The sequence below is a fragment of the Athene noctua genome, chromosome 2 (assembly GCF_965140245.1).
Source record: "Athene noctua chromosome 2, bAthNoc1.hap1.1, whole genome shotgun sequence".
NCBI classification, from domain to species: Eukaryota; Metazoa; Chordata; class Aves; order Strigiformes; family Strigidae; genus Athene; species Athene noctua.
Window position 1 is genome coordinate 31,817,922 of NC_134038.1, and position 64,164 is coordinate 31,882,085.

The following is a 64,164-nucleotide window of genomic DNA, read 5'->3' on the forward strand; positions in this document are numbered from 1 at the left end:
TCCAAAAGGCCTTGTACAAAACACCCTTTACAACCTTTTGTACCACTCAAGCCTTCTGAGCTCTCCTTCCTGGCGGGTGCCCCTGCATAATGTACACACAGAGGCACACTCTCTACGGTGCTTCTTACCTTGAACAACCTTCAGTCCATGATCCTGATTCAGGAAAGGATTTAATGGCATGTATCTATGTGGTTTTAAGCAAATATCTATGTGGTTTTAAGCAAAACTGGAAACGTGTACTTGAAGTACTGATACAGTGTCATCTAAGTTATGTTTCAACACTCTCCAGAACAAATTTTCTTCTGGAAGAGAATGGGAGAAAGGATGAATCCATCCTTTAACAAACAGGGAAGGAGGCTCAGAGAGATAAAGCAACTTGACAAGAACCAGTCAAGAAGTCTGTGGCACAGCTGGGCACTAACACTAGACTTGCTGCTAATCAGTTTAGTACTTTAACCCCAAAACATTTTTTCTGTTAGAAGAGTAATCAAAAATTACATAGATTATTTAGCATGTAACTGGATAAGAAGAGAGGACAGTCAGGTGAAACCTATACAGTTCTCTGAAAGCGCTCCATCGCTGAAAAAATGTGAAAACCAATGCAAATGTTTTACTATGGCATCCCAGTTTTATAATGTTTAGCCCACTGATCACATGGAAACAACTACTACAAAACCATACAACAGAGAAAGACTGTAAGAATTCAAAATCATCATTAGGATCTGCAAATTATTACTAAAAATATTGCTATTTAAAATTTTCTGAAGTATGATATTAAACATCTGTACTACTGTTGTGTCAAGAATCTGAAACATTCTTATCTGTATTGTATCTTAAGTAAAGAGAACCACATCAAAGGAAATAACTGACAAAACCTTCCAAGTATACAATTTAGTCCACAGACATGCTTTTACTGCTTTTTATTCCTTTCAACCTGTTAGTAAGCTTTTGATTTTAAAATAAATTGCTTCAGACCTTGACTCCATCCTTTCACTTCAAGCAAAATGGACAAGAATGGTTTCAGCAAAAATTCCTTTGCATCTGTAAACTATGCCTTCCCCTTCAGCTAGAAGCAGTAAAAACTCCGGCTCAGTTATTTTCATTTCTCTTCTCACTTACTCAACAAGCTCAAATGAATACAACTGGCAAAACTGAGAGTCCTGTTAGCTGAGCTGCAGCTCAGTTAGGTCAAATGCAGCTGGGAGCAATAGGCATCTTCCAGGACATGTCCTGAGAAGCAGAGAAACCTTCACGTTTTGTTGTGGAAAGTCAGGCTGCAAAAGTTTTAGAGAGCATTAAAATGGGCAGGAATAATGTTCTATTTCATGAGATGCATTCAACATTTTTAAACTGAATGGCAGAGATGCAAGCTCAGGATTTCTTCCTTGTTGCCTGCCAAGCAAGTCAGACCTTCAGCCCTCTCTTTTACTTCAGTCTACTTAATGAATGGCAACATGATACAAAATCTCTGATTCAGCTCTGAGCCTATTTACAAACCATCAGCCCAAGAAATAGAGTAGATCCTGAGGTTTTTGCTAATAAGCTAAGCTCAAAATAAACCCATCCTTGTCTTTGACATACTGATGTTGGCAGAGGTATCATTTTCCCAGGGTAAATACAATGGAACGTTTTTTTACATAACTGGTGAAGCTGCAATGAGCTCCTACCTACTATATCAGCAAGTCTAAATATTTATGGTTTACATCCATACTAAAACTTCCAATGTTTAAAATCATAAGTTACAACTCTTTTTCACCTCCAAAGAGTTATTAGATACCTCATACAAAATTCAGTCAATTTGAAGACACAGATCAGAGAGCTGACTGAACATCAGTCTAGACCATATTCTCAGGTAAAAGGATGTACTAAGGAGCTGGGCGAAAAAATGTTAAGCTTATCTTAATTTCTGACAGAAGTTGATTTCATGCAAACGCTTCCAGAATGGGGCATTTGTAACTTTTGTGCTGGTAACATGTCTTAGATTTGTTTGCCATTTCAGAGGACAGGTGAAGAATGACCTAACAGGAGAGCCAAATAACAATTTAAGTTGTGTTGGCCTCTGAAAAGCAGGACAACTATATTTAAGTCCTTGTTCCAAGACAGAGAAAGCAGAGATTTAGACTTCTATTTACCATGATGTACTTTTAGTGTCCTAAATACCTGAATAGTTTCTGTTCCAAGACAGCAGGCTTCTAATTTTGCTTTTATTATTTTCTAGCACATTTCAAAATATCTGAAGTTTTCTCTACATCAGACCAAGACCAACATAAAAAGCTCCGTTCAAATGGTATTTTGTGCACCCAAAAATCTTTGCAAACCCAGCTCATAGCTCACTATGCCACACTCAGCCCTGGCATAAGTTATTCCATTGACTTGAGCTGATTTGTGCCCAGTTTCACAAGGTCTGATTAACCGTGATCTCTAAACTATGCTCGGACAGACCTCAGAGCCACTTCCATTATTTTGTACTGCAAGCAACTATTCCACTATTCAGCACCAATTTAAAATCAATTGCACAGCACCACAGTCAGCCAGTTATCTAAATATACCTCAGATAGGTAAGGCTCAGTTACACTGGAGGAGTGAAGAACACATAGAAGAGATTCATCACCAACTCAGATGGATATCAATAAAAGATGTAATCAGGAAGGGACTGCATGAAATATTAGAATGTGAACACATTTTGTGAGTTAATTCCCTTGTATTTCATTAAAACCAACTTTCAATCCTTTCTTCACTCTTATTGATGAATTGGATGGAGTGAACAAGACTTTTTAAGTCTGTGCACAGAGCCTGCGATCCAGCCCATAATAATCAGTGAATGGTTTTGCCTTGTACTTGGCAGAATTACTTCAGTGACAGACTCTAGCTAACACTCAGGCCACTGGAAAATTTTGTCTTGGTCAGGTGTGAATTTCACTGGTGAACTTCTCCACATGGATTTCTCTCAGCATCCCCCAGCCCATCAGAGCAGCCGTAGCAGCACTGCAGGTCCCAGACACAGGTCAGCAGATTGCCTGGCTGGCACAGCAAACCCAGACACGGTGTACAGCTTCCCACAGAGCAGACCTCTGCCAAACTACCCAGCAGGTCAACAAGGACGGATTGAGGAGCACCAGACTGAGGAGAGCTCAGTGTGACGGAACAAATGGGCTAGAAACTGATTTTGTTCACAAGCTAAGCGCTATGAGAGCACACTTAGAGATGTTGTGCAATAGACCAGGAGTCCTGACCAAATTTTGACTGCTCATTGGGTATACGATATACTTCTTAGATACTAATAGCAGCTCAAGGGCAATGTGAGCAAAATTCTGAAGGAATATTCCTGGTGATAAAGAACAAGCCAAGGGAAACAAAAGGGAGACAAATACGAGAGCCAGGGACAGGAATGGGTAAGGTACCAACACACACATTTTCTCTTATTTCAACTTCCTCCTAAAAGAATTTTCTTGGGTTTTAGAATTCTTTGACATATTTATTCTCCCTATTTAATAGATACAAAGGCAGATAGAGTACAGATTCTTCTTGTACTAGATTTTCAATTTTGTGCCACACACAAATGTAGAAAAGCAAGCAAAAATAAAAGAGGTTTGGGTTATTTATTGTCAGTCAAAGCCTCAAATCCACTGCATTTGTACAGTGGCTTGGTTTTGGTTTTGTTTTGCTTTTTTTAATTTAAGAGCAATAAAAAGCTTTTCTACTAGATTCAATAACATAGAAAGCTTTGGAGCTCTGCATCCAAACAAGTTTTTAGCAGTGTAAGCATACATTCATATTTTATTATTACTATTATTACTACCACTATTACTATTATGTGCTTTTTTCCTAGAGCTTTGTTACCTGTGTGAGTTCTATCCTTATCTATCATGGAATAATTTATCAGTCCCTTACCAATGGGAAAAGGAGAGGTTTCCTTTTATTCTTTCTTGAATGTTATCTGCTGCAAGACAAAATATAACACCTGCTGTTTTCTATCAATTACTTATGAATATAAAAAAACCTATATTTGATATTGTATCTCTTTGTGAATAAGTCAGCTAGTTATCTTTTTCCACAGAATACACAATTAGTATACATGCAATAGAATCGAAACAAAATAAGGACTGAGCTACATCTGCTTTTGTAAGCAAAATGAGTAGAAAATGTGAAAATAGGTCACTTTACAGAGTCTCCTGGCCCTGGAGATCTGCAGACAGGCTTCCGACAGGTGCTGGGGGTGACAGGTAGAGGCAGGGACCATTGGTGTGATGTAGTACCCAGCCCACCCCATGCTGGGGACCTCATCCTGCAGCACCCATACAGGAGCCAGCCTTTGGGCTAACACACCCTCAAGGCTGCTCACTGCTTGGGATGCTCACCTCTCTATGGGGGATTACATAGTGTCTGGCATCCTCTGTACCAAGAAGGAGGAGAAACATCCATTTAATAAGCAAACTGCAGGAAGACCAAAGTCATTCATGGGCTGCAAAAGAACTTTGACACGTTGTGCATCCCATTTTGGCAGAAGAAATGTGCTGGGCCCAGCTGGGGATGTAAGCCTCTGCCTCTGCGCACATCCCGCCTTCTTCAACATGCCCAAACACACTCTGGTATCTCACACACATTTGCTGGCACTAAGGTTCCCTGTGACTGACACGTCAGTGCCAGTGAAGTCCTTGCACAGACATATTTATTCCTGAAAAACTGCACTTTAGCAGAGAGAGCTGAAAGCATCCAATAATTTTCCTGTTACAAACTGTACCATCAGCAAGAGCACTTCAGTAACAGAGATCAGCACAACCATACCAGCATATCCATACCAGCACTACGTCTGGCCTAAGGTCCTGCTGCTCGACCCCTCTTTCCTGTTCAGCTTTTACCTGTCTGGATGATAACCATTCACTTGCTCTTACAGCTTTCTATTGCAACCTTGATCATTAAATCCCCTGCTGCACAAAGGATGCTGAGGCCAGGTAATGTGCTCAAAGATTTATGAGCAGGATTCACTGTTGATGACATGCATTGACTCTAACAGACAAGGTAATTTGAGGGGAAAAACAAAAACAAAAGCAGAGGAGGACATAGAAAAAAAGGACAGGAAAGGGAAAAATGCAGAGAGGAGGAGGAAAAGCTCCCCAGAGGCCAGACAGTAAGGGCGGCCAAGGGGTCCTGGGTGAGCATCATCCTCTGGACAGTGTCTCCAGTGGTGATGGAGGCAGGTGGTGATGATGAAGAGGAGGAGGAATTTTCCCCTCATCCTAAATATTTCACTGAGACTCACTCGAATTCCTTATGGATTGCTCCTGTTTATGATGCTGTTGGCACTGACCAGAGTACACTAACCAGATGCAAGCGCTGTACATTTATTGACTGTTAAGCTTTTGTCCACATATATTATTGGATAATGTTTATTGAGCATTTGGATGACAATTATTTATTTGGTTGTGCAAAGTGTTTGGTTTCTCTAATATAAATTAAAATCTACAGAACAAGAGGGAAAGAAAGAGAAGAAAGAGGGGAAAGAGGGGTAATTCTCAAACCAGGGGTAGCAACTTCCACGAAAGCCCACTGTAAAAACATGTCGGGATTTGCAGGCGCAGGTCCATGCTAATGATACGGCAATAACAGCATGAAAACAGTAATGGAAAAATGCTGGCACAGAGGCTCCAGCTAACAGCTCGGTGGCTTCGGGGGGAGGTTACAGGCTTTTGCTAAGGCTAAGGCACTTCGGTACCTACAGCACCATGTAACACCCCTTCAGCACAGCACATCTTGAAATGCACCCATCTGTCCCCCACCCCGAATTTTCCTCTTTATGTGGAGTCAAACCAGAACTATTTCCAGTGTAATCAATATGAATAATTTATTCATATTTTAGTGACTATAATTATCTCTCCTAACATAGTGCTCTCAACTTGTACAGAGGTAGTAATGCCAGAACTAGTCATGGGTCTGCAGATTGAAACAGAATTCAACTTTCTGAATTCTGAAGATTGCAAACAGAATTTGTACCACCCTATCCTTGAATTAAACCAGTAGGCTCACTATGTTTCTGGTTATTACAGGTAGGGTAGGTTTGTGTCAGAAAACAGAATCCAAACCAGCAGGGGAATCTCAGCAAGGAGGCTGAGGACTGAATGCACATGGTGAGTAAATTATCCTCTCATCTTCCAAACTGTTCCCTCTGGATCACATTAATGACATGCATTAGTTGTGTGCACCAGCACAAAAAAAAAAAAAAAAAGAGCCATGTTTCTGAACAATAAATGAGCTCTTTATCAAGAAGGGATAGGTGGACTATATAAACAGCAGCAGCTAGGCAAATAAACTAAATTGTCAAATAAACAATTTGTGAACTCCATCTTACTTCCAAGGATTAACTCTAATCTCTCCATTTGGATTCTGTCCTCAGCTTCCCTTATAGGCAAGGTAAAATTACAAGTGTTTGTAATGTGTGCAGCCTTTCTGGGCCACTGCCTGTGTTTCTTTGAATAAAGAGGGGATTTCAATGATTAGCATTCCTGGGTTATCAGGATAAGAAAAAGGACAGGAAAATATTCAGAAAGCGCCAGAAAACCCACTGAATTCCCAAGACAGCATTCCAAACAGTTACTTTCTAGCATAATCTACAATTAAGTGACTAAGTACATCTATCAACATTGTCAGTGGCTAAATACACTGGGAGCCCACCACTGTACTTGAAAGTGAAGATCCAGGGCAAGACAAGGCAGACAAGTACGAGGACTCTAGTCCCTGAAATATTTACAAGTAATTTACTACTACTGGCATGGGAGCGAAGACAGGTCTGCTGCCTCACATCAGGGTGGCAGGCCAGCCTGCGGCCACCCAGCACTGTTCCAGTAAGGGTGAGCCTTGGTGCCAGGCAGCAGGATTTCCGAGATGCCCACTCATGCCACAGAAGGGAACAGGGGTCAGTGAAGTCCATTCACTGCGAATCAAATCTGTGCTTATCTGGCGATCCAGCCACACAAAGCACATGCCACTCTCCCCAGGAGAAGGGGCTGTAGTGTCAGTTTTCCCCCAGGGTGACTTAACTCTTGTGTAGAAAGTGGGCAACAATGTCAACACCAGACTGGTGATTAGGATCACCTTGTGTTTCCTATGGGTTTCCTATATTTCCAGATCAAGTGTCCCAGTGTAACTGAATTCCAGCATATGCTGGAGAGGCCACACTCCCTATGCTGCCAGTGGAGAGAGGAAGACACGTTAGGAAGACTAGATCTCATTGAATGCTGGTGGGTTTTCTTTTGCCAGTTTCAAGACATTTCCAGACTTATTTGGAATACTCAGTGTTTATTTCCAAAATGGTGATATTTGTAAATATTGGTCTCCTGAGTTTCTTCTAAACAACCTTAACTCTAAAACAGTATTCTAGCAGATTAAAATGTTTGCCGACTGACATATTTTCATGAACAATCTATGAACTTCATTTGGAAGAGGAATGAAAACAAGACCAAAAAAAAGGGCAGGAAAATAATTTCAGAAAGTTGGTAACAAAAAGCAAGTCTTTCAGCTCCCACAAAACCCCATACATATGATGTATGCATTAGATGCATTAAATCACACACCATGGCAATGCATTAGATCACACACCATGGCAATGGAATAATTTGCCCTCTCAGTTTTTACCAGTGCTCAATAACTATTTCAGGTACTTCTAAAAAACTCAGGTTTAACAATTTTGAAAATGTAATCTTTTGTTAACTCAGAAGATGACTTGTGTGACATCTTTTGAAAAAAAAAAAAAAACAAACCAAAAAAAACCCCCAACAGGCACTCATTAGAACAGTAATGTAGAGAATGGGACAACAGATTTATTTATATTCCATGAGGCTGCAGATGCACTTACAGACAGGACAACCATCCTGTACTCTTTCACCATTACAGAAGTTCAGTATAAACTAGAAAGTGTCACCCAGTTAGAAACTTTTATAAAGGAATTCTTGAAAAAAAATAAACATAAAACTATCTGCAGCAAACCTCCAGGTCTTACTTATATGTGCACTCGACTTTGAAGAATAATTCTACACACAGTCCTTGGCCAAATTGTGCTAGAGCTTAAAACTAACAGACCCTTGCTAAAACTGTGTGATTTAAATTGTCCTGGGTTATCTTAAACTTTTCAGATGACCTCCCACTGCATAGCACCACAGGAGTGAATTGGTTTAAAGCACATGACATCCTCCAAGAAGTACAAAGTTACTACCAGAGCCTTGTTTCTGACCCAGAAACTGAGACTGCCTTTTTATTACAGAACAGATGGTAGCAGGAAATAAGCATTAAAGCATGCATCTTACAACTGGCATTTAGCACTGTTTCCAGTTTTTAAATGTGGTATTCCTCTAAAAAATGCAATCAAAGCATCGTGAGAATTGTGGTTTTGTCTTCTTTTATGAATTTGCAGATCAAATATCTTAATATACCAGTAAAAGGGCTTTTTCTTCTAACTCTCAGGCCTACAAATTCACTCTGGGGAATTGGAAGTCAAGCTGGGTTGTTTCCATCTTAAACATTAGTACCAGAAATAAAGGCTTCACATGCCAAATTTAACTCTCAGTTGTGTTTCTGTAAATTCCCTACTTTTAAATCACGCTTTTAGTTTTGAACACCACATCAGGTTAATTGTCTTAAATGGTTCTCAGGGCAAATATTTAAAGTTGTTAGAGCTGAGACTGGAGGGCCTAGAGGTTTACCTGAGCACTGCTGATGCAGGGACTTGGGACCCCCAATGAATATTGTCCTGCCAAGGGTCTCTGCCACTGGCCAGCTCCACTCTGCACACTCTTGCTTGAGCCTCTGAGCAGAAATTCTTGTGATGTCTGCTTAATAGTCTCCAAATTCCTTTGGCCCTCAGACTGCTGACTCAGACACCTCTTCTTCATATTTTTTCCTGAGGAATAATGTAGATGGTATCTTTAATAAGTAAGATTTCCCCTGAAGACAGGTTGCAATTGAGTAAGTGGGGAACTGAATTATCTTTCCAGTCCAGAGATGAGTATCAGTGCTCCTGTCCCTCGTATAGCAATACAAACTGGTGGAAGCATAGCAAAGCCCTGCAGCTATGCCTGCCCTGCTAAGTGCCCACTCCATCAAAGAGCAGGCTAAAGCACAGCACGTTTCCTGAGCCACACTCTGCCTAGGTCACTTGTGCCACAGTGACCTACTTCCCATAAAGGCATGCTGACCGTAGTATGGGTCTTTCTGACCCCCACATGGCCATATTACATGACTGCAAGTCTAAGCAAGAGCAGGCATACCTATGCTTAGCTCTCCTTCCTGATACTAAGCACACACTTTGCTCATGCTAAAAATTTGCACAGGCTCCGTTATTATTCTCCTGCACTCCTCGGGGCTTGCAGAAAACTGCTCCATCATTGGCTTGTGTTCAGAGAATTTGGACAAGTCCATTTGGGAACAAGTGCAAGCTCAGTCCCAACTGGCAACACAGTCTGCTGCATACAGCTTCATGAAGAATGGATTTGTTTCACAGGTAAGCAAGGGAAACTATTGCCAGACGTGCCAAACAGACATCTCATCAAAACTAATTTCACCTTTAAGCCCTGTCACTGAGTCTTTTGTAAGCCCATTATTTTCAGACCAGCTCTAAAACACTGCAGAAGAAATTCCAGAAAGCCCAGAAATCTCTGCAACATAGCATTTTTATCTGTTTGTGAAATCCTTTCCAGTAAAGCAGACAGTGTCTTGACTGAAGGAAGCCCCAGAGAAATCGGGTAGATCTCCCTGCTTATTTGGATGCACAAAGCTCCATAGCAATACTGGTACATTTCTGAAAGAGCTGATGGCAAGCCATGCTTATTTATTTGTTCAGGTCTACAGGTTCAAATTGCCTCAGCCAATTTACTTGGAACTAATGCCATTATAAATGTTTGTAAATGTCAGAGATTATCCTCTTGGTTGATTTTATATTACTTACTCTTCAGTGCTTTAAAATGATACAGGGCTGTCCTATTTTAAAGCAGGCTTTTTCCAAGTACATGCACATGCACCAAATTCAAGAGTTTCCTATTGTTTTCAAGTTTCTCAAATGGCAGAAAAAATCACCATCTTGCTTCCAGAAAGGAAGCTTCATTGTATTTCCATTGCATTTACTTATGAAGAAAAATCTGCAACAAATAATAAAAAATGTTAGAGTTCTTACCTATCTATCAGGGAACAGGCATAATTAAATAGGTAATCTATAGTATGCATTGAGATTTAATGCAATTAAACCTCTCTTCCCCAGAATTATCAAGAGAGCGAGATAGAGACACCAGTAGCACCTTCTAGGAGTGAAGCCAGAGTGTTCTCTTTGAAAAGAAAACATTCCCCCCACTATTTAATCTCTAAAATCCCTTTTAGAAGAACACTTAGAAAGGGAAAGTTTATGAAAATTAATACAGAAATTACACAAAATATAGTCCAGGCCAGGTAATAATACAGTCACTCTTGTCATAAGCAACACTTACCATCGCATAATGGATTCTGACTCAATGCATATTATGCTCCATTTTTATTTTTTAATTTTAGGTACACTTATGCTTTTCTTGAAAAGTAAAGCAATACCTAAGAAGAAATAGGGGGCAGAACTGTCAAAAGACACAAAACCAAACCTTACTTTAAGCACTAAAAATTACATGGCTCTTCTGTACTTAGAAACAGCATGATCCTTACTACTTAGAGAATGGGGCTATATCCAATATATAACAACAGGAATTCATATATTCAAAATTTGTTCACTTTACTGCTTCTCTTTCCTTTTATATTCTTAAATAAAAAATTGCTTGTCACCCTAATAATCAATGATGCATATCACTGTAAATACTCTGTAACACCCCACAGCACAATAATACAATTTTTAATCCTAATGTGAGCAATAATCTAAACAGCAACACATTTATTTTTCTGTCAGACCACTTAAAGAAAATCAGGTTGTAGAAAAGCAAAAAGTAGCACTGGAACACAGGAGCAAAGAAATTACTCTGAAAGAACACATATAGAAAAACACTTCTATCTCTTTCAGTGGCCAAAAATTTGCATTAATGTTTGGATTTATCAGCTAAGGACTAATGTTGGTGATGATACTAGATATATTTTAGAAATAGGAGCCTCATTGTTTGGAGAGGGGAAATGAGGTAACAGAGACAAATCAGGGGAACTAACTTTGAAATTATGTATTTGCCAAGAGCATTGATTATTCCTATATTTGAGCAAAACATCCTACTAAACTAATCTCACTGCAACATGTACTTCTTCCTAACTAGGCAGAGTTTATAAAAATCTTGAAACTGATATACTTTATTACATTCAGTAAGCCACTACACAATCCAAAATAATTCCATATTTATAAAATTTTCCCATATGGAAATGCTGTTTACAATGGCAACACTCCTAATCTAGATACCCAGGTGTTAAAAACAATCCTTTGTGAATACAGTAAATTCCATTCTAAAATACATCTTATGATAGCAAAATAACCCTTTTCCCAGTGTAATATACATCTTCCTTGGAAGATGTGATGGGTTCACCAGAAAATCTTTTTAAGTGATGACAGAAAGCAATACTTCTGACATCCAAAAATGATAAATATGCAAGTTACAAAATAAATCCTTTATTGTCGCCTCATGAACGAATGAGAACATGAGGTTTTTTACATGCTGGATGAGTTCATAACATCTCCCTTATGGTTTATTTGAACTTTTCCAGAGAAGAAGAGTGATTTGCCTGGCCACATTTTATTACTTATGGCACAGATTAGAAGGAATCTTCCTTGCTCCCTGAGACATATTGCAGGTCTCTGACAATGTCTCTTGAACACCCTTCTTTTGCAGGAGTCTTTCTTCAAAAATGGCAAAGGTGACCCCATGTAGATGAGGGATGAGATGCAACAAAAAACCTTAAGCATCATTAGCTATGGAGATCACACTGGTTTAGGCAAACTACCAAAGATGAGCGAGCAGTCTGCTGGAATGTTCAATGTACTCTCACCAAATGTAAGTGCAAGTTAGGAACATGTCTATGAGAAATGCACATTGCAGGATCAGCACAAATGAAGACCATGCATAACAATTCAAAATGCCTTCCTAAATTCATGGAAAAGCACCTTCCTCATTTGCTTCTCTGAACAAGCATTGTTCTATACAGACAATAACTGATATTAAGAACTTTCCTAGGGCCACTAGATTCAACATATTATGTAAATGATGAAATTCATAACTTTTCTCCATCTAAAGTGTAATTATAACTCTTCTCTGTGATATAGCAACAGACAATCCTTCTCTGCAAGGAGACGATCCTAATCAGGTTAACCTGAATTTTGACATTGATTTGCATAGGAAAAATATTGGGACCCTTACTAGTTATGCATAAAACAGCAGCTATCTGCCTCTAAGACATTTCCTATGTCGGTACTGATCTGTCATCTCGCATGACTCTCCCAGCTTGCAAATTGAGCTTCTGAAGTGGTCTGATTTTCACATCACTGTTCCAAAGTCAGCAGCTATTACCCATAACTAATATAATATGACAACACTCCTCAATGTCCTACTCTTCAAATGCCCTTAGAAATTGCCATCATTCGATATTTAGAATTATGCATGCTGGGAAAAAGTAGTTCATAAGTATAGTGTCTGTTATGCACAGAGGTGCCTCTCAACCTTTATTCTTGAGCTCTCGGAGCTAATATGAGCTCTGTGAATGTAAGTGCTTCAAAACAAATACATTTCAAACCATTTTTTTCTTCTACAGAGAACATCCTTGAAAATATAATAGAAGGAATTTTGACCAAATTGCCTTCTGTTTGCTTGCTGCTGATAAAGGTATCTCACACTCAGTTCGCATTATTTACACCGTTCAGGTATATGCCAACATCCCATCAGACTTACTCCCGAGTTCTGCAGCTAACTTTGCCAACGTCACTCTAGATTACAGAATAGGAATACTGACATATAATGACATGCAATCACCACTTGTGTTCTTCAAGGTATGTTATCCTACTGACCTGTTCTTTCTTTTCCCAGTATCAAATATTTCTTTTACAACTCTTCTTCTGTAACTGAGTCGGTTAATATCCTATTTCCCATTGGACTTAAATGCAAGCAGCCTGATTTTGTGCCCTTTCTCACATAAAAGGCACTTGGTCACATACACTGATCCACTAAATCTAGTAGTACTTGTAGAGTAAGGTACTATGTGAAGTTGAGTCAGGGTGACAGAACTGATCCTGTCCTGTTTAAATAGGGGTTAATTCTCAGGTACAGCCACTACCACCTGTTTACACTGCTCATCAGCATAAAAGGACCTTGAAAGGCGTGCAAATGACAAATGATAGATCAGTATCAGGCCTGTCCCACACACATTTCTGTGTATGCATACTACAAAGCCATAAGCAATGTGCACAGTGTGAATGATGTAGAATGGTGTTGTCCCTGTGCACAGAAAATAGAAATGAATGACTGAATGGAGGTGTGTGACCAAATGTAAAAACAGTATGACAGACAGTACTCCCCTCCTTTATGAGAGGTTCATACCGCCAGCCACAGATCCTTGCACAGAAAAGGGGAAATTAAAATGCCCTACAACAGCAGCAACTGCAGCCCTTAGACCACCAGTGGGGATTCCCGAGACCACATGGGCTTTCCTAATGTTTTCTTTTACAAACTTTATAAAATGTTATATTGGTCTATCATAAATGTTGAGACATGACTGGGGCGCAAAGAACTGTGGCTCAAAGCTTAGGAAGAGAAAGGTGTCATTAAAAAAAAAGAAGCATTACATGGGAAGACTAGCTTTGATGGAAATTAATTCATTTTCTACCAGTTATATGCAACATTTATTTAGATCAAGGCAAAAGAGTTAAATAGAAGCCAAGTATAAGGTAGAAATGTAAAAGTGCCTTTTGGCTAGCTTCTGTCCTAAAAAGACCAACTTCACCTCACCTGACTTCTCGGCACCTTCAGGTGAGAGAAAGCATTACCAAAAGCAGTATTTTTGCCTCTATGATGAAATCTTGAGACTGTGACTTGGTCAGTCATCTGAGCGATCAACTCACCGTCCCTTCACCATCAAATATTTGACAGGGTGTTATTTTATCAGTGCTAAGCACTGATGTCTCAATTGCAGAGAGTTTCTGAGGTTAGAAATCTTTTCAGCCTGAAGAAAACATGAACGGAAGTATTTAAAGAAATCTTTAAAAATTATTAGAAAGGAAGCTGGTAAATTTCCATGTATTTGACTGCAGCTAAGTTTTTACTGTCACTGTCCTTTAAAGAATCCTCTGCATGGAGGAAAAACATGGAGGGTATTTAATTGTATTAAGTGCAAAATTATATGTATCAATGTCTTTGAACTAAACTATGTATTTTTTATATTCTCCAGCAGAAATTATTTAATGGACTCAAACATACTGAAGTAAGTTAAATAGGAACAGAAAAGAGTTTTGTCAGAACGAACATGAATCCATTTATTTAACAACGCCTCTTTCCTTTTTGGGATGTTAACCTATCTAAAGATCAGGTTAATTTTGGTTTGCTTTAGTTTTTAAGGGTTAGTAAAGAAATAGAAAAGAAAGTAGGCAAAAAGAGAAGTGGACAATTTTTCAGATGTTACTTAACTGGAATCATAGCCCATGATGATACAGAATGCAGTCAAGTACAAAAGAATTTTAAACTAAATCCCCAAGCAAGCAGACAGCCTATGCAGTTAAATGCAGATAAATTTAAAATGTGACTAGTAGCAAAAAAGCCCTCCAAAACTTCAAAACCTTTTCTATTGAACAGAAAAAGTAACTAAGCTAAGAGAACATGGAGAAAGGGAGAAAGGGATTAAGGAAAACAATGTACATTGCTAACAGCTAACGCGACCACACGGGGTTTTTTTGTAGAGAGGAAAAGTTTGCTCTGTAAGAGGAACTAGTTAGTCAAGGTTCAAATTCTTGCCTATAAAAACTTCTAGTTCATAATGGGAGATGTAGTTTCCGGTCTTTGGGGAAAAAGTAATTTTGAAGAACAGTGGACATACTACAGGTGAAACACAAATCTAGAAAGTGTTAAAGTAGAATAGGTGTGAACAGGATCTAATTGTTTTGGAAAATAGCCAAATTTTACCAGTGTGATTAGATTCAATTAGTGCTAAGCTTTCATTAGAAACCCTTTTAAAAATAAATTATAAGTAATTTATTACACACTGTCCCTTTTTTATGATGGCTTTATACAACACCTGGGTGCTTTAAATTTATTGCCTTTTATTCAAAAATTCCTATTGAAAATATATGAGCTAGCTTGATGCACCTTTCAGCTCTAACTCAGCTACAGGAAGACAGCAATTTTGTCACCCAGAAGTGCTTGAGTTGTTGCTCTGCTCTCAGTATGGTTGATCCTGCATCTAAGTAAATCTAACAGGATTCATCAGCAAATCACACAGCATGTTCTACTCACTACCTACCACTAAATTATCCTTTAGGGACCCACACTGAGATTTCATTAGTCCTATTTCCAACTTTTAAAAATTACATTCAGAAGACTACTTGAATCTGTCTTTCCTTTATGGGGATTCTCAAATTCAGACATGAGACTTAAAGGAAAGCTCAAGTACTTTGAGGGGAGATGACAGATTTTTTTTAGGCCACCCAGAAAGCTGGGATGCTTCATCCTTTTCTTTAACCATACTGACAATAATCATACATAACAATAGGGATTTAGCACAGAAAAAGCTACTCTTCTAATTTAGCACAGCTTTGTGAGAGAATTATTCTTTCGGTTGAAAAGCAGAGGGAAATGGTACCCACACTGTATTACTCCTGAAGAGGTTGCTGAGATATCTGTAGAGATTCACACAATGAGATTGATGTTGTAAATTACAAAACAGTACCTCACTGAAAAACATAAAGAGGTATTTCTGGAAGCCAAACTGAGAACAGACAGTTTTTCAGTGTATTTATCTAAGCAATCACAATTCACAATTCAAGGCAAAAGAAGCAGTAAGATAAGTATAATCAAAGAAACTCACTTGCCACTTGTCTAGATATTTTTAATAAATAACGGGGGGAAATGAGTGTCCTAAAGAAAAAGTGTTGATCTGTTGGTCTTTGCCAACATATGCTCTTTCCTAAGTCCTGGTAGTGGACAGGCTATATAATATTCTCTGCAATACAGAAACCATGTAAACTCTGCAATACAGAAAATACACACACCTGCTAGGTTTAGAGGCAAAGATGGACCTTCACCCAGAAATCAATCATGTTATGGTTAGTTACCCCTTGCCTCATTAGCAGAACTGGCTGTAGAGCAAACATCTGGTCCAGACACATGGATGTTTAACAAGACATGGCAATAATTTGTTTTCCAATTTTCTGTAACATCCAAATATATCACCAAGAGCACAGCTTAGAGTAACCCTTATGCTCTGTATTTTCCCTCTGGAAAAAAAATAATAATTAAAAAAAAAAAAAAGGCCAGAGCCAGAAAGGAAGCACAAGGGAGGGCTTGAAAGCTGCAATGAAAAATTTATCTACACTTTATAACAGTTTGCTGATAGAAATGTGATAGTTAAGTCTGAGCGATCTACTTCAAGGGATCTTGGTTCTAGTCTGGGCCTTTGAGCACATACAGTACGTACCTACCACTGTTCACCTATAACTCAACACAATTCTTAAATAACTTTTCTTGAGGGAGATGATAGAAAGTACTGTTATCCCCACTTTATTGACTTTGAAACTGAAATAGAGAGCCAAGTAACTAATTTGAGGCCCCAGAAAGAGGAGCTACCAAAGACAAGTTTACACTGCAGGAACTTCTGCCCTCAGAGTAAGTTTCATCACTAACATTTTCAGCATGTATATTTAACACCCACTAAAATGTTACATTCTCCTTTGGGTTTTTTTCCACAGGAAGAGTACCCCAGAATACACATTTTGTCTTCTGTTCATCTCTGCTCCTAATCTTGTAGCTGTCAGGGAAAAGTTTAACCACATGGCATTTTACTTAAGAGATTTTACCTGAATTTCCTCTCTGGCCATATGAATAAAACTAAGACCTAGCCACTTCTGCAGGAGCAGATGACCTGGAGTTCAACATTTCTGTATATGGACAACCTGTGTAAAGTCACCCAAAAAATCTGCAAAAAGGTTATCTCAAAGAAACTGAAGTCCTCTGAAAATGCTTTTGTCTTTGTATGGGCTATGAAAGCTTCTAGGCAACAACATCAAATGTAAATTTAGATGTCTAAACACAGGTAAGAAGTAGTCTTGTCCCCAAGTGGGTATGGAAAGAACACTCCACTGAAGTGAGACTACACCAGATCACACAAGAGCATAATCAGCAAAAAGGACAAGTTTCCCCTACCGCTCTACATCACCCACTTAATCCTTTCCTAAAAGGATTGTCTATCACATTAACTACAATTTTCTCTCTGCAGTGAATCCTCAACGGCTGCTTAGTCTCTGGTATCAGTTGGGTGCTATCAATCCTGGCAATCTTCTTTTGTGATGTAAATACCTAACAGGAATAAGAACAAAACAATCAATTCATTTCACCCAGATCACTGAATAATCTTCTAGCAATAATGACTTCAACCCACTATTGACATGGATGGAAAAGGACAAATGACTTAGATAAGAAAGATTCTCTATGACATTGACAATCCTTTTGCCCTCTACTTGCCCCCACTACCATCTTTCTAAAATTTTAATCACGGAAGGAGTTTAAGGAAAGATGGTTTGTAATGCAGTGTTGGACACAGTGCTTCAAAAACTTCAGCTTTTAACCACATTTCATTTTTAATAGTCATATTCCAGTTTATTTTTCAGACAGCAGCTTAAGTCATTTGAACAACTTTGTGAGCAATATCCTTTACCTCGTTTCTTCAGACATTTGTAGTAATTTCATAGGTACCAGCTCTTTACATTATTTTCTAGCTCATCACTTTTACTATCATTTTGACTCAGAGCTCATTTCTTTGATGTATAATAATTTGTTGTGAGAACACAGGATATCAAAGGACAGAAATATCTTCATCATCTAATGTGCAGCATGATCTACATGTCAGAAAAAAAATGGTAAGGTTATTATTTATGCTTCCTCTCAACCATCTCTCTTGCACAAAAGTCAGATTGCTACCATACAAATTACAGCACACAATTCATTCCACACCAAAGAAACTCCATTTAGTAGCAGGCAAGGAGAACTCATACACTCAGCTTTGTGGTGTAAAATCCTGTATTCTACATGGTACAGAATAAAGGAAGTCCAGCTGCCTTTACCACATGATTGTTCACTACTCTTTAGATTAATCTGTAACATCATTCAGAACATAATATTTGTGTCCTGCTTGTAACATTTCTTCTATTTCTCCATTTCCTGCTCTGGTTTATTTTTGCTCTTTCCTACTTCTCTTTTCCTCTCTGGTATGAAAGAAATCTGATTTAGCCAACCAAGACAGAACCTCTTTTCATTTCATTGTCAACCCATGACCCAAGAGGTGGCTGATGCAGGTTTGCTGGGTCTTGAGCTGGATGCTAAAATGGCATAGCGTGCCTGTCATTCCAACCTGTGAAGCTGCAAGCTAAAAATCAGCATCAACAATAAAAAGTGCAATGTCAGCTTTTGTTGTTCTCTCCCCTTTCATGTCTATTTATCTTGTTTTGTTGCAAGCAAAGACATATCAGAACATAAAGTTAGGAAAAGCAATAGCTTTAATCCACCTCAAATACATTTTTGTTTTTCAAAAAAAGACAACTGATAAAGTCTTTAATACTAGCTATAATATAGTTTAACAGGAGGAGGAACTTCATTTTAAAATGCTTTTGTATACAAAGGAAAGCAATTAGGGGATGCCGGTGAAATGAAAACTTTTTACTTTTTATTGTATTACCTATTTTTATAGTTACACATTTTATTTTAAAATGGATATTTAAAAACCTAATTTAATAAATTACACTTCAAATTCTCTATCAGCTTCTCTTCTTTTTTCTATATCTTTATTAAACAATTAAAACCATTTTCTGTGGCAATTGTTGACTTAGTAAGCCAAAGTCTTCATGCTGAAATTTCATGTCCTCAGTATCATACAGTGACAGAGTCAGACTAACACATGAGCCTGTTTAGGAACACTCATTCCATTGAAAGTAACATCATCAAAATTAAGTTCGGTTTTAAATTATGCAGGTAGTATGCATCTATGGGGATATGGGTATTCAGGCCTATAGTGATGAAAGGCAGTATTGATTCCTTATTAAAACCTGACCATTTTAATATTGACTTTGCTCTATCACATACTGTATCTCCTTAGAAATCTGTGACAGTTCTGACAGCAAATCTCCATCTAATATTGCTTACCTTTCTTATAACCACCGTTATGCTTTCTGCCATCTCACCCTACACTTGCAATGCCTGCTGTTTCCATTGCATCCAGCCACAGCAATGTATTCATTCAAAAGGCATCCTAAAGACTGCCTCCCTTCTCAGCACATAAAAGACATTATACAATCATACAACAGTCTAATTTTCTGCTTCGTTTAAAATTACTGAGTGTTTTGGGAATGCTGAAATACACTAGTGTTCGGTTGTGTCCAAGTTTCTAGTGAAATGACATTTCCAGCACCTATTACTCACTACCTGTAAGCTGTGGTACCTGGGAGTTCTTCCCCAGTCTTGGGTGAGAGCGCAAGATGGGGCTGTGTCCTACTGGCATACTGGGACCATTCCATCCTCTACTTCACTCCCATACTCTTACATTCCCTGGGTAACAAGACATGTGGGCAGTTTAGAAGGAAGGGATGGGCATTCCCATCGCTGGGACCCTGTCAAGATGAGAGTGAGACAAGTACTGCAGAACACACTGTGCAGTGGACTTGCCTCTCAGTTTCTGTGATTTGGGAGTTTCCTACGACACTCACTCAGTGAAACTTGCTGCAGCTGAGATCAGCTGAGGCATTCCCACTAGAGCTCATCTCTCCTAAAAGTCTTTGCTCCACGTAATCATCGATCACGATAAATACTGTTTGATAGTAAAAAATTCTATGTCAAGGCCAGAGTGATTGATCTTCATGTGATAACCCTTGTTTTCTTTTATCAACTTCTGCCTGAAATATTTGTGATCATAATTTCTTTTATCCTCTTCAATATAAAGTTACAAATCCATCCAGAAAATAACTATGTTTTTCTTTGTGTCTATAAATGTTTAACTCACTTCTGGGCTCTTCAAGATAGCAACTATAACAGCCACTAAATAGTAGCCTCCGGCCCTAGACTAGCCTGCAAATGTTAACGCTAAATTAATATGTCAGTGTGCAACGTACTCCTGAACAGCAATTCACAAGGTGGAGTTGAAACAGAACAAAAGGAATAAACAGAAATCAATAGACTCCTTCTGAAGGACAGATTATTTTTTTCTTCTTCACCAAAAGTCAAAACTATCTGTTTTTACTGTAAGCAAAATACTTTATTGTAAAATATTAATCTAAAAATAACTGCATGTTGCTACTTCACAAAAAAAAGGTACAAGTATGATTCTATCCAACTTTACATGCAATGATGTTAAGTATAGCAGTATTTCAAAGTCCACCTCTAACAGAGAAGGAAACACTGCTAGAATTTTGGGTGGCTGAACACAGGCTGATCACAATGCAAAAGCTCACTTAAGTGTGGCAGTCCCGAACACTGCCGCCCTTGGCACTTAGTGAAGCACTGGGTTTGCTTATTTCCATATCAATGCGCCACATGTTTCTCCAAGACAAAACTGTTTCACACCACTGCTGCTATTTGAACTTTGGAAATAAATGGAAAGGTTTCTGTATTATTGTTAAAAACAATGAAACTCACATCTTTTATGCACAGGATACAGTTAATGAACACTGCCTTTTATAGGGCTGAATTAGTGATTTCGTGCAGAAAGAGTGTATTGTAACAGAGCTGTGTTGTGCAGGAAAAACAACCATCACTTAAATTCAGAACACAGCGTTGCGCAAGTGATGCCTTCCAGATTATATTCACTGTAACTTTGTTAGCTTGCTTAATGATCCTATAGCAAAACCTGAGAATCGACAGTAAAGTGAAATTTAAGTGATTTGTCCAAGGTCACACAGAAACCTGTGAAACAGTTAACAGATTCTGTCCCACTTGTGTATCTGCTTGTGTTTTAACAAGACCAAGTTTCTTCTTTACCCCACAGAGAAAGAAATACTTCTGAGACCTCTCACAAATCAATACTAAAATACATTGTGCCATACAAAACAGCAAGCTGTACAGCTTTAGGAGGGAAAACCAAAACTTTCCACAATGGCCATATCAAAGGACCCGAATCTTTGCCATGTCAAATTACAACAAAGGGTACCATAGCGTTCAAAAAGTTATTACTGGGAAAGAACCATCTCTTCCCTTCAAGGAAAGTGCACAAATGTTTCAATGATGTAAAACAAAGAACATTTCAAACCACTTCTAGCTAAGAGCGAACTAATCATTTTTAAACTTGAAGCTTTAAACGCATGTAATGAAGTTATTTTTGCACATGAATGACTCCTCAATCAAAATGCCTGAAATCTTTGCCATAATAATTTTATTTAGATCGAAAAGAAACCATGTAGTCTACTATTCAATTAACAATAATTCTTTATTCTCTACTCCCTGGGTTTTCCTTACAATGTTCTTTTCACATTGATTACAGGCAGGAAAAAAGAAAAGAAAACCTTATTCAGAAAAAAAAGTATCAGAAAGTACATTCAAAGATTACCTGTCAACTTGCAACAAGTTGAATTTTATTTCATCACACAACAGCAAACGAGAACAAATTTTTCTTCTATAGTCTTTGAAGAGTAGATGCTTTTAAGAAAACAGAAACTGTGTCTGGTACCTTTTTGTTCTGCAGCAACAGCAGGATGGCAGGCTTCTGAGCTCACAGAATCACAGAGGGTCGAGGTTGCAAGGGATCTCTCAAGATTGTCTAGCCCAGCCCCTGCTTAAAGTGGGGTCAGCTAGAGCAGGTTGCTCAGGGCTGTGTCCAGTCAGGTTTTAAATATCAAGCAACTACCTCTCTGGGCAACCTATTCCAGTGTTTGATCACCCTCACAATAAAATCTGCTTTCTTATGTTCAGATGGAATTTTCTGTACTTCCGTTTGTGCCTTCTGACTCTTGTCCTGTCATTGGGTACCACTGAGAGAAGCCTGGCTCCAACTTTTTCTCACCCTCCCATCAGGTATTTCTGCACATGGATAAGACACCCCTGAACCTTCTCTCCTTCAGGCTGAACAATCCCAGCTCTCTCAGCTTCTCCTCACTGTCAGACGCTCCAAGCTCACCACCATCATCATGGCCCTTTGCTGTCCTTGCTCCAGCATGTCCATACTTCTCTTGTACTAGGAGCCAAGAACTGGACACAGTTCCCCAGCTGTTATTCACCAGTGCTAAGCAGAGGAGAAGGATCACCTCCCTCAGCCTGCTGGCAACACTCCTCCTAATGCAGCCCAGAGTAACATTAGCTTTCTTCACCAGTTCATGTTCACCTTGGTGTCTGCCAGGACCCCCAGTACTCCTTCTGCAAAGCTGCTTTCCAGCTGGTTGGTTCCCAGCCTGTACTGGTTAACCCATGGGGATATGCCTCCCCAGGGGCAGGGCTTTGCACTTCCCCTTGCTGAACGCCATGAGACCCCCAACAGCCCAATTCTCCAGCCTGTTGAGGTCTCTCTGAATAGCAGCAGTTACCTGGTATATCAATCACTTCTCAGAATTTTTTAATGTCCACAAACCTGACGAGGGTGTACTCTGTGCCATCATCAAGATTATTAATGAAGATGATAAATAGGATTGGACCCAGTATCAACCCTGGGATACGCCACTAGTGACTGGCCTCCAACTTGACTTCGCATCACTGATCATAACCCTGTGGGCCCAGCTGTGCAGCCAGTTTTCAGACCACCTTATTGTCCACTTATCTACCCATACTTCATCAGTTTATCTATAAGGATGTTACGTGAGACCATGTCAAAAGCCTTAATTAAGTCAAGATAAACAACCACTGCTCTTCCCTCACCCACCAAACTAGTCATCACAGGAAGTTATCACAGGTTGGTCAGACATGATTTCTCCTTCTTAAAACCATGCTGACTACTCTTGACCACCTTCTTGTCCTTCATTTTCAGAAATTTTTTCCCAAGTTATTTACTCTATCACCTTCTTGTGGATTAACTGCTGGCCTGTAGCTCCCCAGGTCCACCTTCTCATCCTTCTTGAAATAGGATGTGACATTTTCTTTCTGCTAGTCCGCAGGAACCTCCTCCAACCCCCACGACCTTCCAAAGATGATCAAGAGTGGCCTTGCAGAGACATCCCTCAACAGTCATTGGCACATTCCACCATGTCACTGGACTTATAGATTCATAGAACAGTTTGGGTTGGAAGGGACCTTAAAGATCATCTAGTCCACTCCCCCTGCCATGGGCAGGGACACCTTCCACTAGCCCAGGTTGCTCAAAGCCCCGTCCAACCTGGCCTGGAACACTGCCAGGGAGGGGGTAGCCACAGCTTCTCTGGGAAACCTGTGCCAGTGTCTCACCACACTCACAGTAAAGAACTTCTTCCTTATCTAATCTAAATCTACCTTTTTTCAGTTTAAAACCATTACCCCTCGTTCTATTACTACACTCCATGATAGACCTCCATATGTCCAGTTTGTTTAAACATTCCCCAGCGTAACCCTCTTCCACCAAGATAAATCTGTCTTGCTCCAAATTTGCCCATTGATCATAGGAGACAGAGTCCCTGAAAGTTGATTTTACCAGTAAAGACCAAGGCAAAGAAGGCAGGGAAAGCAGGACCCCAGTGGAATGTTACAAGATCTATTGTTACAATAATGTTGTATGTTGTAATGTGGAATGTTACAAGACTTATTGTCAAAATTACATATTTTGTTCTTTATCCTGAAGGGTAGACAGATGTCAACGAGTCTTTAGTTGTAAATTTCTAGGATAATTTTGCCCAAGCATCCATACAATCAATTACCAGAACACTTCAGTATATTCTTATTTATAAAGACACATCATTATTAGCAGTCGGTGGTCACAATTACTTGTGTATTTTAAAGCCAAAGTAAGATATATCGAGCTCAGACAGGGACTGAAAATGCTGATGGTGAGCATGAAAAGGAAGGACACAATTTGCTAGGGATCTCAATACCTGCCACAGAAGAGAAGCAAACATTGTAACTCATATATTATTTTTAAATCCACACTTACAGTTCGTTCATCTGAAAATTCTGGACGTAACACCTGTGAGCTTCTCTACCCAGAAGCAATCCCTGAGAGAGAAAAATTCCTTATAATTCAAAGTAGACCTAGCCTCTGGCAGGCAAGGATTTCTTAACTCCTTAGAGGCTGCTGCTTCTTCTTTCTTACTTGAGGACTCCTGCCTAAGACAGAATCACAACAGGTGTAACTGAATAGAAAGCTGTTAAGCCCCATTGGTAGCTCAGTGAACTGTAGAATAATACACAGCAGCTGAACTATACCTGTGAATCTGGTATTCCACAAAACGTCTATTAAGTCTATTTTTATTCCTTAACTGTCTATTATCAGGATACCACTACCTTGAAACTTCAGGTGTAAAACTATATTATGAATAAAGTTTATGGCAAGCATCAGAATATATAGATGTTACCAGTAATCAGTTAGGAGACAAGGGGGCAATCAGCAGCCCACACCCAAGCGTTCTGGATGAGGGTCAAGTCTGAAATTCAAAACCTGAGCTAGAACAACATCCTAGAAACCATAAAGATCTAGAGCTAACAAAAAACTGGACTTTGGGAGAGCCTAGTCCTCAGCATGATACTTCGAACTCTGAACAAGGAGTGCAGGCTTCCAAGAGCCTATACTGCACAAGCAAGATGCCTCATGTTAATTTCAAAGTAAGCTTGAACACAGTCAGCCACAGGGCAGTGAATCAAAGGAAGTCAGACCAAACTTGGAAAGAGCCAGCCAGCAAAAGAGCTTAAATCCCATCTCTTACTTTTCCCTCATCCTTTTTGACCACTGGATGTCTGAAACCATGTAGCACAACCTCCCAGGACAGGAGCTGACAAAGGGTATGTACGAAAGGTCAATTTTTTTCAGCCCTTTAAACGCTAAGCTCCTTCTGAACATGTGCTGAAGTGGCATCACACAGTCACAGGAAGTATTAAAATACAACATGCACATACTCACTGATACATCATCTATGAAGCAGAGACACATTAGAATGACATGGAAACTGCTTAAAGCATTAACAGGATCACAACTCTGGATCTGAATGCCCACATTTTATGAAATTCCCAGTTTCAGTGCTTATATCTACTTTCAAAATAACCAACTGTACTTCTTAAAAGTTGTCTAGTTTTTGCATGTGGAAGGAATTACAGAAAGAATTGCCTTTAGGAGAAACTCCATCACTTCTAATGCTGAAGGCTCTACACTTGAGAAAGAAAACTGGCTGTTTTGTCATAAAACAAATATCATCCAAGTCATACATTTCACAGTATCCTAAGAGAGAAAGGCCCAAATCCCACTGAAATATAATGGGATTGAACAACTGAATTCTTCTAAAATACAATGGAATTTGAATGCCTAACTCCAATTGAAATATAATGAGATTTGAGTGCCTAAATACTATAACCTGATTGAAAATTTACCCTTAGACTTTCACATGATCCTGAGGGCAGGTGGGACTTTGGAAACATGTCACATTATGCCTCAGCTAGCACAGCAGAAGCTACATTTAATTCAGTAACAGATTATCCCAGAGTTATCACCTATAGGATTATGTGTGGGTTTTTTTACAACAGTCATGGTCCAGCAATCCCACTTTGTGTTACACGACTAGCAGTTCCCGCATTCTTCCCAGCAGAGGAAATGCTGGGAAGTTCACAGAGGTTGCATAAAGTTCTTTAACAGCCTTTTCTGATTCTGCAAGCCCTACGTCCTAAACAAGGTTAAATTAACATAGTTAACCGGGTAGCATTAGCTAAAGTCATGTCTTTGGCACAAAGGATTATGATGGCATCTAGTACCAGTATGTGCAGAAAAAAACCCCAACAAATACTTTCCGGGGCAGTGCAGCAAATACTTTCCAGTCTCTTACACATTTAGCAACTAGTCTTGTCCTTTCGACTCGATAAAGGTGAAATACACGGCATTGCCACAGGGTGGCTCATCTAGCCTGCAATGAAAGCCACAGATTTTCTGCTTACACAAGCAGCTGAAGCAAGGCGGTCTCAAAGCTTTTACGGACTGCTACAACCGGAGAAGACAGGGAAGAACTACTATAAAGAGAAGAGCGGGAAAGGCACAAACCCAATTTTAATTCCCCTTAATCTTGCATAGCTTCTCTCACCCCAGTGAAGCAACAGCCATTCCTGATGACTTTGTGGGTGAATAGCACCTTGTGACATGAAGGCACTGAGTCCACATTCCTCAGCAGCCAAAAATCCCACTGACATCCTTGGAATTTCCAAATGACCAAAGAAATGCAGCTTCACACCTTGTTCCTATACCTGCTCACCATGACGAAAAATGTTCTGTTCTCTTCAGAAGATTTGGATTAGGACTCTTTCTTGAATGCCAGTGTCGTAGTGAAAACTGATCTTGCTATCGATGGGGGAAGCCGCTAAAAAATTTATGTTAACCAGTACAATGAATGTCATGTCACAAGCTGTTAGGATAGCTGCCTAACAAACTGAAAAGTATGCATTTATAACTATCAAATGTTTCTAGGGGAGAAAAAATCTTATTTGTTTTTAAAAAGTAGCTCAGTGTAAGTAGCAAGTTTTAAAAAAACCTATTTACAGTAGAAAATTAAAACACAGAATATACAATTAAATTATTGTAACGCTCAGACATGATCAGCTACTATAGGAAAAAAAAAATAAAGTTGTTTCTAGAACAACTGGAAATCAGAATTCTCTTGTTTCTAACAGTCTTTTTCTTCTCTGCCACTATACGTTAGAGGACATTTTCATCTTGAGTAAGACAGTTTAGAGTTCATAATAGTTGTATGGTCAGCATATCAGGTTCGGCAACGCAATTTTCAAAATTCAGTTGATGAAATTTCCCCAGATTTAATATGTGTTATTATAACGCATATCAAAAATCCAGTGCATTATTTCTCTGTGTACTACATATTTAAGAAAGACTTGTGAAGTTAGAGAGAATTAGATCCCAAAAAGTTCCCCATGACATGGCTTCTGAAGTAGTCATTCACAAATGCTTTTCAAATCTATTAATTCTACTCATAATGAATGCTAGTTACCCTGCCAAATTTGAGGAAATTGCTTGAAAGACCAACATCCATAAAACCCGCTAACTTCAAAATTCATTCCAAACACTTTGATGTACTGCTTAAACAATATGACACAGAAAAAAAAAAAAAACAAACAAAACAAAACCAAAGAAGAAAATTCCCTAAGACCCTATAAATATAATTCCAGAAGCAGAAAAATTACACTTCGGTGGTAACAGTAGCTCCCACAACAGTATTTATTGACACGGGTAATGCAACAGGCCTATACTGCTGTTTGCAATCACATATCAGATCACCTTACCAATGCAGTTTTGCTACACTATTTGTGTCCCCGTGCCCTGCAGAAAGTATCAGGTTTATAATAAACAAGCAGATCAGTTGTGCAGCATTTGAACAAGGGGTGCAGTATTTTCTGGAAGCATCCAATGGCTTCCATACCCATGAACACAAGACAGATGTGAGGCAGCAGTCACAGTTACTGCTGCATCAGGCTGTTGCTGACACCCTAAAATCCCAAAGTGCTCAAGTACCTTCCAGATAAAAAATCCAAAGGGAGGAAACAGGCAGTCCCAGAAAATTATTGTGGTAACCTCTGGATAAAAACTCAAACAGAAAAACTTTCTTGGAAATTCTAGGCATCACATTTTTATGTGATGTTTAAAGCATATAAAACACCTACAGAAAATGTACATTTTAACACAAATTGTGCTGTTTCTACAGGGTATCACATTCCTGTGATATAGAGAAATGATTACTTATTTTGAGATTTATTTACTTATCGAAAACTGCTTAGCACCCAGACTGTTCTGTGGAATTTTACCAAGGACTACTGTTCATCAAAACAAAGCAGTTCACTGTGAAAATCTACCAAGGATTACAATGTTCAGCAAAATATTATACTTTTGTCCTTGAGTAACAGATGGCTCTAACTAGTTGGAATTTTGCTAATGAGTAAAGATAGCCCTATACAAATGGTAGAAGTTCTATTGGTTCTCTTAGATAAGATAGAAAGTAAACCGTCTGAAAAACACTCTCGTTATTCAAGAAATTGGCCAAGAGAACCTGTGCATGCTCCGGGAAAAAAAACAAAGTGAGAAAGACTACGAGCCTTCCTCCCAAAGACCCCCGAGGATGACCACCAGGAAGCAATGTGCAGGTGCAACGATGACATAAACTGTTTTCATCAGCCTTTCTAACTAACCCAGCCTTACTCATGCATATGTATGCTTGTGTTATGTAATTCAACGAATATGGATATCCACACTCTGTAAGTTTTTGGTAAAATGTGCGACGGGTGTGCAAGCTTTGTGGAGAAATCCCCTTGCACCCCGGCGCCGGAGTCAACATACCTGCTTTATAACTCTATTCGAGTTGTAGAGTCTTTTTTTTTTTCCGCGAATCACCTGTTTAAAACATACCTAGTTCACTATGAGATAGTGAGATACTGTTTTATATCCACCACTATTTAAGAACAGTGATTTCCTCCCTGCCACTCCCCTCCAGCAAATTCACTTATCGCTTCCACCCGTGAAGTCTCACGTGGCACTCCACCATGCCCCTTACGCTGCCATATGAAAACACCTCGCGGTACAGCACGGCTTTATGGTGGTGCCCCGTGAGATGACGTTAACGCCCCACACTGCCCCTGGGGTTTTCGTCCCCGGGACCCAGGAATGCGAGGACCCGCCGCCCCTCCCTGCCTGCCCGCGGCCACCTTCCCGCTCCGCTCCTTCCACCCCTTCGCGGCGAGGGCGCCGCGGGCCCACCTGGCCGAGGGGCAGCCTGACGCTGCCGGGGGCGCGGGAGGCCCCCCCCCGCTGCCCGGAAGCTGGAGACCCTGGGGCCACCCCGGCGGGCAGCCCGCGCACACCGCTGGGGCGGCGGCCGCCCGAGAGCCCTCAGGGCGCTTCCCGCGCTCCCCTCAGCCGCCGCCGGGCCAAGGCACTACAGCGCCCAAGGTGCACCGCGGCCGGCGCGCGACAGAGCGAGCTCGCGCCGCCTGCCGGGCAGCGCAGGCGGCGGCGACGGCCCCGCCCCCTGCGCGCGGCCCCCGCCCGCCACGCGCCGCAGGTACCGGCCCGCCGCCCCGCCCACCCCTCCCAGCCCGGGGCGCCGCGCGCGGGGGGCGGGGCCGGGCCGGCCGGGGGGGAGGGGCGGCCCCGGCGGTGGCGCGGCAGAGGGAGGGGGAGCGCGGCGGCGAGCAGGTGAGTGGGGGCGCTCGCCCGCCCTTTGCTGCGCGCCCGGCGGGAGGGAGGGAGGGGGCGAGCGGGGCAGGAGGCGCCGTCGCCGGGAATGGGGAGGCGGGCGGCGGGGAGCTCGGGCTGGGTCGGCCCTGGCCTGTCCCACCCCGCGCCGGGCGGTGGCGCAGCCGCCGCAGCCCCGGCGCACCTGTACGGAGGCGGCCGCGCCGGTCCCCGCCGGTAGGGGGCGCCGGTTGTGCCGGCGCGTGGGCTGCGGCGCGGCTGGGGCCGGTCCCGGTCCCGCGCGGGCGGGACGGCGGGGACGGGACCCCCCTTCCGCAGGGCGGGGGTGAGGAGCGGCGCCGCACTTCGGGGGCGGTGCCTTAGCCGGTTCCCGAAGGCTGGCGGCCGGGCAGGGCTTGCCAGGCCGTGCAGCTGCGCCAGCCCGGTCCCTCCGGCACCGCCGCTCCCCAAGTTACGTAAAGCGGCGCGAGCGGCCCTCGGCGAGCGCGGCCGCCGGGAGGCGGGAGCCGCGTCCCCGCCGTGGCGGTGCCGAGCGCGGGCGGCTGCCACCGGCCGCTTTCCCTCCGCGCGTTCCCTCCGCTTTGGGGCTGTGTCGGCCGCTGGCGGGTGACGGAAAGGTAACGGCGGGTTCTGTTTGGTCTTCGTCCGTTTCGGAACCATTAAGTCACACAAAGGTAGGCAGCGTGAGCACATCCTGCTGTGGAATTGGGAGGGGGGCAGTTACCTTCAGTTGTTTCTAATTCGGTAACAGGCTGGGGCAGGAATTGCCCTCATCTCTGTGTGTGCGAGGTGTGATAAAATAGGCCCCGATTTTGAGTTCATGAGGAGAGGAAGATGTTAAGTAACTTGATCGAAGTCGACACAAAATTATTCTTTTGAAAAAAAGTTACAAAACCTAACTCGGCAAGTTGTCTCTTTAAATATTCCACTAGTTCTTCAGCGGACATTCCATGGTAGCACTTAAATCCTAAACAACAGAGGCCAGCCTGACTGGGTTGTCCAAGCAGAAATATAATGTATGTAACCAGATCACAAATAGTACTGCATAGCTAAAAGTCTTCTAAATCCAATTAGAACTTTTAAGTAAGGATTGTTTTGTTTCTAATCTATTATTCTTGAATCCTGTGGTTTGCGTGTTTCTCACTGAACGTACAAACCATTAGCTTAAAAGGGTTTGGAATTGCGATAGCTGCAAGCTGGAGGCAAACCCTTTTTAAGTGGTTTTATTATAGCCTATTTACTTTGCCCGCAAAAAGGGAGGTGGCTGTTGTAAACGCCCAGTGGGGTAAATTGGTGTCATGCTGTTGTGTAGCATGTGATGGTAGGGTTCCAGGGACTCTATCCTATCCAGTTTCAGGTCTAGCAGTTCAGTACTTCAGCAAATGTTGTTTTCTTATTTCATTCTTAAGTTATAGTTGGGAATCAAACTAAACCAAATACGGGTTTAAAACCCATTACAAATTTTTTCAAAAAAATAAAGTAAATATCTAGACCAGAAGGAGAGTGCAGTCTCTGAATTATCTCTCGAGTGTGGAGAGCAGTCCGTTCAGAAGGTTGGTGTGGTGCAGTGGTTCTGCTGGTTTAGTGCGGAGACATCTAAGACTGGTCCCCAGTGAAGCTTTGGTAGTAGTCGACTGTGCACCTGAATCTTCCCTCCTTGCTGCACTAAGCAAGGAGCGATATAGTTTGTCTAAATAGTTTTTTTTAAATCAAATTATTTTCAGTTCCTTTTATTGCATGAATTGGCAGTAAACTTCTGTATTCATAGAAAAGGCTTGCGTCCAAAGGTTGTGACTCTCATTTGAGCAATGTATTATTTTCCTAGTGTTTAGCCTTCATAAAGTGCAAATTAATGCAGTTTTAAACCCTTTTGTGATTCATAGCATGACAATATTTTAGATATTTGGAAACTGATACTTTTACAGTTTAAGATGGGTTTTCATACATATATATACATATAAATGTATTCCTGAGTCTGCTAAGTTCTAATGTAATATCTTTGGGGTTTTTTCTGTTTTCTTGAAAAAAGAAATCAAATTAAATGACATAGTGTGCCTTTTGCTCACTTGACCTGACGTTTTTGTTGTTCAAAAAATACCCTTCTGGTACTCCTCAGGAAGTTACAGGAATCTATGTGTGACATTGGTAGTATCAGCCCCTTTTATGCGTGGGTATGTTTACTGGGTCAGATTGAGTCAAGAATATGCTTTAGAAGCAGTTATTGTGATCATCATAGTTTAATATGCATTGGTTCACAATTTGGGATGGTCTTGCAGAGTACAAAAGAAACTAAAACAGAAAATGTACCCTGGGAGCAGACCTAATGCAGTCCAGCTGCTAATAAGCATTCAGTCAATGGTAACAAATTACATCTAGTCTGACATAAAACTCACATACAATATAGATGTTGGATTCTTAAGACCAAGTGCTTTACTCAACAGGTCTGGCTGTGCTGAGCTTCTAAGTATAGGTACAGCCTTTCAGTAATGTATGTGCATTTAAGAGTAGTAGTAAGCATGTAAATTCAAAATAGTTTCTGACTGGCATTTCACTTTAAAGAAAGAAGTTCATCTAGAAAAGACACCATTCACAAATATTGTAACTAGTGAAAATGTTGTCTTGGTTTGTGGGGTTTTTTTGTTTCTGGTTTTTGTTTTTTTTTTTTTTCTCCTCCCCAAAAAAAGTGCTGAAAAGCAGAGACTGTTTTTTTTTCTCAGAATTCTGTGAACTCCTGGATGAACTTCACCAGATTCCCTGAGATGTGGGCTTATTTTCCTTTCCTGGTTCAGATTCATAAAGTCGTGCAGCAGAAGATAATAACCACTTTTCTGTATTTGCAGGTCCTTTGATCTGTTGCAAACCTGGACTCAATTGTTCTTTTGTGGGATTTAATCCCATACCTCCCAGGAACATAGCTGGGTGGGGCATTTGATGTTCCCAGTTCCTTATGCTGGTAACATGGAAGAGTCACTGAAGTGCCAAGTGAAAAAGTTTTATACAAATAAGAATATTACTGGAAAAAATCTACCAGAGAATACATCATGTCTTTGTATTTCTATGTCTATTAAAATATATTGCAAGGTTTATTGTTCGAGAAGGAAACAGATTCAGTTACTGTGATATAGGTGGAAAAGGAGATTTAGATCTTGGTCTAGCTCCAAGACAGGTGTTTCTTGCTTCTTCCAGACGATGTGAGGCTGAAACAGGTCAGCTGTTGTGACACAGGAAGTTAAGTCACACAACCAAGCACAGGACTGTGCTGCAACAGAAGCTGCTGGATAGTCCAAATTCTGTACCTGACCAGCAAAGTCAGTCAGCAGAGGTTTATGATACTGACAGTTCTGCTCCCTTGGATGCTGCTGAGTGTATAGCCTCATCCCACAGTTTGAAGCAGAGGTGCTTCTGAGGAGTTGCTGCCAGTTTGAAATTGTTCTTTGGTCAAGTTCCCTGAGCTTTCCGACATAAAGAATGTGTGAAGATTTCCCTATGTAGCTGAAAGGATGAGGAAGTTTTTTTCATTCAGTCAAGGAATACTTTAAAAAGCATTTTTCAGTCTTTCTTGTTGATGCTGGTTCATTTCATATTTACTTCCTTATTCATGTTCTCTAAGATTTATTTAGAGCAAGAGAATGAAAGCATCACTTCACCCTGGCAATTAGGAAACTCATTTGGTTTTTGCTTCAGTAGATGATTGATTATATATATGATGTGAATGAGGTTGACGGTTTCCTATTTCACAGCTGCCTGCAGCCTCATGGTTGATCGGTATACTCTTGGATGAAATGGGTGGTGAGCTCCTGTAAGAGCTCTTCTTTGGGTACTTTACTGAAATGAGAAGATGGTGCTTTTTTGGCAGTTTGTTACTGCTGTCTTAATTTTTTTTTTCTTTTTTTAGAAATATACACACATGCACTCAAAAGATTAATTTTAGCTTGAAATGGTTTTCTTGGAAGAAAAAAATATCAAATCTTTATCTTTTTTTTTCCTGTACTACTTGGGTTTTTTTTTTTTCCATTTTAATCTGCTGGAATGGAAAGCTAGCTGCTATTGCAACACTGCTTTTGATGTGAGTGCTTGTAAAACTTAATAGCTCCAATTCAAGCTACAGAAAATGTGCCCAGTTAACATTGTTAAAAATGTCTGCAGCATTATATGCAACCGAGTTGTTCTGAGAAAAATTCCACTTTGAAAACGGGTCCACTATATTTCAGTGAATATGTAATATGCAAATATTTTTTCACCTAAGTTGTTTACTCTGTTATCTTTTGATCATATATATCGTTGCATGCATGTTTGGCTCATATAGTCTGCACCAGATATCTTACAGAAGCAATTCTGAGAAAAGCTTTTATGCTGTTTATGCTAAATACTACACTTACTACTTTATAAGCCTAAAAATTGCTGACTTTTGCAGTAAAAAATGTAGTGCTTAAACCATAAAGCGCAAAAAGATTTTTCTCTTTTGTAATCTTATTTTCTTTCTGTTATTTTAATTTTAGTAGCTGTGAAAGGCAGGACTCCTGTAAAGCTGTCCATCAAATTGCAGAGATACAATTTAAAAGTAGCAATTTATTTGAAGCCAAATTCCTTGTGAAAATGTCTAGCCATCCATACTGCTATGTACCATCTCAGTGCTGATAAGATTCTTCCAAAGCAGTATGTTAGCATTGCTTTTGCTTAAAAATTACAACAATATTTTCTGTCCTTCACTGCAGATACAGTTCTTGAAGAGAAAACATGGCTTATACAGTGAATGAACCTTAAACTCCTGGACCAAAAACTGAGGTTTTTTTCAGGAAGGATGGCAACACCATATGTTCCTGTTCCTATTCCTATTGGAAGTTCATCATCCAGCTTTACAAACAGAAACCAAAGAAGCTCTTCTTTTGGGAGCATCTCGACGAGTTCCAGCTCCTCAAAAGGACAGCTGGAGGACTCTACAATTGGTAGTTTTAAAAAGATGAGCATGCCTGACCAGACTGGTTCTACGTCATCTGTGTGTAGTAGTCCACTTGTTAGGACTAAATTTACAGGTACGGATACATCCATAGAATACTGTACTCAGCCCGTAGAAGAAATAGAGCAGAATACAGATTCCAGGAGCTGGGAAGATCGACCGTCCACGCCTACTATACTGGGTTATGAGGTGATGGAGGAAAGGGCAAAATTCACTGTAAGTTTTGGGGATAGTATAGTTCATCCTATAACAACAAGATAACTGTTGGATGTACTTTGCATTCTCTTTCAGTAATTCATCCTGCAGTTCAGGGATGTTGGAGTACTTTACAAATTCCTATTTAGCTTTAAAGTGCTGCCATTTGACAGGAAAATTATCATTCCTGTTACACAGGTGGGAAAATTGAGACTCAGAAGCAATCTTTCCTGTAACTGTATACATGGAATAGAAGGAATTTGTTCTACTTCAGGTATAAACTTCTGTTGGAAAAATCAGGAATTCCTAGCAAAGTTACAATTCCTGTGAAACTGAACTCGTAGAAGTTCTGGATAGTTAAAAGACTACACTTTAAGATGTCTATTTGAAATGAATGATAAGACATCATGATATTTACCTTTTACAGTGATTAGTAATATACAACATTTGCATTGAAGTGCTAATGTAGTTTTCAGCTTTTTGCATTGCTTGGTTTAGTTTCTAATAAGGGAAATCTGTTCTGATAACATTAGAGTGAGATGTCATTTACACTAACGACAGAACACCAGCTGAACCAATTTGTACTGATTTTTCTCAAAATGTGCTGTGGCTGACAATTCCACATTTTTTACATGCCATAAATATATTAACACGTTTGTGCATTTGTTTTTGTGGATGTGGTTGAAACATTTCTTTAAAATAATTCAATAGTGCTTGTGGGACTGATGAAAGTTGTTTGTTAGTAATTATGTTACTTCAGGAGAAAAATTTTAATCACAAATAGGTAAGGAGGAGAAAACAGCAAACTTTTTTTTTCCTCCTGTTTTCTTTTAGATTAGAGAAGTGTGGAATCTAATGCCCTTATGACAGTTGAAATAATATTAATAAAATCATCATGTTCTTTTTGCAAAGAATTAAATAATGCTGCTTTTTTAATTATTTGAGAATGATTTCTTGTCATAAGTTCTTCGGTTTCTAACATCTTCATGCATGGTAGCATAAGAGAAGAGCCAAATTTTTTTTTACATGTAGATTAAAAGACTCCTTTTAAATAATACATTCAAAACTAAAACAATTATTACTATTGTTATATTGACCAGGGTTAGTCTGAGAATATGCCAAGGCGTGTTCCAGTGTGCGTGGAAGATGTTCCACTGTAGTTACAATGACAACTTTGACTCCTTACTTTACGTAGAAAGCCAGGTTACAGTACAAATGAAACATTCTTCATGTTTAAAGTGCTCAGATGTCGTTTTGCTCTTTCTGAATTCACTTTTGTTGATGTGTTTCTGAAAGCACGTAACTGTTTGCTTTCAGTTGCATATTGAAAATAAGCTTGCCATTGTGCATTAAAATCAGCAAGTAATTAGTTCTAGAAACTTTGATTGCTTCTGTGTGCAAAATCAGTGAGATGGAAGACAGTGGAAATTAAATTGAAATCACCTGTAAAATAGAGGAAACTCAATTGCTGAAGTTTTTTACTGTTTGTTAGTGACTCATAGTTCCCAAAAATATGAATCTGAATTGCTTAAACTGATGTACTAACTTCAGGGGTTAAATCTTAGTGCGTGTTGGAGTACATGGCTGCTGAAGCTTAGGGGAGGAAAAAAAACTAGGCTGAAAAACATCTCTGTAAACAATTGGTCTCAAATGAGTTAGCAGTCCTGGAATGTTGAATGCTCAATTATCACTTTTTCTAAGCCAACTAGAAATGATAATGAGATGTGGAATCAGCCAGAGTTTTGTTACTGAACGTTGGCATATTTTCACAGAATATTTTGTATTTGTGGAATAAGGAAATTCAGGATTGACTGGAATTACATGAATTTGTATTTTTTTTTCCCCGAGACCTTGTGTGGTAGACAAGAAAAACTAATCTTAAAAAACACACCCAAAGCTTTTTTCAACTTTGGCAAGAAAACCAAAAATGTTTGTTTCAGGTTGCCTTTTTTTTTTTCTTGTTATTACTGAAAAAAAAAAAAAAAAAAAAAAAAAAAGCTGATTGTGATCCTTACTACAATTAAGTTGACCATAATTTGTGGAGACTTTTAAGTGGTGTAATACTTACTTGGAAACCATTCATAGCGAGGGTCAGACTAACTGATCTTTTTCATATGTGCATTTGTAAACAATGCCTTTACAGAACTTTTAGTAGAATAGAATTAACAAGTAAAACCACAAGCATATTCCAAAGTTTCTTGTTCTGTGTTTTCCTGTGTACTAGCAAAGGGTCTTCCCAATTTTATACAGCAGTTCTGCTGTATAAAATTTTTATAAAATAAAACTGTTTATACTTTTGGTATAACAAGAAACCTAAAACATTTGGACAAACATATACATAGAAAATGCAAGTTTGCACTGTTGTTATCTGTAGTTTGTGTAACTGTCTGCAACTTAGCATTTTTGTATTCAATAATATATTAAAAACAGTCTGAAATGTGTACAGAAGTTGGCTAGCACTGGGATTATCATATGCTGGGACTGCAGCAAGAAAATACATTTATCAGATAATTTTCTGTGAAAATGTGAAATACTGGAAAATTTTATACTATGTAATAGCAAATGCTTTAAATAGAATTTGGTTAAATGCCTGTAAGGGATTGTTTATCATTATGGTTCCAAAAATATGGTTTTTTTCCTTGTATTTTGTGGGGTTTTATTTTAACCAGAGAACACCTAGACTGGGGAAGGTAACGCAGTACAATTGCAGAGCCTCTTTTTCCTTACATTGGAGAAAATCAGTTGAAGTTGTGTGTTGTTAGATTCATTGTGTTCAGGCATTTGACTACCAGTCCTTCTGAAATGTAATTGGTTTATTTTTTAAAATATTTAATTTATCCATTTGTTTTTAAATAGGAGACTGGTTGTGCTGTTGTCTTGCTAAATCTGATTCAAAGGGTCCACTATATTGCTGGTATAATTATTCTGATGCAGTTATCTAGGGCAGTGGTTGTATTTTTGCCTGGAAAGATAAAACCTAATGTTCAAGACAAATGGAACCAAAGGAGGATGTTATTTTTATCCTGTATCCCTTTCCCCTGTGAAGCAAGTCAGATGAGACATTTTAGAACAATATAATACTCAGTACTTGATTATTACAGTCATCTTAAAAGCAGATTAGCTTCAAGGATTAATGAGTAAAACTGTAATTCAGCAAACGTTAAAGAAAATCACTAAAACGTACTTCACTTACCTCTTTGATAGCTGAGACTCATTTTTTCCTGGCAAAGAAATCTGGATACAGTTTCACAAACCCTTTCTTACAGAAAATAGCTAAATGTATTTAGGAATTATAGGAACCACTTTCTTAAATTCTGAAATTAATTCATACTTTGTACTGGTAATTTAAAAAAAAAATCAATTAAGGATTTTTTTTATCTGTGAGTTTTGTTTCAGTAAGAAACAAAGGGTAATTTCAGCCTTCCAGACAATGCAGCATAAAGTTCTGCACATTTTTCTGATATTCCTATTTTTTCACACAGGTATACAAAATACTGGTAAAAAGAAGTCCAGAGGAAAGTTGGGTGGTTTTCAGACGGTACACTGACTTCTCCAGGCTTAATGACAAGGTGAGAATTACACACTGGTAAATTCTCAACTAACTTGCCTCACTCTTCTTTCATGTTTCATTTTCTTTGTGTTTGACATTTTGTCACTTTTTTCCTTTTCTTGCTTTTTTTGCATATGAAGCACACCCTGTATTAATGAATGGAAACCATATGATGACTCATTTTCTTTCAAAGATACATGAAATAACTACAGCTAGTGTAAAGAAGGTATTTCTTCATCTGAAGCTGTTAGTGTGCTTTATACTTTATATTTATTCCTAGTCTATGTGATCAAGGAAATTAAATCTTTAATAGTTGTCTCCCCTGCATGGAAATAGAACTAGGGGTCTGTATTCTCTTGCAGGAATGATCCAGTAATTATTTTGTCCTTTCCAGTGCAACAAACTCTGCTTTTTTCATGATAAAACTGAAGTCTCGTGAACACAAGAAGTTCTTTGTATGTTCATCAGTCTTCAGTTGTTTTCAGTGTCTTTAAAGTTAATGGTGAAATATTTTATTAGACCTTAAAGCTGAAGACAGATACACCGGGTAAATAAGAGTTCTGGATCAGCAACTCAGTATTTTTAGAACACTTGAAAGCAAAAAATGTTTGTCTAAAAAGCACAAGGTTTTTTTAATTGGTAAGTAGTGTTTGGCTGTCCCATTTAGCATTATTTCCATAGAAGCATAAAAGTAGAAAACCAGAATTGCACTTTTCTTTGTCCTGCTGTCCACTCCTAAGAATAATATTTCATTGCAGGTTTAACACATTTTTTGCGATTAATGTTCTTTCTTGTTTGAACCTGTAATGTTTCAACGCTCCTGCTTTTTACCCATAGTAAGGGATTTTTTTTGTATACCTTTTCTTCTTGGATCATTGTGCCTAATCAACTGAGAACTTCATCTTGCTGAAATCTTGAATAGGCACTTGAACTTACACATTTCTCTGGGTTCTTGGTTTGACCTATTTGGATACCTTTTAGGCTACCTCTAAACATCAGTGCAGTCTAAAACTAATACAAATTGTTGAATGTGAATTAGTTTAGAGGGTTTTTTTCTAAAGAAATCTCTGTCTTTTAATTCAGCCTTTCCGAAATTAGGGAATGCTTTGGTATTGGCAAAAGCTTTACTTCTTTTGAGGTTATGATGTCCTGGGGATTTTGACTCAAATTTTGGAAGTCAAGTCATACAACAGTTTATATCTTAGTCAGCTGTGACAGATGTAGGTCAAGAGCTGGCATTGACTTTTAGTGTGGTTATTAGTAGGTCAAAAAATTAATATGTCACAGATACTAATTTTAGAATAGATATTTAGATTTTACAGGTGAAGTCCTTAGTCTTTGCAGTTAAATCTTTGACAAAAATATTTGGCTTTAACATGATCTATAGGTATTAGGATTTCAGTTTAAAAAGAAGGACTTTAGTTTTCCTTTGTGTCACTGACTGAAGCTTTTTCATCTTTTGGTGTACATCTAAACTTCTATTATGTTACTATTCTGTAATTCTCTAGAAGTTTCAGAATTATGGTATGTTTCAGTTCCTGGAGCTGGCATTTCTCTACTATAAAAAGCATAATACTGAAGAGTAAATGGTTGTATGCACACATCAGTCGTTCAAAAGGCATGGTGCAACACTTGCAATTCCTTGCTCTCTAATGGCAAATATAGACATGAAGTTGCATGCATGAGAGTGAAAGCTCAAAACCATGAACTCTCCTTTTATGAGCAAAACATGTAAGTGCAGCAGCAGATTAAGACCTGAAAAGAACAGTTTTCAAGTGTAAGCAACATTTTCTTCAAATGTCAAAGCTATCTACTTTCTAGACAGTGAAAAGGTTATGAAAACTCCATACCTACTGAAAGAGGACAAATAGAAGATGATGACAAAGTAATCCACTGCAAAGGAATGAGATATTGCCAGTATGGGTACACAAGAAGCCACATAATAATCTCAAAGTCAAAAGTCATTAAAAAAAATACAAATAGAGATCAGCACAATGAGAGTAGTACAGACTTATAAATATGACTAAGGCAGAAGTGCTGAGATGCAAGATGGACTGTCATAGAGCTAAGAGCAATAGTAGGTAAAGCTCTATAAATCATTAGAGACAGAAGTAAGGGAAGGAGGCAGTAAAATAACAAATCCATTACTTGAAAGCAAGCTGTGGGAAGCAAATAGTCAATGGTACAGGCAAGACTGAAATATTGTCTTTTGCTGTAATATTAACAAAAAAATTAATTTTATTGGATGTTGGAGCATGACAATTTGAGGGGCTAAGAGCAAAGGGTAAAATACAGACGTTGGACTAGATGCATAGATTATGCTTAAGAACACCTAGTGTACTGGTGAAGAATAGTCTTTAGTCCCAAAAAATGGTAGAAAAATAACTTTGAAAAGTTTATTACTATGCTGGTAGAGATGTTGTGCAAATAATTAAATAGCCAGTCTTAAGAATCAAGAAGTTAACCATTTCTTCCTGAGACTGTACCTCAGGTGACATGCATAATCTGTCACATGGTAATGTAGGGGAGAGACATCCAGACAAGATGCTGGATCCAAGCAAGTAGTCACAGCCAGCATAACTTGTCTGACCCACAGTTTTTCCTGCTGTGTCTGAGAAGTGTTCAAGAAAGAATGCCCCAGGACTGTGCCGTTGAATATTAAGGCTGCTGATGGCAGCTAGCTTTCTCATACTGTCTTCATTCACAAAAGTAATCTATACTCTTTCCTTAGAAATAAATTATGTGATCTACTTAACCAGACAAGTGAAATTACCATTAAGCAGAAATCTGTGTGGTTGAAAAGCTTTCCTAGCAATGGTTATCTGTGATCCTCTCTACAACTGACAGAAGAACTAATTTTGTTATCTTTTCTGGGTTGAGTTCTATTCAGTATTTTATTAACTTAAGAGGGGTTACGGAGCATATGGATGACCAAAGATAAAAATACCAAGAAGAGTCTTAATATCAAGATGGAATTCAGTAAGAGGAAACTTAAATAATTAAATGCAGAAATAAAGATCAAGGCTTTGACAGCAAACCAATCTATAAATAAGGAACTAGTAGTTGTCATGGGCTGTTTTAACATCACAAGTATTGTATATTCAAAAAGCATCCTTCCTGTGCTGTGAAATGCTACTTATATGAACAAGGGTGATCAATCCACTAATGTGGTTCTTCCTTTAAACTGTACAGAGAGAATCTAGCTGAAATACAGTATCTGTTTTAATGTTTTAAAACTTAATCTGCTTAAAGAGCTCCCCATTAGCTTTTTCCATGAGTCCTTAAAGAGTAGCTAATTACATAAAACTTATTGTCAGAAGGTTTCAATTTTGCTGCACAAGGATCAACACCCACCGAAGAGTTACCTTGCAGCTATGTAAACATTGAGTGATAAACTGATTTCAAGGCAGATTCTGGAATCCCTGTCACTTGAACTTTCATACAAATACATTAGGTGTATGCAGTACATCCCTAACAGAAGGTGATTTAATCTTTTTCTGCAGACAAGATCAAGCAATTCTTGTGGCAGTTGGAGGAACATTAGATTTTGTAAAACCTGTTTGCTCTTTCTCATTGGTTGTAAATCCTCTTTGACGTTTTTCTGTGTCAAGCACCCCTTCTAGGAAATGGCATCTAAAAATTGTTTTTTATGAAAGCATTAATGTTTTTTTGATCTTCATATGAATTAGAAAAAGAATTAATTGGACAGGTCCATCATTATATAATCTATGCTTCCATTCACTTGTCTATTTCATCTCTGAATTCAAAGAAAAATTCTAGGTATTTCTGATGTTGAGTATACCCCATTACTATTTAAGTAACTCAAAAATACAATTTTGAATGTTAGTCCTAGGGTTTGAGCCACATCTATGTGTATTGAAATTTTAATATTCTGAGTGTACAAGAAGCTACTCTTTACTAGAAATATCTCATGCATATGTTGTAATTCATTCTGCTAGCCCCCCCAAAAAAAGATGAGTTGCAGAGTTGTAGGTCTGTAATGGGCTTTTATGTATTTTAGTTTTATAATACTTATTATCCCTGAGTACTTAGAATAAACACCACTGAAATGCTTATTCATCTGATACTTTTTACTTACGTACAGTTTTCTTGCATTTACTGACTCAAAGGCATTAAATAGCAGACTCAGATATTAAATAACAAAGCAAAGGTTTTCATTCTTATTTTTATATTGTAAATCTGAGAGGTCATTTGATTGCGTAAAGCAACATAGCAAGTGACAGAACTGTGTCCACAATTTATAGTATAATTTGGATTGTACTTATGGTTGAGACTTACCTTGTGCTTGACCTTAAAACGGAAAGATCCCGTAATTCTGAGTACAGTCAGTGCCTGTGTCAAATTCAGTTATTTCATCAAGACTTCTTTTCTTGGTTTTCTTTTGGCTTTGATTTCTATTTCAGCTAAAAGATATGTTTCCGGGCTTTCGGTTGGCCCTTCCACCAAAGCGCTGGTTCAAGGATAATTATAATCCTGACTTCTTGGAAGATCGACAGTTGGGACTACAAGCATTCCTCCAGAACCTAGTAGCTCACAAAGATATTGCTAACTGGTACGTGATTAAACTTTGCTTGTGGATTTGGATTTTTTTGTGTGTGTGTCCAAACTCCTCATATAGGCTCCAGGACTCTAACAAGTATATTTTTGAGCAACATAGTAAGGAATTTCATTAACATTCATGTTGAGCATTTGGTCATTCTGTGAATTATTTAGTGTCCTGTTAAATGAATCTAATCTTAACCAAAGCAAAAAAGGGAAACTGCAGTATTTTGAATTGTACTTGGTTAACTATTAACTAAAAGCTGTAATATTTAAAATGTTAGACTAATTCCAAGTTTACTCCTAAAACATTACTTTTGTGTGCTGAATGCAGAATTGATACATTGTTAGTTTATCTTGAGATTAAACATTAGGCTTTCATAACGGAAAGTACCTCCACTATTATGCGGTTAGTTGTTCAAATGCGTATTAAACTAGAGGGTTTTAATTTACATGACATCATAGTAATAGAAGTACCTTTATAGATTGCTTTACATAAGTAAATGTAAACACAAATCAAAAAAGGCTCAAGAAGAGTCTAAAAAACATAGTGTATAAGCAACAAACTGTAGAAGTCTTCTTGAACGATATCTTCTTTCATACAAAGTGGAAGATTTTTCCAAAGGTTGAAGATGAGCAGAACCTAATTTGGCAAATGAAATGTAAAATCATTTCAATGCAGGTCAAAAGAGAATTTTAGTAAGCAAGTTGCTACAGATAGAGCAGTTAGTTCTAAAAAACCTTTTCCAGCACCAGAAATATAGAAGTTGGAAGTTGCTGTTCCAGAGATTCTCTGAGGAATGAGTCTGAGGAACTGTCTTCGTTAAAAACTGTTTGTTCCTTAGAACAAACAGCATTCCCTCAAGAATTTTAAAGGGGCTAAAATGTAAAATTGCTGAGCTGTGGTTTGAGACCATATAATGCTCATACTTGCTTTACTTTTTAGTAGAATGGCTATTACTACATTTGGCACATTTTTATAAGGCATTTGACTGTTGAGTCTGGAAACCAGAGATTAGTAAGTAAGTCTGGTAATAAAAATATGTAAAAGCAGGTAAATAAAAATAATACTTCGAAAAGCAATAACGCCTTTTGAAGAGGGAAATGTATCTAACAAGTGGTTATGAGGGAGCTCGTATAAGATGGTTGAATGCAAGGGGAAAAGCATTGATGGAAGTTTTAGGGGTATTACATGTGGAATGCTGTATCACAGTTATGGATGCTGATGTTCAGAATATCTGGAAATTACCTGGAAAAGGGAATGAACAATGAGATCATCGAGTATTGTAGAAGGATCCCAAGGCACTGAGTGACTAATGCTGATTTTCAGGTCATGAAGTGCAGAATGACAGTGAGTACATAAACACAGAATCATAAACTCAGTTGGTTTTTTATAATCTGGAAAATAACTTAGTATTGATACAGCTTTCTGAATCAGTTCAGTATTCATCAACAGACAAAAAGTTGCATTAAAAATTGTTGAAGAGGAACTTGAAAGGAAAAAAAAAGTTATTGCTGTGAGAATCTGAATTGCACTTCCACACAGTCCAGTCCTAAAACACAGCATTCAGTTTCGAAAGAGGGTCTACTAGAACTACAGAGAAAGCAAGCAAGAACATATGAAGCTACAGACTAACTTTGCTGCAAGAAAAGTTCCTTTCTCTTTAGTCTTTGTCTTGGGAAAGGGCTGGCTAAACAGAGCACATTAAATCATCAGGGGGATAGGGAAGGTGAGTAAAGCATGTTAATATTTTGGATGATTCATAGTCATCTCTCACTCTGTCACACTGAGTTGCAAAGCTTTGTTGTGAGATGTCAGACACAGAAAGCTGAAATGGTTTCAAAAAGAAATTGGGATCAACCTGTGAGTTTCTCTGTCAGTGGCTATTAAACATGATTATGTGCGTGAAATATGTGGTTGAGAAGTTTAGGAACTTCCTGATTATTAAATTACACAATAATGGGTGTGCCCAAAAAAAAGGAATTATACTCTAAATGCCACTCATGTTATGCTGCTGGAGACAGACTAGTGAGCTGGATGGACGTTTAGTCTGCTTGAATATGTATGAAGGCTTCGTGTTGTTACAGTTATTTTGGCATTCATCTAGCTTGTTTGTATCTTGATGATGGTCTGTATTGGGCAAAATAGTGTTTGTCATAACTTAAGGCAAAAAACCCCAAAATGTAACTTCTAGACTACATCGCTCATCAGATACAAAATAATTATAACATTTGTGGAATCGGTTTGTATTTTGGTTAATGAACAGATAGTTACCTGACATGTGGTTTTGAGGAAAACTCTGATCTTGGCTGTGTTAGGCTCTGCATGAAGATGATGTTTTTTAATAAGCTTTATAACCTATTGGTATGGCTTATGTTCTACTGTTTGGATCAGTGGAAGATCTGAATTCCTCAGGAAGTGATTAAACCAGGGAGATTTGATCTGTCTAGGTTTTTTACCCACTTATCGGAGAATAAAAGCTACTGTTCATTGGAAATTAATATTTGCACTTTATATGAGCAGTGGTGAGCATCAGACCCTGCTTCTTCCTTAAAAGCTCACCACTTCTGCAGTTTTGCAAATACATCAAACTGCTTGGGTCACACTAAAACCAAACGAGCCATTTCTCTTTGTAGAGGAGTCTCTTGTTTCTCTTTGTGCACTGTATTACTGAGACATTGACAGTGGGAAATTCACCCTTCAGGGACAGGAGACCTCGCTTTTTATACCAATTAATTTTTTTAATAAAGCTAGAGTAACAAAGTAGTTTAAAGATAAAATGTAGGATGGTATGCAGGTGACTAAATTTAGACTGCATTTTATGGATTTCTTCTCATCTTTTGCCATGTAGTGAAGATTCAGTGAAAAAAAACCAAATTGAAATGCATCCACAGAGTTTAATGTGTTCAGGAAAATTTCATACAACCAATGAAGTGGAAGAAAGAAGTTTAACCTGCTAAACAGAAGTGTCATCATCTGGCTTCATATAGATGACACAGCTCTCCTTTGTCTCCACTCTGTATAAGAAGCAGCTTGAAAGGGAGGGTCTCAGTCAGTGGTTGGGTCTTGTCAGGGGATGCCATGTACCGCACAGCCCCTTGCTGCCCTCCTTAATGCTGGTGTACACTGGCATTGCTGCCTCTCTTGAGAAGGGTGTCAGCTAGCATAGGAGCAAAGAAACCATGTACTGCAATCTCTGTTACATGATGTAGATTTCAATACTACTTTTAAAGCAGAATTTTCTCCTATTAAATGAAAGGAAGAGATGTAGCACATGGAGGGCAGAGCAGACTCTCAGAGTGAAGCTAGGCCACAAATGAATGTTTGTGCCATCAGATGAGTATTTTAGTTAAACAGTGTTTTCAGTGACCTGTGGCTTTAAGTTTCGTGCCTTCCTTATGTAAAAATAATTAAACTAAAGCCTTCAGTTTCAAGAACTTATAGGAAAAGACAGTTTTCTGTCAACAGCTGTAATAAAAACAGGAAAAATGGGTTTGACCTGATGTAACCAGATGATGTATGTAGATTGGATATTTTTGCACGTTTATTTTTCTGGATATTTCCTTTTTCATTCACAAGCATTACTGCATGTTATGCTATTTGAATGTTACCCTTTAACACAAGAAAATTCCTAGCAAAATGTAGAAAATAAATACTTATAAAATGCTTGAACTAAGCAATGTGAATAAGGATGAAGATATTGAAGAAAAATGGTGAGCAGAAATATTTCCACATAATGAATTCTTCTGCATTAGGCATATGTAAGTTCATTCAGTACAAGTATGAAAAGAACAATTCAACCATTAAAAAGTAGACTTGAGCATCATGTTGGAGAAAGGTCACTTCAAACAGATTAAACTATTTGGAGAGGAAAAAACCAACCATGCTCTTCTCCTTGAAAACATACTGTATATGCCTGAATATTTTTGATTTGAGGTTATGTTGTCTAATAATTCAATGACTTTTTACCATCTGTCATTTTTTGTGCTAATTGGAGTGATACCCTTGGTTCAAGTAGCAGAAAATTTTTATTTCTTTGAGTACATGGGAGAAGCTGTACAGGTTTAGGCTATGGCTTGCACAGGTCATGGATTGTTGAATGTAAACCAGTGGAGAGGGCTTGAAAAAGGAAAGTTTTAGCACATTTGCCACATAGATTCAGTGGGGAGAGGAATGATCATGATAGGAGAAATTTTTTCAGGTTGCTATAAAGGTTGATTAGGTGAAAGTGAATTCTCACCAACCATTGGCCAAAAAACCCCACCTGTATCTTCACATGTGCAATTAGCACTTGAAAACAGGCTTGCAAAAATCCATCAACAAAATAAAAGTTCAGTGTATTTTAGATAAATATTTTTAAGAGCCTTTCGAAAACTAAAACTTGTGGCATAATTAATAATTAGTGTTTGCTGAAAAAAACTTCCCTCCCCATTTTGCTCACTAAATCTGAAGCTGCTTGATGAAATTAGTAGCTGATTAAAAGAAGTCTCCTTGGGTTAGAAATTTGCATCTGCCTCAAATGCAGAGAATGAGCTGAAGTTAGAAAAATACCTCCTTTTACCTGTACCTTCCTACCGGACTTAGGTGGGAGGAAGAGACGGGGAATTAGTTTGGATTCACATTTTCCATTTTTGTGCATTCATTGCAGTGGGAGATGATTTAAAGATTTGTGGTACCCAGTGCAAGCACTGAATTGCTAACGTGTTACTACTTGCTAATTAGTTGTGAATACAATGTTCTAGTTGGAAGTTACAGACCATTGAATGTGACAGAGCAGGAAAGCTGGGTAAAAGGACATGTTGGGAGATGTTGAAGAGTTCTGTGAAAAGTAATCTAAACTTGGAAGATATAATGAGCAAGATGCTCAAAATACTTCATAGTAAACCACAGGACTGCACATACTTTCTTCTTCTGGCCTTTCGAAAACAATACATAGAGGAGGATGACAACTGTTACACAATTTTACAGAATTTTAAGTTGAACGCATTGGTTTGAAATGTGTGTTTAGGAATGCTCTGTAGTATATCCATGGCACATTAACCTTGACTCTTATTTTTTATAACTTTGTATATACATAAATTATATACTGTCTATATGTCAATGGATTATGATCTTAGCAAAATGGACACAGGTAAGTGTGTTTCAGTACCATGTGTAGTTCCACTGATACTTCCTGAAGGAATCTGTGTACAGATTTTAGCAGCATACTTTTTCATCCATCTTTTAATACTTAGTTTTCACTAGGAGAATTTCTCAAACCTCCACAAGGATAAATTTGCTTGTTAGTTGTCACGTAGCAACAAAGTCACTGAAGATTTGAAAAATCATGTTCTAAATTGACTTACTCTCTGTTTGAAAACTCTTAACTGTACTTGTACAACTTAAGTCACATTTTAAATACTCTCCCTGGTTAACACAACTGAGATTTAATAGGTTAACATTATTTTGAATACTTGGAGTAAATCTGAAGATAGATGCTTGTGTCCCGTGAAGAAATACTGCCTTTGTATCATCTTATTTGAATATTGTTGCTTTTTTGTACATCAAGTAATTCACTTTCTTTTATTTGGTAAAGCCTTGCAGTGAGAGAATTTCTTTGTCTGGATGATCCTCCAGGTCCCTTTGACAGTCTAGAAGAGAGCAGGGTAAGTGCCATGTGATATGATAAAGAGAGAATACAAAAGGCAGTAGTTGTTGTTAGTATGTTGTAAAATCCACTTGAACGGTATGGAATGAAACATTTTTATTTCTGTTCTTTAACAAAAACTTGCAAATGGTTGTATTTCTAAAACTTTACACAGTCTGATTGTTGGTGCACACTGATAATTATTAACTGCTGTACTTGATCCTTATCCCGAGATAAAAATCTCCCCCATTTTACGTTTTATGAACAGTGGATGAAATTTTTTTAAGTCAGCTACTAAATATAAGGAAAGTTTTTGTAGGATTACATTCAACACATTGTCACAATGCGTACATGTTAGACTTCACGTCTTGCAATAGAATGTTCATTCTATTAAATGTAATGAAAGGGTTCATTCTGACCAACAAAACCAGTGTTCTCTCAGATAACTGAGCAGTATTTTGGGTTGTAAAACAGCAGACTTTCAATGTGCATATGAGCACACTGAACAAATAACACTGTATGCTGCAGTCTTGTTTTTTTAGAAGTATGTTTCACTAGCATGCAGAGCTATACCAAGTCTGTCTAGAACAGGTTGTCTTAGTTTTCTTGCTTTATAGAATAACAATGTGATTTGGCATTGCACATATGTTGTTAATGCTGTAGAAATTATGAATGTTAAGTGATACTCTTTCAACTGAATTTATGTTTACCAGCTTGTTTTGCATGTAAGTGGGAGTGCCTTGACTCTTGTTACATTACTGTGTACATCTGAAGCATTTGGTTTGTTTTTTGTGTCATGAGCTTGTAATTATACAACCACTTTTCATCATAGCTATTTAAGTTGATGGAAAGTAATAAAAATTACAGGAATTACTTTTTCAGGTAATCAGGAAATTTAAGTACCACTTTCACAGAGATTTTGGTTATACATGCCATGGTAAAGTCTCAGGGTTATTCTTCCACCACAGAATTTTAGGCAAAACTATTAAAATAGCTGTGCTGTTGTAGTTTTGGCTATTAACCATTTCTATAAAGTTGTCAGACACAGCTATCATAAAATTCTGATCTCCAAGGGATACCCTACTTTATTATGGATTGGTTGAGGTTGGAAGGGACCTCTTGAGACCATCTAGTCCAACCTTCCTGCTCAGGCAGAGTCAGCTACTACTGATTGCACAAGACCATGTCAAGTCAGATTTTGAATAATCTACAGAGGAAACTTCACAAACTCTCTGTGCAACCTGCTCCAGTGTTTGATCACCATCACAGTAAAAAATAAAAAAAGTGTTTTCTTGTGTTCAGATTGAATTTCGTGGGTTTTAATTTGTGCCCATGGTCTCTTGTTCTGTCAGAGGGCACCACTGACAAGATGACTTCTTCATTCCCACCCATCACGTATTTATACCCTTTGGTAAGATCACCCCAAGCCTTCTCCAGACTGAAGAGTCCCAGTTCTCTCATCCCCCTTTCACATTAAAAATGCTCAAGTCCCTTAATTATTTTTGATTATGGTCTTCAAAACATGAGCAGTGGGGTCCTGGTGGACAAGCAGCTAGATATCAGCCAGCTCCCTCAGCACACGTGGGTGCAACCTGACAGGCCCCATGGACTTATGTATGTTCAGTTTGTTTAAGTGCTCCCTGACCTGGCCCTCCTCCACTGAGGGTAAGCCTGTCTTGCCATTGCTTGTCTTTCCCTCTAGTTGTAGAGGTCTGGAATTCGTTAAGTCTGGTCTTACCGGTCAGGAGAGGCAAAGATGACATTGAATACCCAAACCTTTCACGTGTGATTTGTCACAAGTTCCCCCATTGCATTCAGCAGTAGGTCCATGGTTTCTCTAGTCTTCCTTTTGCTAATTATGTACCTGCAGAATCTTTTCCTGTTTCCTTTCACATACCTTGCCAGATATGGCTACAGGTTGGCCTTCACTTTCTTAACCCTGTCCCTTCAAGATGAGACAGCAGACCCTCCTGGGTCACCTCTCCATGCTTCCAGTGCTAGTAAACTTTCTTTTTATCTCTAACTTCAGTTAAGAGTTCCTTGCTCATCCATACAGACCTCCTACAACCTTTGCTTGATTTCTTGCTTGTTGAGATAGACCTTAAGCTTGGAGATGGTGATCACGAGTATCAGCTAGCTCTCCTGGGCTGTTCTTCCGTCCAAGGTAGTTTTCTCTGGATTCTTTCTTCCCAAGCGGATTTCTGGAGAGATTGAAGTCTGCTCACCTGAAATCCATAGCTGTGGTCTGCTTTTTGCCCTGCTCCTGCCTGTTAAGATCCTGAACTCTTACATATCAGAGAGCATCTGTAGCCATTCCTCACTTGTATTTTTAACAATGCCCAACTACAGGGCAAGCACTATGGTTCACATGCCTATTCCTGGAGTTCATTTTTTTAAAGGTATCTCAAAAATCAGTTCTGTTTCACTTTTTTGCTGTTACTGTTGTGATAGACAGGATTGCAAAAATAAAAAAGAAATTCTGTCACCATTTTCCTGATAATGGAAAATACGTCAATCTTCTATTTATGTCCATTCCAGTTCAATAAGGACTTGCAAAAACATATTTATCTTTTCTTGGAGGGGTACACATATCTCACACATCTCTGCTGTTATGCTTTTTTTTGGGGGGGGGGGGGTGGGCCGCAGGTCATATCCTTGGTAATTACTTCCACAGGTTCTTTTCCAGTCATCAGTGTTTCATGATCCACTGAATAAGAAAGAAAAGCTCTCTTCCAGCTGGCCTAGTTCTGTTGCCCTTTCAGAACTTGCAGGGAAAATTGGTTCCACCTGGGTATTGGAACTGTACCAGACTCTAGGTGTCCAGCTCTTCAAGGAGCAAGATATCACACAAATCCCTTATAGATCTTTCTCATCTGCAGTTCACCTTTCTGCTATTGTGCCATCCTTCAGAATATGTTGATGTTTTCTTACTCAGTTGTGAAGAGTGACTTCCTTTCTTTGGCCAGCTGATACACAGGTTGCAGCTAGAAATTAATTTTTCCAAAAGGCTTTTTTCAGTTTTCATGTAGAACAATGAAACATTTTACAACACATGTGGAATACTTTTAGTTATTCTGTGAATAGGGAAATTTGCATGTGCGTAAATCTAAAGGTAGAATTAATATAACAATTATATTCTTAAGGAAATAATGGCCAGTTTTTGGCTAGGGCACCAGCAACCCTGAATAGTTTTACAAAATACACTAGAATTCACTTAATTGGCTTGGATAAAACAGGATGACTGCTTAACTGGAGTGATTGCTAAAGCAATCACTAAAAATTCTGTGTGAAGAATGAGTTGCATGCCATGTAATATTGGCTCTGCTAGATGTGAATAAAGCTGTGGTTTAACTTATGATTGGTCTTCAATGCCTGTCAACCAAGATAAATGTGCTATCTGAGTCAAAATGAATTAAAACCTGGGGAGGGGGGGGGGGAAATCAGAATGGTTACGGGATTGAAAAACACTGAATTTGTTTCAATTGTATAATTACAGGAAAACGTAACATTTTAAAGAAGTTGGTAAGTCTGCTTCAATTAAAGCAAAGAGTAGTGTCATCTTGATGTTTGTAGCCCATTTTAAAAGAAAACAGTGTCTTAACAGCATTGTTCTTAACTGAGCTCATATAAAATGTTTATATTCAGTGGATTCTGTGAATTAGTAGCTAGTTGTATGTAATTTTAAGCCAAGAAAGCCTCCTACGTGGGTTTCTTATTTAGGGAGACCGTGTAAATTATTAAATCAGATTTGCACATTACTGTTGGTAGACTTGCTCTTTCCAGTAACAGACCAGCAGGCTCTGAGCCAATGCTTCTGTCACTTCCTGCATTCAGTGGATATTGCATTGTACACTGGCCCTTCACATTAAGTCTTGAGATTGCTCACTGTCACATTCTTCAGTGTACTATATATACATGTCATGCTCAGCAGAGTAAAACAACATCTCATGGTTGAGTAGTTAACATCCTTAGCATTTCATTAAACTTTTTCAAAATGTTTTTGTATTGGTCTTCTGACGCTCATGATTGGCATATTTGTAACAGCTATTTGGTACAGAACTGTACAACTTTTTTATCCCGGGTAAGGGAAGGACATGCACTTTATCCAAATATTCCTAGTATTTTGGGAATAATTAGATACTTTGAAATTGATTTCAAGACATGTGAAAGCAAAGCTTATATGAGGGAAAGGGGAATATGAAGTTCAGGTGATACATATAGGCAAAAAGGTCCAAAATTAGGGACTGTGCATCAAAGGAAAGAAACCTCTTTCTAAAGTCTTTTGTGAGACAAATGATGTGATAAAGTATTTGCACTGCGGTTTGGCATAATAAGTTCATTGTTCAATGCAAAATGATGTTTTAAAGGACAACTTTTTTTTAAGGTTATATAGCTCTTTATGGTAATCAATACAAAGAAAAGCAACTACAATTCTGTTACACATTGATATTTCTAAAAGAATAATTAATAAAGGCAGTCCACTGAAGTTAAACAGAAGATGTTCTTGAATTTGTCTTTTAGGCTTTCTGTGAAACTCTGGAGGAAACAAATTACCGTCTACAAAAAGAGCTGCTTGAAAAACAAAGGGAGGTTGAATCGCTGAAGAAATTGTTAAGTGAAAAGCAACTTCATATAGATGCTATTGAAAGAAGAATTAGGTATGTAGAAATTTTACAGGTTTTAGTAGTTTCTTTCCCTGAAGGCATTTTGTCTATATAGTCATAAGTACCAGCTTTAAGTGTATTCTTGGAAACAATTTTCCCCACATAACCACACACAAAGCAGTATTTTCAGTAGGCTCTTTCTCATATGCTGGCTAACAAACTGTGGTTTAATAGAAATGACTGAGAAAGTGTTGTCCCATCTTTTCCTTCTAAAGTAACTGGGATTATGTTTCCTAATCCTTTAAGTCCTGTAAAGATAAGGCAAAGATTCTATTCTGCTTTTAAAATGTTGGATATGTGAAATGCCCTGTTAGGGATGAGAGCAGTGGAAAAATTGCTTTGAGTTATAAAATTCCACCTGTACTCAAAGCTTTGACAGAGCATAGTGATCAAGTGATTTTTATGTCTGTATTAATGTCTTTAAGTTTGTTCTGAATTGCCTGGAATGATGCTGCAGATCGTCCATTTAAATCTAAAGAAAAAAATGGCAGAGTTTTATTATAAAACTTTATGGTGTCTGTCTGGTAAATTTTTTAGCAGACCCAGGGGAGTTGATGTTGGGCTCTTCAGTGTCCCGGTAGACCTGCCCAGTCAGTCATTGTGGGGTTTCCTTAGCAAAGGAGTAAACTCCCAGGGTCCCTTTAGAAGTTATTTTAATAATGCTTGGGTGGTTGAGTCTAGCATATCCAGGTTGACTAACAAATCACATCTTTGGATATAATGTTTAAGTGAATTACATTTGGAAAAAGATTTAAATTTCAATTGTTGTGGCTTACTGAAAATTCTGATCTGAATACCATATTCAGTTTGTTACTCCTGAAGGCAAGTAATTACATTTGAAAAATGCTTTCACTGTTTGACGAGAAAGTTCTGACTGTTGCTGGCTTAAACAGTGAAATAGCAAGTAAAAAATAAATAACTTGCATTTGACTAAAACAGCATGATAGGAAATTCTGTGTGACTAAATATAAAATAAAAAGGCATGAGTAGCAAAAAGGAATTTTATTTTTTAGTGCTTTCCCTGAGGATGGATTTTTTTTTTTTTAAACACACAAATACTCTGCCAGCTTCCCAGATATTCAAAATTACTCTGCCAAGTACTGTCTGAAGTATTAATGGAAAATAACTCATTTGGTTTTTAGTTGTAGAAGTTACCAAGTTAAAAGTGTGACCTTGTTTAAGAAATTCAGCTTGTCGGATGGGAGTTGATCCCAAAATAAATGGTCTGTCTCTGTCCTTGTTGAAGTGGAATTTTGATCTGATGGCCCAGCAAGAATTAAGCATCTTCTGCCTTTATGCTCCAAAGGCCTAAAATGTATTTGAGGTAAAAGGGGACAGTTGGACGAGGCATCAGAGTTTTAGGCCTTTACATATGCTGGATTAATAATCATGTTAGAGAATACTGCTGAGGTATTACTTAAATTGCATGCATTAAAATAAAACTGTAGAAACAATAGTAGAGTCATTTAAAAAGGAGGGTGAAATATAGTCGTATCACTTTCAACACAAAATTGTTCACAAGCTTTCCTTTCCAATTCAAGTGACAGCTTTTGACACAAAATTGATGTATGTTTCCCACCCAGAGCAATACTTTGGAAACAAGTTTTTCTGATCATTTTACATGACGGTATTCCCATTTGTAGCCAGGCTAGTCAGACTGCCGACTTGCATTGCTGTTAAGAAAAAAGTTACTACCTGTCTTTTTGTCATTGATGGGAAAATATTATTGCTCTGAAACTTAATATGTGACTCTAAAGTTACAATGAGAAACTTGGGAAACTGTTGAAGAAATCTTTTATCATCCTGCCTGTCTTCCTTTTGACTATGTTTTGGTGGTTATCCTTCTGCCATTTAGGCACAATGTGTGTAGCTTAGATCAGCTGCTTGTAATTTCTTACCTAAAGTCACAATCACCCCTCTGGGTGTTTTTTGAATTTTTTTAAAGCTACTAAATTGTGATGCAACCAGGGGATTGAATTTAGTTTAGGAATAAGCAGCTGGAGCAAATAAACTGTTTAAATAGCTATCCAGTGCAAGCCCTGCATTTCTGTAGTAATAAAAGAAATGGGGCATGTAGGAGTGAGATTGATAGGTTCGCAGAAACTGCAAAGCTTAAAATGAAACAAACAGCTCTTTGGTGGTGAATGTTTGTTGTATGGATTGGTGGTACTCTGTTCTTATTTGTTGTAGGGATTTATCTTTAGGAAAAATGACTCGTCAAATATCAGGAGAAGAAAGTGAGTGCAGTGGTGAGGTGGAGTCTTCAGCAGTAGAAGCAGACCAGGGTACCCTGGGTGAGGACAGCTGGTAAATACTATTATTTTACTTATAATATATTTCAGGGTTTTTTAAAGTATGTTTTTAAGAGTTTGGTCATGCATAAATTCTGAACAGCTAAGGAATTCAGCATTTTATTGTACCTCTCTGTAGCTATCCCATGTTTCATAAAGGCCTTCAGGATAGATAATTTTAGATCTGGAATAAGTGATAAGTTGAACGAACTTTGTAAATGTTTTGTGGGTTGTAGGTATAAAATGACTATGGAGAGTCATATTAGTTTCCATTTGACAAAGCTTATTGATCTGTTGTTGCAGCTCAGATAAAGAGAACCATGAGGCATGCTGGAGTGGCTCTTTAGCTGAAAATTCTGTACCAGAAATTGAAGTTGCTGAAGTAGCATATACCGCTGATGAAGAAGAATAGATGAATAGCAGCTTCTGTTACCTGGGAAAGGTTCATGTCTGGGACATACTCTGTGGGTATGGGCACAGAGCAGCTGTGAAGAATTTACAGCAAAGAGCACGAGTGCACATATTGAATGTTTACATAAATCTGTACAAATTATTAACATAAATATACCCAGTGCTGCTTTGACTTAAGTTTTTATCTAGCCTTTATATATTTAATATATTAAAGTCTAATAAGGGCTAAACTCAGCTAAAGTTTAGATAGTGTACATACACAATTTGGCTGACTTTCCTAGCGGAGTGACGAAAACTTCACGTTAAATCACCAAACACATCTAACTAGCATGTCGTATGTTGCCACTGATGTGACATATTTGATGTGTTCATCTGTTTGGTATTTGTGTCTTCATATTCTTATAGCCATAAATTAATGCTTGTTGAAGTAAAAATGGACTCATCTGACATGTAATAAGAGTGTAGAATGTGTTGGTTTTAAATCCTAAAGTTGAAGAATCTTTCTCTGGAAATTTTAATATAATGCAATAGGAAAACTTACAGTACCAAGAGAAAAGTACTTACAAAGTGGGATTCTAGTTCGACATTTAAAAAAAAAAAAAATGGTCATTTTTGCTGAAGGAACTAATATGAGACCCCCAAAACACTGTGTATTTTCATCCCAAGATAGCATGCTGTAATACTTTTTGTTGGCTAATGCTGCTTTCGAAATCTGGGATACCTTTGCTACATACCCATGTAACAATAAAATTGGTGAGTTTGCCTTTTTCTTGGAACACTACCTCTTACCATCTTGCTAACACATTCATGTTTGTTTAAAAATATTCCAGATTATATGGAGATGATTGAAAGACTTGTAAAGAAGCCATATTTTTTCCTGCACAGTTCATAACTAGATTGAATCTAGTTGCAATGTATTTTTGTTTCAATATATTGTACACATGGGGATACTGCTACATGTGTTCTATAGCCTATTTTTCAAAATGTATTAAGACAGGAGATGCACTTTATAATTAAGACTCCATTGTGCCAAGTTCAGTTGGCTAATTGGTTGAGAAAGGAGAGTTGTAGGGAGAGGATTATTTAGTGCCTTTTTGTATTTTACTTGTTCATTACTGCAGAATTTTGTTACAGTGCTCTGGGTCAGCTCTGTGGAATCTTTGATACAGCTTGTTTCTGTTCTTATTGACTGGAAGTGCCTTGTTTTATTCTGCTTTTCCAATAGGAAGAATGCTATTTTGTTTTAATCTTTATTTTTGTCCTATACCACCCACATCATTGTTTAATGTTGTCAATATGCAGTGTCTTTGTGCTGGAGTTTTCAAAGGGAGCTTTGTACTTCAGGCTGTGCATACAATGACCTTTATGCAGAACTGTATAAACCTTCCTGTTGAAATAAAACTATGGACAAAACACCTGTCGTCTTTTTTCCATTGTAGAAAAAAAGTTCAATGCCTTGTCTAACAGAAGAATAAGAATACTATCAGAGCCATTTCTTACCTCAGTGATTTCCAACAGTTACTCAACATTTGGTCTGAGTTCTGTTTGTCTTTGTACCAAAAATTGTCCGCATGAAAACAAATGGGAATGCTGTAACAAGACACCAGAAAAATTACTGTACTTCTGTTGAAGATTGAAATAAAAAGGAACTAATCTTTTTTATGTTCTACATAAATCCTTATAGATGTTGAATGGACTCAATAAAGTTTTGACACTTCCTTGAAAATTCATGAAATCTTTTGTCAGATGTCACTTACATATTTGAAAAGGATTGAACTGTGTGTATTAAAACAGTGTTAGGTTTACAACAGTACATGTTTTTAAAATCTTGAAAAGGTGCTAGGAATTTCTGAAGTACTTCAGGTAAATGTGCAAATTTAGTCACTAAAGAAAGCATTAATGTAATTTACAATTTAGTCTTGAGAGGGCAAAGGAATGGAAGTTGTGGTGTGCTCTGTCTAAATATTTTGGGTCAGCAGAATATCTTATAAACCTTCATGTCACATGAATAGATATTTTTGTTTAGAGGGACCTTGATTTTTAATTAAAGTGAGCTGAAAATGTGATCTTGTTCAACAGCCCTGTGGTATCACTTGGCCTATGATACTGGTTAATGAATGATTACTCCTCTAAGGAATTTGAGGTGTACAACCCATGGTGGCCTTGAACATCCTGATCAAGGTGCTTTCCAAGTCTGTCCTATATTGAAATTTTTTTCTGGTGCCCTTGCTTCTGGCTCTGTTTTCCATCCATTTCCTCCTCATTTCACTTGCTGCAGCAATTTCAGTATGGAAGAAGCCAACTTTCAATTATTTCATTCATGAGAATTTGACAGTGGAGTTCTGTGCTCTTCACAATGAGCAGAGGAGTATTCAGACTGGAACTGCAGCAGAGTGAACTAATTACAAGAACTGCAACCAGTAACTGTTCTCTCGTATGTAGTTAAATTGTTCCAAAGGTAATTGTCTTAGTAGTTCAGACATGGATTTGCAATGGGTGTTTTCCCCTTAGTTTTACATTTTAATACCTGGCTTAATCTTACTGGGCTTTTGCTTCAGTTTATACTACATCTTAAATTTAGTAATTCTGCAGCATTCTGTCTCCTCCAAACCACTTGCAGTCTGCCCACACCACTTCATTGCTTTTGGTTTGTGTACTCCTAAATCAAGTAAAATGCTGACCGGCATTGAATCAAGAATGAGTCCCAATAGAACTCCCACTTCATACCTTTCCCACTGCAACAGCCATTAGTTACTGTGACTATAATTGTCCCATTGAACCAGCTCAAGGAAGGGAGCAAATTCACAAAACTGCACCTGGCAGTTGTAGGAGAGAATAGCCTACGCAGTGTGATTTCCAGTAGGCTACTGTCCTCATCTCTTCATGTTAAGCATCAATTTGTTGCTTTGAGGGGTCATAGTTGCAGAGAAAAAGGATGTGCAAAGCTCCTGTTCTAGGTGGTATGTCTGTCCCAAATTGTTTTTCCTCTGTGTATCTCATTAGACCACGAAGGAACTTGATTTTTCTCTCTGCAGTTTCTATTCCTTTGTTGAATTGCAGCTATGAAGCAGTAGCAGTTATCCTGTCAGAAATGTGCATTTCTAGTGTAACTGATAAAAAACTTTTTATAGGAAATTTTATGTGGTTTTGTTTGGGTTTTTTTCCTATGCAACAGCAGGCTCTGATACCAGGGAAGGAATTCTGGAAAGTTACACTCCAAAGTTGCTACTGCTGCAATCAGGTTTTTTAAGATATGTCAGACAAGACAATTAAATAGTCTAAGGTCATGAATCACCAAGGAGGGGAAAAATCTTACAGAAAACACTCCCTTTATAGAATACCATGTCTAAGGGTCTTTCTTCCTATCATTCCTTTCCATATTTTGATTAAATCTTTGTCCCAGAGATCAGTGCATTCAGATTGTTGGAAAGATCCAACATTCAAAACTAGGTATGTACTTTTCCTATAAAATACAAGATTTGCTTTAAGGGATGCTAGGGTAAAAGAACTATATCCTCACATTCATGTTTCTTTGAACTTGGAGGACTGATAATGCTGAGGTCTCCAAAAGATGTCTCTCTTCACCAGTTTGATTCTGGATGAGCAGTCAATGTATTGACCAGTGGAGGGGTTTTTTTTCTACGTTCTTGTTTATTATCTTCATCACATTTTTAACATATAGGATCTTATCGTCCCAGATGAAAGAAAAGATGTGAGAGCAGGCAGAAAAGGCAGAGGAGAAAGAGAGGGTTGCCTTGCCCATAGCTGACACTTGGTTTTTCCCCTTTGAGAGTGAAAACTGGCTCAATCATTTGCTAACCAGAATTGCTTCTCCACTAAATGTTAGTTTCTGTGTTGTGAGTGGTTTAGGTTCTGTGCTATCTTAAGCCATTCAGGAACATCCTTCCAGGGTTTCTTCTTCATAATGCAGGCATTTCTTTGCAAACCCTTGTTGTGCTAACCTTTTTCCTATGCTTGTTTCAGAGGGCAACCTTTTGTATGTGGTCCTTTTCAGGTTGTGCATTACAAGGCAAACAAACTGAGTTAGGGCTTTTGTTAAATGTTTTCAATCTTTTTCCAAAGTTTGATGTATCTTTTGTTATCTGATGCAACTGGAAGAGTGGAAAAGTGGGAAAATGCAGTCGTTTAAATAAAAAGATTAACATATTCTTGTAATACATTTAAATTACAAACTTATCCCTACTTATGAGTAATAGTGACTGTCAGCCATATTCTGCTGTTGCTTTATAGATTATTCTCCAGTTGGATCGCTTGAGTTATACTGGAATAGTAACTGCTTCTCTCTAAATTTCTCCCTGGGTTGATGAAGTCAGAACCATACTTATGGTTGTTCCAGAGCCAGGAAAAGGGTGTCATGAGAGGTGTCAAAGCATAACCCCATATGTCACAGAGAGTGGGCACATTTTAAAGTCCCAAACTGCAGTTTTATCCAGCATCATCAAAATAAACCGATACTGGCATTGAATGATCCTGTTTAACAAGGGTCAGTCAGAGCTACGTTTAGGATGTGCACAAGCAAGATGTTTCTGAAAGACAGGCACTTTTCACTATCTTGTAGAGGTAACAAGAAGGCTGAAGGAGCTGTGCAAGTGGCCAAAGTTACTGAGTTCTCAAATGTAATTCTGTGTAGCTGGATAAATAAGAAAGCCTGATGTGTAGGTCATTCTTACTTAACAGCTAATGAAAATTTTTAGCATGAAGTCTTTCTGCAGTGGAACAGCACCTGATGCTAAAATTACAATTCAGGAAACCTAATGATGTTTGAGCTGAACTGGCAAAGCTTCTCTTTCTCTTTTTGTGACTTCAACCAAGAGGCAGAAAAGTATTCTGCAGCATATTTGTCTCGTGTAACCCAGATCCTTACCTTCTTCCTGTCCCTGTTTGTGTGACTTGTTCGTTTTCTGTCTCATTAAAGATATCGTGGCATTCAGCCCAGGCTGGGGTTCTGGTATTGCTTGTAAAGATCCCACACTACAAGCAGGGCAGCATGGCTCTGGAGAAAGAGGAGACTTGGAAGTTGGAGTGGTAAACTTGTGTAATAATTTCAGTCCTCAGAAGTGCTGACACTGCTAGCCAGAGCTGAACCCTTTGGCTTCAGGAGACAGGAACATGCATCAACACACCCCCCCCCACCCCACCCCCAGTGCAGAAACCATCAGCGTGGGTATTGCTGACGGTGGGTGTTCTGGCTCATCTGATTAAGGCACTGGCCTAACAAACAGGACTCTGGGCTCAACTCCCAGCACTGGCTGAGTTTCATCTGTCTTAAGGGAAGTTAGCAGGTTCTGCACAACCCTCTGTTAAGCCTTCAGGAGTAGTACTCTAACCTATGTTTTCATGACTTTCAACATAGTCTTCATGGAGACCTTTGCCCTTTTTAAGCCTTTTTACCCCTTTTAAGCTCTTCATGAAGATCTTAAATGCTTGCTGATTCATACTCAGCACTCCTGTAACTCAAGGATCATCAAGGTGCTCTCCAAATAATGAATTTGTCCCCACTTTGTATCTGAGACAGGTATTGTATTTCCCTCTGCTGTGCAAATAGGGAAAATGAGGAAGAAAGCAATTATATGATTCACCCTAATTGCACGGTAACTCAGTCAGTGTATTCTTAGCGTTACTGCTGATCCCATAGACTTGTCAGCAGGTTAAAATTAGATGATTCGCTGATCCAGTGAGACTCCAGTCTGTATAATACAGGAACTGCGTCTTGAGATACCTCAACTGGGTTTCAAGTTGAGCTAAATATCCTTGCTCATAAATTATTAGGATCTTCTAAATTTTATTCCTTTCTTCTACCAGTTCAAACTGAAAACTCTAGGACGTTTGCATTAATGTGGTGGAGAAACAAGCCTCTACTCTCTGAACCCCCTGTGGATTAATGCTTTTCATCTAGACGAAATCACAGCTGCCACAGCTGTTTTATGGAAATGTTGAGGATGACTATGAAAGGCCGTTCATTTGTTTGTTTGGCAGTTCACGTGGGTTTGTCAAGCACTGCTCATCTGGCAAGTGCCTAATGGGGGAATGTTGCGCACTGACCTTTCAAAATCTCACTACTGCTTTGCATGTTCAAAAAAGAAGACAGATGGATAGATGCATACATACATATATGTAGTTTAGGAAGCAGCTGCAATATGTGGCAAACATCCTACAGGACCTCTCCTTCAGAATTCCCTGTGGCTTTTTCCTAGATGTTCTCAGCATTTCTGGTAAGTGGGTTATGGGGTGGATAGTCTGTGATGTGAAGGGGTCTCCCTTTCCCCCTCATTCCATAGTATAAATATGCCTTTTACAGGGATAAGCAGAAGTATCAGGCAAGAGATCTACCCTATTATGGCACTTGCTTTGTACATTTAGAGAAAGTCTTGCCCTGAAAAGTTTGTTTTGTGTGCTGATGTGCAGTGTAAATTTAGAAATCTTACAGCATAGCTTGTAGGATAATGTAAACCTAACAAAAACCATCACCTGATTCCTCTTTGAGTTGGGCAAAGGGATTATAACTTGCATGGGAAGAGGCAGATGACAAAACTGTCCCATTTTATGTAATCTTTTGGAAAACACTAAAACAGCCATTCAGTAAAATGTTGATGTGCCTATAGAGGTGTTGTTTCTGCTTATGTGTACAAGAAGAGCCCAGATAAGTAAGCTTCCTGTGGAGATCATTGCTTTTTCATCTCACACCAGTCAGATCTGACTCAATCGTCCCTACTTAAATAGGCAATTAAAACATACATTGAGAGTGTTGCAAAATTCATGCGCAAAGTAACGTGTTGTAAGGAGTATTAAACAATGAAAATTAAGTTCAACTTTGCTGTGAATTAACCTCAGAAAATAGAACATTTGCAAATAAATTTTATCTATCTTTGCTGTCAGCATGCTATAGTCAACTACTGGCATCCTCTGTGAGATATGTGTTCAGTTCTGAATCTAGAAAACCACAGAAAGACCAACATCTTTCACTTCTCAAATGACATCAGTTACACAAGACTTGTGATCGTCTAAAGGTCAGAGCACAACATCTCGTCTCTCAACAAACAGGCTGCTCTGTTCTGCTCTGGTGAAGCAGCTGTCGGCTCAGATTTCAGTTTATTCAGACACAATATGTGCTCTAGACAGATTCTCAGGCTACATAAATTAATGTCTTGACTACTTATAATTTTCCCCCATCATTTTTTTTCTCCCATTGTCTTCTTTGCGAGATAAACCCCTTTGTGTTCAATGACAAGTGTCTGGTACAACATATAGATAAGATCTGTCGTCAAGTTAGAGCTATTACAAACCTTTTCTAGAATTTCTTAGTTCATGCAGGATGATTTTTTTTCTAGCTCAGGAAACTAAAGTGATTGGACACATTTTGCTGACAGAGCTTGCAAAGCACTGGGATCTGAAAGTTTTAACCTGAAAAGTATGAAGTGGTCTCTGCTACCTATGTTCAGCTATTAATTTCTGAAACTGCATTACAGCCATAGAAAGGTCACTGGCCTCATAACCAATTTTACTTGTGCATCCATATGCAGTTTATGTATTTGGTTTTGTTTTAACAGAAATCACCTGAGCTAAAGGCAGCTTTTTTTTTTTAATCTGCTCTTTCAACCAAATTTGTTATTTGCCACTGCCACCATTTGTAGCTTAGCCAAGACACTCTAACAGCCTTTTGTTGCAGAAGATCTGAAGAGCATTTGCTCTCAAGTTCTTGCTTGTGCAGTGTAAAAAGTACATTTGCAAAGCATGGTGAAAGAATCAAAGCATTATCTATATGATTTATATTCTCCTCGTTTCTGATATTCTCCTATTATGGTTTCCTCTTTCCAGCCTATTATCTTCCTTCAGGAGGAACATTTTGTAGAGGCTTACTTCAGGTACTCTTACAGTACCTGAAGGGATACATGAGGATGCTCCACAATATAGCAATACTTACTCAAATGTTGTAACGATTATTCCAGGGAGCTCAGCAAATGACCCTAGTTACACACAGACACAGCACTAGAACAACTAACAGGGCTGTGGAGTTTGCTCCTTAGTGGACAAAGGGCCCAAACCCAATTCAGCTCTACTGTGTAGCCAGTCCTGAAAATGGGGCCAATCTGATGAATGTGTCAGTTCTGACTGAATTTCCTTTGACAAATCAGACCTCTCCTTACCTTTCAAGATTCAAATCCTCAATAAAGTGATTAATTCTACACTTAAACATCCGCAACAACCTCAAAACCAACAGCTGTGGAACCTTCTTATAGGCACACCTCACGTGTTTGCACCTAACCCAACATAGCACTGACGTTACCACACAACTACAGCTGTGCTCTGCACCCTAGCAAAGGCTAAGACACACAGACTCGACCGAGAAATCCCTCTTTGCAGTTCAGTGTCCTCACTGTGTTGCAATGACACCAGCTTGCAGCCAGTCACTTCATAGTTCACTGACCCAGTA

The 64,164-nt window shown here is 38.6% G+C and overlaps 1 protein-coding gene across 3 annotated transcripts; it reads left to right on the forward strand.

Moving 5' to 3' along the window:
- Positions 1-29,374: 29,374 nt before the first annotated feature.
- Positions 29,375-57,438, forward strand: SNX16 (sorting nexin 16). Of its 3 annotated transcripts, none has more exons than XM_074898783.1 (8): positions 29,375-29,457; positions 34,173-34,630; positions 38,092-38,178; positions 42,584-42,732; positions 48,296-48,365; positions 52,868-53,004; positions 55,201-55,317; positions 55,605-57,438. In XM_074898783.1, the coding sequence occupies exons 2-8, from the start codon at positions 34,211-34,213 to the stop codon at positions 55,711-55,713; spliced, it is 1,089 nt and encodes a 362-aa protein (XP_074754884.1). In that variant the 5' UTR covers positions 29,375-29,457; positions 34,173-34,210; the 3' UTR covers positions 55,714-57,438. The 3 variants fall into 3 exon arrangements, with proteins under 3 accessions (XP_074754884.1, XP_074754885.1, XP_074754883.1); XM_074898782.1 differs by lacking the exon at positions 29,375-29,457 and adding an exon at positions 29,722-30,131; XM_074898784.1 differs by lacking the exons at positions 29,375-29,457; positions 55,201-55,317 and adding an exon at positions 29,720-30,131.
- The last annotated feature ends 6,726 nt before the right edge of the window (positions 57,439-64,164 follow it).

Bases quoted from the DNA above. Each gene is read 5' to 3' on its own strand.
- SNX16 (XM_074898783.1), top strand. From the start codon at position 34,211: ATGAACCTTAAACTCCTGGACCAAAAACTGAGGTTTTTTTCAGGAAGG. The intron at 34,631-38,091 runs GTAAGTTTTGGG...TTTTTCACACAG, and splicing joins AGGAAAGGGCAAAATTCACT to GTATACAAAATACTGGTAAA. The intron at 48,366-52,867 runs GTAAGTGCCATG...TTTGTCTTTTAG, and splicing joins ACAGTCTAGAAGAGAGCAGG to GCTTTCTGTGAAACTCTGGA.